The sequence below is a fragment of the Rhyacophila brunnea genome, unplaced genomic scaffold (assembly GCF_057557595.1).
Source record: "Rhyacophila brunnea isolate RB1 unplaced genomic scaffold, BYU_Rbru_1.0 scaffold_16, whole genome shotgun sequence".
NCBI classification, from domain to species: domain Eukaryota; kingdom Metazoa; phylum Arthropoda; class Insecta; order Trichoptera; family Rhyacophilidae; genus Rhyacophila; species Rhyacophila brunnea.
Genome location: NW_028232816.1, coordinates 18,850,873 through 18,920,504, shown reverse-complemented (window position 1 = coordinate 18,920,504; position 69,632 = coordinate 18,850,873). Strand labels below are relative to the sequence as shown.

The following is a 69,632-nucleotide window of genomic DNA, read 5'->3' as shown; positions in this document are numbered from 1 at the left end:
TAAAATATGATCCGCAAGAGAAAAAAAAATATTGAAGACTAGATTTTAGTCAAGTTTGAAACCAAAAAGACCATCAAACACTTTGTTGGTAAAATTTTGAGTTTCAACAAAGAAGACAAACCCGTGGGTTTACCAGGAGAAAGATTTTATTAAAAAATATGGTCTCGAAAAAGCAAACAGTTTTTATATTTCCAGTCATTGACGACATATCTGATGTTCTCAATGAAGAAATAATTTCTACTCTTCCGCAACCTTTAATTTTAAGGAAAGGTGAAATTATGTTTAATTTTAATCTTCAACAATTCAATATTCAATAAAAATTCCATTTACTTATTCATTTATCGAAAATAATATTTTGATATGTATGTACTTTGCTTTCTTAATTAAATTTCTACGTAGTATATGATGAGAATAATAAACATTATATTTTAAACAATCTTTTCTCACTAGATCCGTTTACTATGCCTAAACATTTGTGATGGGGTTACATCGGCATACATTTAATATGCTGAAGTAACCCCATGATCATAAATGATATTTTATTCCATGTATTTATACTTTTCTCTACCAATAACCATATTTTGATGATCTAAATCCCTGTGGTTCTCAAGCGTATTGTAATGAAAATAATTCTTCCTGACGAACTAACCCCTGGTGAAGGGGTAAGATCGTAATATGGGTCATTTTTACGTTTTTTGTCAAAATAATGCCATTTAAGCCATACGATACTTTTGTAACAAACACTTCTTTTATTAAATAGGATGTTTTATTCAAAAAATTTAAATATAAGTATTAAAAATCTCAATTACTAATTCCGTAAAATTAATTTAAAGTCACACTCTTCAATTCGTATGCCGATCTTGCCCCGACTGACCTTACTTATATTTTATATATTATATTATTTAGTCTTAAAATTATCTCTTTCATCCATCATCATTTATACTTTAAATTTTATGTTAATAATTACACCTCCGCCCAGTAAGTGATTTTCACGCACCGGACGAAGACCTTTACTCATAAATAAAATATTAACGTAGTTGAGCAGGGAACCAGATCAGGAGTTTTATTCAATTGTTTATAGAGATCAGGGTAGCGGTTCGGCCTGTTTTTTTTATTTAATATTTACAGAAACCAACAAAAGCCTGTTGATAACAGGTATGTGTCGTTCGCCCCTTCAAAAGTGGAGCCTAAGGGCATGGCCTGATCTCATTGATCACCTATCTCGTTCCCCGTTCATCTATTAAGTATATAATTTAACAAAACAATAATATATTCAAGTAGGTAGATGGATTCCAACTTCGGAGATCAACATTTATATTTTATTAATTCCTATCCAGACAGATTACCAAGGAATTTGGCCCTATGTTTTTGTTAAGCCGGCTTTCATGTGATCAGGTGACTTGTCTAACCGTCGGAGTTTACGGATGTAGGCATCAGCATAGACCGATGCGGGGACGGCAAGCTATTTTATTCCCCCTGTCTGCGGATTCGACGTACATTCTGATCACACGGCCACATGCCTCATACCTGGATAATCTGTCGGGTACATGTTATAATGGTTTATACTAAATACAATTACAATCTAACTATTCTAACTATTCTAACATAAGACTCTATACCTGCAACTAACTTTACGTATTATTTCTATATTTATTAGTCTTGAAATTATCTCTTTCATCCATCATCATTTATACTTTAAATTTTATGTTAATAATTACACCTCCGCCCAGTAAGTGATTTTCACGCACCGGACGAAGGCCTTTACTCATAAATAAAATATGGTACTGTTCGGTTATACAACGTAGTTGAGCAGGGAACCAGATCAGGTGTTTTATTCAATTGTTTATAGAGATCAGGGTAGCGGTTCGGCCCGTTTTTTTTATTTAATATTTACAGAAACCAACAAAAGCCTGTTGATAACAGGTATGTGTCAAAAAGAAATGAAAAAAAGTGATGGTGATACACCCCTGTTACAGGCGGGCTTCTCCCGGTGTAAAATAATCATTTAGTAGCTCAAGTCGAAACGTAACCCTGACCTCTAGAAACGGCTTCATAAAACATCTAATCTGATTCCTTGCTCAACCACGTAAGTATTTTTTTAATTTAAAAAGTAAAAATGATGATGGATGAAAGAGATAATTTTAAGACTAAATATAAGGATTCAAAAATAATAAATTTTGCCGCGCTTGTCGGCAACGTCCAAATTTCGACGCGCCTGCGCCAGGGTGGTCCTCGTGATTCGTGAAATCAAAAAAATATCACGCGATAAAATTTGGCCAATCACGAGAGTACTTTTTGTGGAATGGCGTGGGTACGCGAAGTTTGAAAAAGAAAAAAAATCAGTAAGCGTCCCCTTTCCGATAGGATAGGACCTGCAAAACTTATTGTTAAAACAAAATATGTAAACGTTTAAAGAAAATGTAAAATATAAGAAGACCACGTTACGAGCACGAAAGACCGTGTTTTATTTATACTCCAACCGTTTGAATTTCTTTTTTTTGTGAATCCGGGGTTCGATGGACACCTGAGCTAGCCGCTGGAACCCCGGGGATCTCAATGGCGCCTTGGCAACGTGAAGCTCGAAGAATCGCATGGATTCTTCCGAACCCGCGAAATAAAATTTACGCCCGCGAACGCTAAATAAAAGTTTATGATCCAGGAGCCGGAACAACCAAGAAATGGTTAACTAAAAAGTGGACCCCGACGTGACCCTTATCAAAGAAGAAGTGCTGTCTCCAACATCAAACCGGGAGAGTCCTCTGGTGTTCGAAGACAGTTCACATACGGAGCTGACCGCGCCTAGCGTCGTGCTGGAGACCGTAGCACCAGCGCGTCTCCAGTACGACGAATGGCTGCACAAATCCCACCTATGGAGACCAGACACATCATCGACGGTATCCAGCGAGGAGGGCTCGTAGAGGCCACGGCCCACTCACGACGAAAAACGGCGAGCAAAATGCCGATTTTCCTAGGGTATCACTAACATGTCGTGTACCCTAGTCGACCACGGGATGTTCGGTGAGGAGAGAAAAAGGAAACGCGAGGCCAGGGAGCCTCACAAGAGGGCTGAAAAGGCGCGCAAGCTGAGATGAATTGAATCTGTGCGGGCGCAGGCTCGACCACGAGGAGATGAAGCAGGACCAGTCGCCAACCCTCGAGTCAAGGGTGAACGCCGAGTTGCTGTTGGAAGTGAAATGTGTAGATTATACGAATAAAACATCCGGAAATTCTTCTAATTACGGATATAAAGTTAATTAAGGACCCACTTTCTGAGCCTTGTAAACTTAAGTTCATTAGTAAGAAAAATGTATATTCTAGTTTTAAAAATAACGCTTCGCAAAGTGACGCCAATTCTTTCCGTTCAAATAAAGTAAATATGAATGAATTCGAAAACATTAACATTGAAAATCGCAAACAATTTTATAAACGGGAATAATAAGGCATCACTCGACGAAAGTTGTTATGTTAAATTTTAATAATAAGTTAAAATTAGGTATAAGAGGATGAAAGTAGAGATTGTATGCTTGTGATAAAAAAAAAATGAGTCAATAAGCCGTAAATTTCTCAACGGGGTTTCAATAATGAAAAAAAAAAATAATAATAATAAAACGTGAGAGGCACCGCAAATCGGCGCGGCGCGCCTTTGGAATAGGATGTCGGGCGCGTAAAACGAAACAACAATTTTTTTTAAATAAAATGGGTTTCACTAAAAATAAAGTTAATTACACAGTTTTAAGTGTACTGATTCAGAAATAAATATAATGAGAGGGTGGAATATTTCAATTTTTAATATCAATGTGATTTATACAGTCAATACAATGTTGCAAAATAATTATGGGTATTAGGGTAAAATATTAAAAGTGATAGTAAGTACCATAAGTACAATGGGAAGATTTTATATAAAATTAGTAGCTATTTAATGTATGGGGTAGGAGTAATTAATAAAGTAAATTCGAATAAATTTAAAGTACAGGAAGTCTAATGAACGAATAAATTACTAAAGAAAGAAAAAGAATAAATACAGATGAAGACAATTTGGAAGCACAAAGGGAGCCACCTCTCGAAGTAAGCGCATCCAAAGGCAGCGTAGCCGAAAATTCATGATACCAAAGCTTGATGGTGTGGAGAGTGCGCACTCTCCTTTCTCGCGCAGGTTCATGGAGAGACTAGGGACGTGACGCCTGAAAGATATCGTGAAACAACAAAAGGTACCTCCGAAGTGTAACCATCTACAAAAAAAAGAAAGGGAAAAGGATACTTATTGTGAAAATCCATCCTAGTACCTGTGGGAAAACCGTGCCGCCGTCAACGAGCCTGGCCGTTGTACCGCTATACGATGCCTTGCCCGCAGTAATAGGAACAGATGGAGACATAGTACCTGTCCATCTATGAGGCGATACTCCAGAGACCAGCAGATCAGTGGAAAACTTTCCACATGAAGATATCCGCTGCTCGGAACGAGCCTGGCTCAATAGTAACGCCACTACCACGCCCTGGTTGCAAAGGCAGACGACGCCAAACGAGGTACGCTCCTATTGCACCAGAAGAAGAAAAACATAACACGAAATAATAATTCCGAACGAGGGCCAAACGTCTACAAATGTAGCCTCTCGGAATACAAAAAAAACTGGACAGCCCAAGAGTCGAAGACTGCAGCTCCACGACCCCTCCGCTGACCAGTATAAAAGAACGAGAAGAATAACAAAAACATTACGAAAACAAAATAAACGCACGACATTACAGGAGAAAAATAAAATAATAATAAATTATGACAAATGATAATAAGAAAGGAAAATAAATCAAGCTCTGACTTATTCAGGAGCATTGCTTTGAGCAGGAAAATAGTAATTAAAATAAATATAGAAACAATACGTAAAGTTAGTTGTTTTTTTTTTTTTTGTTAGAATAGTTAGATTGTAGTTGAATTTTTTTTATATAAACTGTTATCATGCCATGTATTTAACGGATGAACAAGGAATTGGATGGGTGGCCGATGAGATCAGGGCGTACCTTTCGACTTTAATCCAGATGGGGCGAATGATACACCCCTGTTACAGGCGGGCTTCTCCCGGTGTAAAATAATCATTTAGTAGCTCAAGTCGAAACGTAACCCTGACCTCTAGAAACGGCTTCATAAAACATCTAATCTGATTCCTTGCTCAACCACGTAAGTATTTTTTTAATTTAAAAAGTAAAAATGATGATGGATGAAAGAGATAATTTTAAGACTAAATATAAGGATTCAAAAATAATAAATTTTGCCGCGCTTGTCGGCAACGTCCAAATTTCGACGCGCCTGCGCCAGGGTGGTCCTCGTGATTCGTGAAATCAAAAAAATATCACGCGATAAAATTTGGCCAATCACGAGAGTACTTTTTGTGGAATGGCGTGGGTACGCGAAGTTTGAAAAAGAAAAAAAATTAGTAAGCGTCCCCTTTCCGATAGGATAGGACCTGCAAAACTTATTGTTAAAACAAAATATGTAAACGTTTAAAGAAAATGTAAAATATAAGAAGACCACGTTACGAGCACGAAAGACCGTGTTTTATTTATACTCCAACCGTTTGAATTTCTTTTTTTTGTGAATCCGGGGTTCGATGGACTTCTGAGCTAGCCGCTGGAACCCCGGGGATCTCAATGGGAAACTTCATTTTTTTAGATAAAAAGTAAATTACATTAACGGGCAAAACCCTAAAATATTCTTATTCCCAGACCGAAGACATTATAGACAGATACATTACCGCTCATCGATTGTGTATGTAAATCGTTCTACATACAAAAAATCAGCAACAGGGATGTTGTACATGCGCAAAATAGGTAAAATTATTGCTTATTGGGCACATCAGTTAATTAGAAATAATACCGACGCGCAATGCTTGAAGAACATTTCTCATTTTATTGTATTAAAATAATATTACAATCTCCGTCCATTCACGATGATCTGTAGCAGTGTCAATACTAATCATTCACTTTGTAGATGTGCGTTGTTCATGTATGACTGATTTGAAATGGGAGTCAGAGGCTGCCCGTGAAACAGTCTTCACCAGCTTTTATGTCAATGAGTCATGATTGATTCAGATGTCGTAGTTAAAAACAATGTTTCCATCCTGCCAACTTCTTTTGTGAACGCTCTGAAGATAGTGAGTCATAGGGTACTTTGTGAAAGCTGTGAAAGCAAGAACGAGTCAGATGGTACTTAGTGAATGCTCTAACGATAGAAAAAAGTAAAAAGAAACAAGAAAAAAAAGTCTGTAATTCGTTTGATCATCGACTATAGATACATGTAGAGTCTAGACGCCACCCTTTGCATTCCTAAATGAAGCTGCGTGCCGTGCATTTAGTTTGTGGGTGAGCGAACGCATTCGTATTCAAATGTTCGAGACCATAGACCATTTCGCTGGTGCTCGCCCAAAGTGCTCGCACTAGACGCTCAGAATTAAAATATATTTTTTTTACGTTATATAGTATTTTTAAGCGGTCAAAATGCAACCATTAGGTAAAAATATCCATAATTTAAGTTATTTTAAGGAAACACGGTCACTTGATATTAAAATATATATAATAATATAGAAATAAATTATCACGAACATGTATCAACTTACCTATGAAACGTAATACCATCTTCTTGCTTATCAGTACGGCTACCACATTTTAATACAACACACAGAACCATCTTTTCTACTTAATTAACTAAAAATATTTACCACTGACTTTATGTTTAACACAAAAAAATAGCAATTTTAGCAACACGGTTATCGACGCTTAGTTAAGCAATAAGGTAAGATTTGGCGGCTACACCGTAGCAAACCATCTCCCACATCTGTAAACCTTTTATCTTACTCTAGCGCGTGTCGCAGAGATTATAAGGGTGCCAAATACTTTCTCACTCGCACTTATGCATCGTTTTTGTTAAGGCCTTGAGTTTGATGAAAATTTTTGTTATTCGTGACTCGAATGAACTAATCAGTAAGAACGAGACATGAAATGTTATTGACACGAAGACTTATGTTCAAATTTAAGTGACCCATTTCCACGACTATAATAGTGCTCATGTCCTTCGAAATGAACTACCTCAAGTCAGATGATGACACTGTAGGGCAGTCTTTCTCAAAGTGGGCGCTGGAGGCTTTCAGGGGGGCAGTAGAAGGCGTTAAAGAAGTTTAGAGGAGCGACGGCAGACAAATTCTATCTATAAAAATCCGACGGAATCTAGACACGCCACTTGAAATGCGATTTACTACTCGAATGCTTGGAATCCCGTATAGATGGTTAAATTAGAGTCGCTTACGCATGTAGTTATGTGGATGCAGCTTTATATTTCATGTACGTAGTCACCGCCATCTTTAGATTAATATAGCCTGAGCATAACTTTTTGCACAAGCAACGAGTGGTCCACTGCCATACAATTTATTGATAACGTACTTGCAAGCAGAGCTTGGTATTCTATAATGACTGAAGAGCAGTGGCGCACACAGGGGGCAAGGGGCCCTGGCACCTCCAAACATAAAAATTATCAGAATGATTTTAAACATAAAAATTGAAAGCCAATAAACTATACCTTAGCCGGCTCGCACATCACAACTCGCCTCGTGTGCCTGATCGCCATAAATCAAAACTTCCGAGAACGGGCAGCCGGTGTTCCTTGATACAACCTCGTACATCTGCCTAACGATATCGACATTCGCCGCATCGTGGCTGCTCCGAACGCGGCGACAGTCTGGAGAGAAATGGCCGATTGTGCAACTGTGCGCACGCGCGGAGTCGACATTTATCGATATCGACATGCAGGTTCTAGCAAACGCAACTCGTCGCATGCAGGAGCGTCGCGGTTGCATTGGCCAATCTGCGAAGCTCCATTTGATAACATTTGTTTCTTGGTTTACGATGACGTCACATGGACGAATTCTTCATAAGACGCATGCAGCGAGTTCTGATGTGCGAGCCCTCTTAGGCTTAGACAAATAAAAGCACGGCAAAAAAAAATGATTTGTAATTCTCCAGCACCCATTTTAGAAAAATTTCTTCGATTTTAATTTCTAACACAAATTTTTTATGACCAAAAGGTGTTTTTAGAAACCCAATCCCTAATGGAACTGTCAAAAAATTCTCGATGTCCATCCGAATTCCGGAGTGGTATAGGTCATGGCTGGGGAGGGCTGACAGGCCCGGGTTCATCACGACTCTATTATACTTCATGCCCATGAACATTTTAAATTATATAATTGTGCAATATATTTTCTGATTATTATGTGTCGATACTCGACAGCTCCATTATTAAAGTAGATATATTAAAAATCGCTAATAATTCACTGTATAAGTAGGTACCCTTAATTGGAACTAAAACACAATTTGAAAAATGTTAATGTAGTGTTTTACACTGCCTTTAATCTTGGCAGTAGGTAGGGCGCCAGTCAAATATCCTAGCGTGAGGGCCCGTTTCAGGATGTGGGGGCCATGGTGTAGGTACACCAAGTGCAATAAACAAAAGACCGATAAATGAGAAATTAGGCTGTGTTGTGTTGAGTAGGTTTGTGTATAAGTTAAATGTACTAATCCCTGGAACCCAAACATGAAAATTATCAGAATGATTTTAAACATTGAAATTGAAAGCCAATAAACTATACCTTGGGCTTAGACAAATAAAAACACAGCAAAAAAATGATTTTAATTTCTAATATAAAAATTTCGAAACTTAATGGAACTGTCAAAAATCTCGATGTCCACCCGAATTCCGGAGTGGTGTAGGTCATGGTTGGGGAGGGCTGACAGAGCTCTAGCCTGGGGGCCTGGGTTCATCACGACTCTATTATACTTCATGCCCATGAACATTTTAAATTATATAATTGTGCAATATATTTTCTGATTATTATGTTCCACTATTACGACAGCTCCATTATTAAAGTAGATTTATTAAAAATCGCTAATAATTCACTGTATAAGTAGGTACCCTTAATTTGAACTAAAACACAATTTGAAAAACGTTAATGTAGTATTTCACACTGCCTTCAATCTTAGCGGTAGGTAGGGGGACCGTCAAATATCCTAGCCTTAGGGCCCGTTCTAGGATGTGGGGGCCATGGTGTAGGTACACCGAGTGCAATAGACAAAAGACCGATAAACGAGAAATTAGGCTGTTGTGTTGAGTAGGTTTGTGTATAAGTTAAAATGTACTAATACTTTTTTTGTCCATTTTCAATTAATATTTTGGAACCTCAATATTAAAAAACCAAAAATCGATGTTAAACATTTGGTGAAAAGAACGACTACACCGAATAGTTGGTGGTAGTGTAAGTCAAAAGAACATTTTTTTTCAGTGGAATTCGGCATAAATATTGTAGCTCTCTAGACCATGCGGGTAGCACAGTCGATAATATTTGAGTAATGTTTTAGCATACTAGGCGCACATGTCCAGCATGGCCGCTGTTAGATTAGATTCCACACGAAATTTAACCTTTTAGTAGCTATTTTTACACAAATTGTTTATTAAGTATAATATAATTGTTATCCATTTATACAATCACGCATACAATTTGAATTCAGTTTATGTTTATATGTTCCAATTACGAGGGTGGGTCAATAATTCCTTAGAAAAAAGCATTAAAACAGTTTTTATTTTTGTATTTTTTTTTTATTTCTCAACATAATCTCCTTGGAGCTCAATACACTTGGTTAGACGTTTCTCAATTTTTTTTAAACCGTCAGAAAAATAAGTTTTCGGAAGGTCCTCAAAATAAGCATTTGTCCGATCGATGACTTCTTCATTTGAAAAAAAAACGTTGTCCACTTAGCCATTTTTTTAAGTTTGGGAAAAGGAAAAAGTCACTGGGGGCTAAATCTGGCGAATACGGTGGGTGGTCGACCAATTCGAACTTCAATTCTTCAATTTTAGCCATTGATCGTAAACATGTGTGAACACGGGCATTGTCCTGATGAAAGAGGATTTTTTTCCTGTTTAAATGAGGCCGTTTTTCTTCAATTTTGTTTTTTAGCTGGTCCAGTAAAGATGCATAATAATCCCCTGTTATTGTTTTTCCTTTTTCCAAATAGTCAACGAAAATAATTTCACGTGCATCCCAAAATACAGTAGCCATAACCTTACCAGCTGATTTTACGGTTTTCGCCTTCTTTGGACATGGTTTGCCTTCGCAATCCACTGCTTTGACTGTTCTTTCGTCTCGGGAGTATAGTGGTGTATCCATGTTTCATCTACAGTCACAAAGCGACGAAAAAATTCATCCGGATTGCGTTGCATGAGCGACAACAGGGCTTTAGAGGCCACCACCCTATTGCGTTTATTGTCGACTGTGAGCAAACGCGGCACCCATCTTGCAGAAATATTTTTCATGCCCAATTTGTCATGTAAAATAGAAATGACGCTACCTTTTGAGATCCCTGTAACCTCAATTATCTCACTCAACTTTAATCTTCGGTCACTTAACACCATATCGTGGATTTTATTGATCATTTCTGGTGTAGTCACCTCTACAGGACGTCCTGAGCGTGGTTCATCCTTTGTTGATGTACGACCACGTTTAAATTCATTTAACCAGTTATAAATAGTTGCAAGTGAAGGAGCAGATATGCCGTGAACTAAATCCAACTCATTTTTTATTTCCTTTGCTGTTAACCCTTTTATATTAAAATGTTTAATAACAGCTCTAAACTCAATTTTCTCCATTTTCCATTTTTCCATTTTCCACAAGCAAATTTTTTTTTTAAATGTACGAGAAACACACAACAACCCGACCAATCTGATTGAAACTTCGCAGCATACTGAATCGGTAGTGCCGCTGCATGAAAACAAACCGCTTACAGTACTAGTCGCGCCACCTGTCGGCTTTTCTAAGGACTTATTGACCCACCCTCGTATAACACTAAAAAATCGAGAAACTCGACGTGACAAAACCAGATAAACGCGTAGTCAGTTAGCGTTATCAGAACTCCGCTATTCCGGCTTGCGACTGACGTCAACTCGATGTAAATGTCTTACTCAACTGAAACTAAAACTAAAACCTGTCGCATACTATACATACGCGAGTCGCGACGCCGAGGTGTGATGATTTCATACGTAGCAAGACTACGAACTATCTAGCGGACGGCGAGATCACATACCATGCGTCGAACTACGGAACTCGATAAAGTCTCATACTCAACTGAAACTTAAAACTAAAACTAAGGCGAACTCAAATAGTATACTATAAAACGAGTGACCATTTCTGTCCTTCACTATACCAACTTTACAACAGAGGAGAAAGGGAGAACAATGACAGTTGAGTATAATATCACGGCTAGACATACGTGTATCATGATATCTCGCTCGCGCGCATTTAATATCAATAGCGTTGAAAGTCAACCAGCATTACGCGAGTCACTGCGATGACATCATCGAATACGTTCAAATTCGAACATCTAATACGTTTCAAGTTTCTTGAAACAAGTTTATTGGGCCACAAATACTTAGTATGGATAGTTTCATCCGAAACTTAAGTACACAAACTGGTGACAGTATTTCCAACTCACCTCTAGTAAGTATGTACCTAACTATTATTCAAATAAAATTCGCAAGTATGCATGTGTCATTGCTGGTCATCAAGGATGTGACATTCAAGGATAGCGGAAGTAAACTAGACATCACGAAACCGACATTGTAATTTTAATGTCGGTTGGATGCTCTATAACAGGACGGCAATTCCTGAATGAAGCAGTGCAAAACACGTCACCGAACCGCTTCAACTGAAGCTCGTAAAATTTTTAGTTTTACAGGAGATATTGTGTGTACAGAGCTTCGAGTGAAACGGATAAACGGCATATAAGTGCGAGTGAGAAAGCATTCAACATGCTTATACCTCATGTCCATGCGTTAGAGTAAGATAGAAAGTAAACATGTCAAGACGGAACTATTGTCAATGTCATGGAAATTAAATAACATTTTTATCCATTTTGGTAATGACTTCATATTTAATCAGTACTTACCGTTAACGTTGCATGATTAAATCATTCATTGTTGAAGTACTTAACCAATTAATCTTTAAACACGCTAGTTACGTCTCCAATATAACAATATTACAACAAGATTACAACACGGAATTTCCGTTGTATTTTGCAAACAAACATGTGTGTTTCTGTATTACAAAATCACAATAAATACATCATTGAAACACGAAATAATAATTTTAGCGGTAATATGTGGTAATAAGTGGTAAATGTAAAATAATAGATCAACAGCTTTCTCCAATATTACGTACAATACGAAATCTGACGTTTATTATGTCAAACGGAGAGTTGCGAGCGCCCCTACCGTGAAAGCATGTGTACTACCAAAGCCTGTCCTAGTGACACCCAGCGGTTGACTTTTAATATGCTACAGTTGAAGCAAGTTGTGTAAAGTTTGCGCAACTGGTCACTTGTGCTTCATAATGCTTCAGTCGAGAATTGACCTCCAGGAGGGTGCATCTTTAGTTTCGACGGGCAATGCAACTTCCGTGCGCATCAGACTGTAATTATTCGCAAACATGCACGTGTCATTTCTAGTCAGCAAGGACGTTGAAGGGCAAAGGCAAAATAAACTAGACATTGCGAACCCGACAAAAAAAATACAGTCCTATGAAACCTTTTATGTTAATTAATACATTTTGTTTCTAACCAGAGAGCTGATTTTTTTTAATGGAAAGATGTTTCCGTTATTACTAAGTTTAGGTTGCATATTTCTATTTTTACCTAATGATTCTCCTCGATTTGCCGCCCCCAAGCGACGCTTAATCTGCCTACCCCCACAGGACGTCACTGTGTGTGGCCACTCGATTACTTAATATATAAATATTTATTGGGAATATTTTGTCCGATATTCAATTCTAATAAAAACACAACAGTAGAGACCGACAAGTTTAACATGAGGCTCCGCGGCAACTATGCAGCGGAGCCTTACGTTAAACTTGTCAGTCTCTAGTAAAGAAATTATTTATGGTTTATATTAACTATTCTTTTATAATTATTCAATTTATACTGTGCAGTTCGGATACAAATTACACACTTCTTGACAATTTCAAATTATTATAAGGGATAAATATTTTAAAAATTGGTCATAATACTGACATGTGACTTCACTAATATTTACATTCATACATGTACATTGGTATTATTTAGATTGAAGGTAATTTAATGTTCTATGTATGCTCCTTATACAGAATATAATGAAACTCAGGGGTAAGACATTTAATCAACTTTATTATTTGTAAAACTTGTTTTAACGTTTTTTAAATTTATTGGTATTGGAAAACTTTCTTGGAACTTTCTTGAAATGCGATCTATCATTGCGAAGATTATTTTGTATTCTCTTCTTGACGACGAATTTAATCTCTTCTCGGATTTTATCAGAGCGAGGTTTAATATTTGAAAAGAAGTCAAGGCCATCTGAAAACAAACATAAAACATCACTTTATAATATCATAACATAACATGTATTCTTTGTATAATTTCACACAACATGTATTGATCTATAAATTCCAAAACGCGAATAACCCTACGAAAAAAAGAAATTTAAGTCTCGATTTATTACAAAAAGTGCCAAGTCCGTTTTTCATATTATTTAAAGCTTGGTTGATTTCGCGCGTGTTTAAGTCAACCAATAAGGGAACGTTCAATATTGAAAAGGGCGTCTCCCATGCTGTGGCATCTGGTAAACTTATGACCGTGCCACGGAAATATGTGCCTTATGCGGGATAAATTAAAAAGTGAAGTACAAGTAGCGCTAGGTCCAATTTTATTTTGCCTATATTTATTACATTTAAGAGTTTATCGGCCAAAACGAATTGCCATTTGGTTCTAATTTCGACATAGAATACAACGAAAAAAAAAATCTCACGTTAAAACAAATAATTGAAGCTAGAAACATAAAAACGTTGTTTCCCGAAAATATTGAATTGTGGACTTGCTTTTTGTAATTAGACACCTCATATTATATTATGCATAAAAATCTCAAATTTTTCAGCTTTTATATCTGTCTTAATAGATATACTTAAAGTAAATGGTGTAATATAAATTTTCGATGAGTTGAGCATTTAGACTACAATTTCACTGATTTGGTGACTCCCAAAAGTAAGCTCTGCACTTTTTGTGTTGCAAAAAATGTATTGAAAAAATATTCAGAGGTATTTTAAAGCTATGTCAAATGGAAATATTGATGAAATAAAAGCGATAATCATATGTATTAATACTATAGACCGAAGGTACTTGATGGAATTTGAATTTAAATTCTAATGGATTTAAGTTTTGTACTATTCCATTTGAGTCGTTTTTTGCGACCGGGTTTCGCCTTTCGGCATCTTCAGGCGCTGTGTACACTCACCAAAGGCAAACATACACTGACAATGAATACTCGTAACTCTAGCTTATATAATAAATCAATACAATAAAGTAGGTAAAAACTCCATTACTTACCTATCAAGTCAAGGGTCAACAATAAAAAGAAACTATTACAATAAACAAATTACGAATAGTTAAAGTGTTAGTTAAAAACCCTAATTAGTAAAAACCCCTATCTTATTAATAATACACTCGATGTAGGTACCATGTAGGAGTATTATTGAGTATTGGTTGTTTAACTAATGACTTTTAAAGACTTCTACTCATTAGACTTATTACTTAATTCCATTAATGTCCAATACATTACCATTGTTCCTAGAATTGACAATTCGCACCTCTTGAGAGTAGTATTTTTATTGTTTATAAGTACTAACGATCTCTTACTAAGCTTTGACGATTTATTATAATACGCTTATTGAGTGTATTATTAATAAGATAGGTTTTTATTAATTAGGATTTTTTACTAACACTTTAACTATTCCTAATTTGTTTGTTGTAAAAGTACAAAATAAATTCATTAGAATTTAGATAATCATAATATGTTTTTATTACCAACTACATAAATATTGTAATATGTAATATTGTACTATCTAAGATACTATTTTTTCATTCATCCAGTCAGAGATAAATTATTGAAACGTGATTGGACTATTTCCTGTTGGTGCGGAATATTTCTTTTTTGCATTGCAGAGTTGTTCGCTCTTCATAAAAACAATACGTTCCTCTGTTGCATTTTTACATTCATTTGATTGCATTGATATACTACTGGATGAAGCATATGCTTCTTAAAATGACGCCCGATTTTCAGCGACTCGGCCAGTGTTAAAACTTACTGTTTTAATATCAGCGGACTTAACTCGATATAAGCTCACTTAATATTTGTCTCGAAAACGACCTGGCAATAATTATGAGTAAGCCCGATATAGCTTGCATCTTACTCTAACTAATAGTCAGCGCATGACGACTTGCTCTGTCCGCTCAGACATGAATTTTTGGTAGCTTGCAAGCTTTGGGTTGCAGGACACCCTTAGGGTCACTATTCCAAGAACGCAAATTTAGTTTTACAACCAGGGCAATACGGGTGAAATTCGGGAATCCATGTTAACGGTCTTAACGCATTATACCTACAAGGAAATATTATAAGACGATATTCGTAATATCTTCTTTTGTGGTACATTTTTAAAATGACACTTGTATGGGAACTCTTCATCTAGTAGTATATCAATGTTTGATTGTCAAGAAAATAAAATATGTACATATCTGGTGTTTTCATCATGAGATTGACAGTAACTATAATAGTATAATAAAAAGTACAGTGAAAGTGTACAAAGGTCACCTCTCTCCTCACCTTTAAACCTGGAATCCTGATCAGAAAAGAAAAAATTTTCAGTGACCAAGACAGCTTTCACTTCCAATTCCCCATTAGGCAAAGAGTTTTGCTTTGATTCTACTTTACCAGATTCATCTTCAGAATCCGAAGAGTCATATGCAAATGGGGTCTTTTCCTTAGAATCGTACGGGTTTTTCACTTTCTTATTGGACTTTTGTATTTTCTCTGGGGCATACTCAATTTCGGCACTTCCATTTTCTAAAAAAAAAGTCAAAATGAATTATATATTTCATTGATATAAATAAGCCCCGATTGAACACATACTACTGAAGCTCATACAATTTGCAAGGTTAATATAAAGAATGGCACAATGACTCACGGACCATGTATTGCTTGGTAATTTGAAAGAGGTACAGCATATCTGAGGTTAAGGCAGTGCAGGGAGCTTGCTTGGGAGGCACGGTCTAAAAAGATTGTGGCTAGGCGATGCGCGGATTGCGGGTCGCGGATGCAAATGACGCATGCCAAACGAAATATAATTTGTCATATAAATCCAACATACATCCATTTTATGTTCTGTTTATTGTTCTATTAGTAACAATAATAATATATTCATTGACATGTTTTCTTTTTAAAGTAAATGAGTAACGTTTTTAGTCATCTTTACACGATTAAAGAATTAATACGCCCGTCGCCATCACGAAACAAATTGACGTGTGCCCAGCTCGACATTCTCCCTCAGAATGCCAGCGAGTAGTGAGCGAGTCCAAAGTTTCATCGCGCCTATAGTTGAAAATTATTTGCCGTTTCACTGATGTATCGCCTTAACCTTTTATATGCCTCACAATATTACTATGGCAGTATCTCACAGGCCACAGATTTTTAATGACACACATTGAATGTAGAGCAAAGCTCATTCTACAATCGCTGTAATACTGATATTTTGTGGCTTAGTACTTCATAATTATTCAAACATATCGAGGATATACTGACAGAACGCATTATCTCAGTTTTTGCTGTTTTTCTGTTTTAAATGCCAAAATGTATACAATTTTACGCTCTACGTCCTGGTAAAACGCACAAAGGCATAGGATATAATGGTGAAAAATAGAAACATTATTAAATCATATTGTTATTTTTTTATTCTGATAGAAAGCATGATAATGACCTAATGCGTTCTGTGTATACAAAATACAGGACTTGTAACATGTCGTATATTGTGTTTGCCATAAAGGTTAGTCTTTATAATGTAGAAAAAATGTTTTTAAATCATAAAAAAATCTACGTGGGAGAACGGTTTGAAAAAAAAATTAAAGTCCTTGTTGCGATTATCTCAGAACTTGTTTTAATGACTTAATGCTTTCTGTCAGTATACCCTCGATATATCAGTGTGTTAAATTTTTTAGATTATGCAAATCAATCAACAGTGGCTAGTAATTTGAGTTTAAGGTCGGACGAGATAACTCACGAAATTTGTATGTGTGGCCTGTCGATCACGGCCTCATAGAGCAAGATAACACGTTGAACGCATAGAACCGGTTAAAGATTATGATGAATTTGCAAAGGGATAGTAGAACACTGTCCTGGTGAAAATGTGCTGTTTTTATGACGCAGTTAAATAGTATTATACCGTATGTATATACATATTGGTTTAATTCAATTATCGTGAACTTGGGAAATAACTGTAATAGTGAGAATAGTACAACTTTGATTAAGCGGACTAATTGGGAATGAGGGTAGTCATATTATAACAATATTTATCCAGTGTATGTATGCATAAAATGACGTGTAAGCAGACAAATATTGGTTTTAACTCGTGAGCATACCCCCAGGTCAAAAGCAGCTCTGGGTGTACAAATATATTGTACAACACAATTTTTCTTAATTACCATTTGGCTCTCTACTTCCAAAGAGGCTCAACAGGCTGAAAGGTTTTTTTTCCTCCATTGATTGTTTTAACGATTCATTAACCTTATAGTATCGCTCTTGAGAAACTTCTGGTGCCGGTATGACCTCAAATTTTTCACTTTCTGCCAATGCCGCCCTTGCCTTTTCCTTTTTGGATTTCTTGGACGAATTTTCAGCTTTTTCAGGGATTTTATTCATGAATTTGCTATGCTCCGGCCGGGATGGATCGTACCGTAACATTGTTTTGATTGGAGGCCTAGGAAACAAGAAATCATATATGAAATTAAATGAGTTATAGTTTTTAGTAAACCTTCTCTGCTAGACGCTCAAATATATTAGTGAGGCTGAAAAAAAGGATTCGTGACCTACTGTTTAAATTAGATGGAATTCGTATTGCAGATTTATTTGTACAAACTTCACTACATATGTATTTTTAGAAGCATCTGTCAAAAATGTAATCATTTCAATCAAATTTTAACACAATTTTAAATTCACCGGAACAGTCAATTCCAGGAACTACCAGCCAAGATGGTAAATTTTACACAGGAAGTTCAACAATCAATCTTTATTTGACTGAACAGTATTGATTTTAGACTTATAGCACCTGTACATGTGCATGGATTTACTTACATTAATAGTGTGTATTTTAAACAATCGCGATATTAACTGTTTACACATAAAAGTGCTGACTGTCTCGCCGATCTCATCCTTCAAGAGTAAGCGAGACGCGATGTTGTCATTTTATAGTACTGATAGGTTGTGAAAACGGTTAACCTCAAAATGAGTCTGCGCGGAGTAATTAGTTTTTCTACCAGCAGGTTCGCCAGTATCGTTTTACTGCGCAGGCGCAGATATCGAACAATCCCAACTGTCGCGTAAAAATTCAGAAGCTTCCGAACTTTTTTGATTTATGCATGCAATCTTGCAACTTGCATGATAATATTTGTTTACACATGCATTTTATTGTTATGGCCGCGATAATACGTACTGTCGGCAGTGGATCCATGCACGTGTAAACGGGGTATTATCTTCGTTTACCTTTCCAACGTAGATTTACTATACAGCCAACACAGTTGACTATATCGTCTCTGTTCTGGCAGAACACACTAACTGGAGAATACTAGTTTTGAGTAATTTGACGTTGAAGTTGTTAAAATGTTTGAAATGTTCTATCATGTGAGTTTATTAAGTAATCGTAAAAAGGATGACTTTAAAATAAAGACTGTTTATTTATTAAGAAGGTTTCCAGACGGTAAAGTTTGAAATAAGGAACATTTTGGTACTAACTCAATATGTCATTTTTTCGAATTAGTGTCTTCTGCCAGAACAGTGATGATATATTATATTTAGCGTCGATAGATGCCTCCGATTTGATGATAACTTATTAATTAAAAATAGTAAGAATTAAGTTCATTAAGTAACGTGCCAAAATTTCCCAAATATTATTTTTTGACTGTCTGACGTGCTGAGCAGTTTTTCGAGAGAGAGAGAAAGAAAATAATACACACTGAAGAGAAATGAGCTTAAGCTGATACTGAGGCTAAGAACAGGATACACAATGGGTAAAAGAATTGATGTCCTCATGGGAAGAAGCGATTCGCAGTTCTGCGATGAATGTGATGTTTTGGAGGACAATGCCCTAAATATGAACGATACAGAGTACAGCTGCGAATTGCGTATATCTTTGAGAATGTCGACGAATTGCAAGGTGCCCTGGCGGTGGGTAGGACGGAAGAGCTTGGCAGAATTGCAAAGTTCTTTAACAGAATTGGAGTGAGGGCCTCCTCGGCGCATCCTCTTCCAATTGAGAAGAAGTGATATGACAGCGAGTCGCAGTCAAAGCCTAGGTAAAATCATAAAAAAATAAATAATACACACATTTTTTTATTGTTGGCATCATTTGAACCAGAATTTTGGTATGATCTGTTTATAGTTGTGCCCAAGATATCTTGCATTATTTCATATTGTCTATTTTTCTCATCATTACCAGCACCTTCAATTGCATCTTCCTCATTTATTGCTCTTTTTTCTTCTTCATCTATGAAGCGAGTGTCCAGGATGAATCTTTTGTCCGATTTATAACGGGCTTGTAACTCAAGTAACTAAAAAATATAAAGATATTATCAAATAGCACACAACTTTAATCCGTCTTGACGAATATTTAGTTACGCAAATGACAGTTGTGGTTCGATGTACAGTGGCATGCCTACTGCTGTTTCAAAGGAAAACATCTAAAATCTAAAGTTATATATACTATTAGGTAGGTACATAATTCAATGTAAACAATGTAATGTATTTGAGTTCAAGCAAGTAATGGAACCCATCTACCATTTTTGTTTGTGCAAATCATCTTTTTTAGATGGTTTTTTTGTTGTTGCACGGTTGCCTCTGAAACGTATCTCCCGTGCAAAAAGAGAACTTGGCATATTTTTTCTCACTTAAAAATGTCTAGCCGTCTGATAATGCCATGCGCTAACATTGAACAGTGATATCATTGGTTTCTTAATAGTCGACTAGATAAAACAGGTTGTTAACCTAACCATGTTCACTTTTCATTTTATTTTTTAGTTTTGCCATTTTATGAATACACCAAGGAGATAACAAAAAAAAAAAAACTATAAAACCATTATGTAGGTATAGTATCACATAATTTGAAAATTCCAAATATTAGTATGGTCATAATATGGTCTTATGATCATAATGTATTTCCTTACCTTTTGACCGGACTCGCCTTCAAATTGGTCCTTGATTTCGAAATTTATCTTTTCATCATCATCTGAAGCATCATCGAATAATGTGGTTTTCATTCTTTTTTTATTATTTGCTTTCTTCTGAAACGAATCATCGTCTCCTGGTTTACGCTTTCCTTTTGATGACTTCGCAGCAATTTCGTCATTATTTGTTTGAATGACATCACCTTCATCGTCAAACACTATTTTATTTGATGATTTTTTGTCCTAAAAATATAAGATAAAAATTACAATATTTATTAAAATAGATAAATTAACTATTTCTTTTATTCAACGAATAATTCACAAGATTTAAGAATGTACCATTCTAATTATTGAACGTACATAATTCTGAAAACACTTTGTTACAGTATTTAATTAAATATATTATACCTACCACATGAGATAATGCAGATTTGATTAGTAGTTTCTTCTCATTGTACGCCGTTCTCATATTTTGAATGGACTTCAATCGTTTCTCATCGGCTGCGGTAAGTGGACGCTCCGGTTTAGCTGGTGATGTTTTAGGAGCAATATTTGTGCTCACAGACTCAATAACAAGCTGAAAGAAATGATTGAATATTAAAATTCTTTTATATATGCAATATGATGTGTACCAACATTGGGAAGTCGATGAAGCGAATACTTGTTATTACCCTTAAGATATCATAGATATAGTCGCACGGATCATGTTTATCGATGTAATGTCAATACCAGTTAGTTATTTAAATGAATGAGACGATCGCAATCGATCCGGGAACTTAAAATCGGAATTCTACTGTATCATAAATTTAATGTACCTACTTAATATAGCTTATCAATATTACCCTTTTCCTGTCGGTTTTCCCTTTGTTGTTTATGATTTTAATAGACGGGTCCAAATCATAATGATTACTGCTTTCAATATTTAGATTTTCCGTTGATTTTTGGTGAGAATCGAATTTTTCATGGTGATCTGATGACATCGAGGGTGGTGCTTCATCAAATATATGTTTTTTGCTTTCAATGATTTTTGGTTTTATATTGTAAGATGTAGCATCGTAACCATTGTTGGTAGCCTTTGGTGGAATATTAATTGGCGTATGAGATATTGGTGTTTGAGGAATTACTGCAGCCTGGAATGATACACAACAATATGAGACAAAATAATGAATAATATAAAGTGTTTTGACTAATGACGAGATAACCTATTAAGGGGAATCTCTTTGTATTAGGTACACCACTTGATAGGTAAAGCGTAAGATTTTTGTTTATGGTCAAATAAGTTAATATTCACTGTGTTCGCAGAACTGAATACCAATTGTAAATAAAAAGCAAATGGCGGCTTGTCGTTGACACCCTTGCTTTAGTTACATATTGTTATTTTCAATTTTACATATGGCTCGTTTTGTAAAACACAATTACAGCTTGTAGCACTAATAACGCAAAGCTTCTCTATCTCAGTGCGGCACTTTTTAATGAATTTTAGAGCAGAAGTGTGAAGCTTGGTACTTACAAATAAATTTGTAAAGTTAAATGACAATTAGGTACAGCTAATTTATAAATTTGTCTTATTAATCATAGTACATATTGTGTCCACTTTCATAATATTATAAATATAAAGGCTCTATTCACCTAGAAATATGTAGGTAAGAGACTACTCTTCAACCTCTTTAGAATATAATATAGTACTTAGTATTAAAAACAAGAAATTGAATTGAATCACTTGTCAAGGTGAATGCTCCACTTAAGTCACATAGCGGAAAAATATGAAGCTTGCAATTTGACACTGTAATTTAATGATAATTTACATTTTAAAGTGTTTTAATTAATTAATACCGAAGTATCTAAAAACATTAAAAAGAAATATAATTTTTATTTAAAGTCAAAGATAAATTTTCAATTAAAAAAACAGGTTAAAAAAAATGAATGAAAACACGATTACATATTACGCAGCGAAAATATATGTATTAGTATTTTATATTTAAGTACTTAAAAAACATCAATTCTTTATAAAAAAATTCCAATACAAATATCACAAGATAAAGCTGAGTACAAACCTGATTTCTTTTCTTGGCTTCTTCGTCAGCTCGTTCTCTTTTCAGCTTCTCCATGAAGCTCTCCCTCGCGACGGATACATTCAATAAATTTCCTCTCCATTTTTCGTGTGAGAATTCTTGGACACCTTAAACAATGATTATTACTGATGACAATATTTAGTAAGCAAGGCATGTGTAATAAGCACACAGTTGGAGTAGTTGATGAGAGTGCCAGTCTCTGCAGCCGTCAAGAAGGAACAGGGAGTAAACACACCACTTTTATCCAATCTGCTCAGACATATTTAAATAAGTGTAATCAATTAATTTTGCTACTGGATGGCAGTGCTCCTGCCTCCCATTCCATAGTGATGTATTATGTAACCGTGTTTAAGGTTGTGCACCATATATAAGCCGCAATAAACATAGACTACACCAATTTATACAATGTAAGACAATTAAAAAATATGAGACAATTGTATTTCTCGGAAATTAAAAACGATGACAAAAGCATAGGAATGCAAAAATGGCTGATGGCAGTAGGTAAATTTTTCCAAAAACAATCTTGGTCTATTATCCAAACACAACAAGTGGGTTGTGTTAGGTTTTGGATCTCAATTAGAAGATGTTAACGGATAAATTCCGGTGACAACCATTGTTTTATTTGTTTTTTGTCGAATTGAATCATGTTTACTATTAATAAATATTTTTTATTGTTTTACATTACATAAACTGGTGTGGTATACGTTTATTGTGACATCTATATTTAATAAATGTGAACTAAGGGTCGTTTTTTTAGACAATATGGAGTACTGTATCTTTACCATTGAGAGTTTATCTGTGTATGGCATTGTTTGGTTTGTGCTGAAGCACGAACAAACCAAAATGCTTTACAAATTCAAAAAATACTACTTACATTTGTTGACACTTTGAATATCAGCCTCCAGAGTAATAAAAGCAAAAGCTTTTGAATTTTGGTCTTTCTTCTCTTTGACATCAATATTAATGACATTTCCGTAAAACCCAAACTCATCGCGTAGATCTTTGTCAGAAGTACCTTCTGGTAAATTACCGACAAAGAGGCGACTCGTCATTTTGGAATAGTTTTGTGTCAACTAACCAATACAATTTCTGACATTTGAAGATTTTTAACCTATAAAATCAAAACATTTTTTTGTAATTTGGTACTCGGCAAATTATGTCACAGTATTGAATTACGTGGAAAGAAGGACACGCATTATGTGTTCTACAATTTAAACCTTGGTTTCTCTAGGAATTAATAAAAATGCATTTTGAACCACATTTCATGACAGGTAACAAATTAAAACAAAAATTACCTGTCAAACAAAACGCGGTTCGCTATTGGCACATGTGCTGCCAACGTATTATAATCATAGATATAATAAAAATGGTATTAAAAAAATATCCTTTGAATGTTCATTTAGATGAAACTTCTACACGTGACATTATGAAAAATACGAATTAAAATAAAATATTAAATCCTACATTCTAGTAGGTATAATTTTTATATCATAATTTTGCCGTGCATCAACAATATCAACATAATCAAAATCATTGACTCATTTTTATGTTGCGGCCACATTAGAAATGGGTAAATTATCTTAATGGCAACATCGGTTGGCAATGACAACCTGAAAATGCTTGACATAAAATTTATTAATCGGCAACTTTACTATCATTGTTCAATTTTTATTTCTAATTGAAGTGTTTCTCATGTATCTATATTTATATCATGGATAAATCCATCTTGATACAAAAACAAGTCAGAGATAATGCCCAAGATCTGCATTCATTTATGAGCGATATGAAAAACTGGGAAACTGAAATGAAGAGAAAAGAATCCGAACTCACTGGCGGTTCTATTGAACAGGTCTACAGAATACAGATATAAATGACATAGCATTGTACTTATACATTTTGAATGTGTTGCACCTCCGTTTATGTGTTGTATAAATATACTTTATGTGTATATAGTTTTGCTGTCTGGTACATTTTGAAATGGATGCACTACTTCACATCCCATAGCCTTTTTTGTTAAACATTCTGTTCGAAGTGTGCTATATTGCAAATGTAGCAATTATTTGATTGACGTGTTATTAATTTGTGCAATATGACATTCTAGGATTTTCCACCCATAAGAAGTATACATAAGAAAACTAAATCTGTGAATAATAAGCAGAAGCCAAAAGAAAAACGAATAAATTCATCTGATTACGCTTCTTGGGATAAATTCGACGTGGTGATTATCAAAACAATTTTGATTTATTCGAAAATATATATAAAATCTAGAAAATAACTGACATAAAAATAATATCCTTTGTTTTGTTTTAGAATATACAATGACAGACATGTCAACCATACTCGACACACAATTTTGTTGTTTCAAGTTATTTTTAGTTTATTAGCTTTACACCCCTATTTACACGTGCATGGATTTACTGCTGACAGTACGAATTATCATGGCCATAACAAGAAAATGGACGTGTAAACATGTATTATCGTGCAAGTTAAAATATTGCATGCATGGATCAAAAAAGTTCAGCAGCATCTGAATTTTCACGCGACAGTGGAACTTGTGAGATATCTGCGCCTGCACAAACGACAGTGTCAAACCTGGCAAAAAAGATGAACACTGCGCGGAGCATTTTTGACATTTACGTACCAATTTTCACAACCGGTCAAATAGTACCATAAAATGACAACGTGTCTCGCTTACGCTTGAAGAATGAGATCGGCAAGAGAGTTATTTTATGTCCAAGCAGTTATCGCGATAGTTGAATTTACACTATTGTTGTCAGTATATCCATGCACGTGTACAGGCGCTATTATGTGGATCTAATAATTTGAGTGTATCAATAGCTAAGTCCACATTTAGTCACTTCATCTCCCACTTCCTCTTCAACTTTTAAATTCTGGTTTTACACCGAGAAGTTTTGTGCATGCGCAGAGGAGATGAATTTATTTTACTGTCTACATTCGTTCATCACAGCTTTCACTTCGTGAAGTCATAGATATTATACCTGCGCTTCAGTTTGTTCATATAGTCTTTATGGGTTATATCCCATAATGCGCAATGTGCCCAATACTCCTCAATAAAATTCATTGTCATTTCAGTCGACATTTTGCAAAAAAATCGTAATATTTCTATACTAATATGCATCCAATATGATCAACTATTCTTAACATCGACTACCAATAGACTAAAATAAATATATTTATTGACAAGCAACTGCACGAACCACCCGAATCTTACTAAAGTACGACGACATAGAGTAGAGGCGTACAAAAAAGTCCCGAGTGTAGACTTGGCTAATGTTCTTAATTTGAATGTAATTTAATGTTACCTTACAGAATTGGTTGTCAATATTTTTTCCTTAGATAATTTTTTCTTTCTTTTTTATATTTACTTATTTATTTATTGAGGTTTGCAACTCCTTTGCATATTGCTAATTATTTTTGTCAAAATGTTACAGTACTTATTTTAATGTTGAGCTTTTACTAATAATGAATTATTCTTGATAACGCATATTAAATAGGTATGTAATATATTATAATTGAAGTTTTACATGGTTTTTAATTCAGTCTACAAATATTTCAGGACAAAGCTTGTGAAATGGTTGATTCTGGAAATGTGGGACCATCATCCCTCGATAGCAAAGAAAGCGAAAAGCAGAAAGAAGAAAAACTCAGAGAAGAAGCAAATCTAGAAAAAGAAAAAGTAAATGATCGTTTCTCATTACTTCAATCACATTCGATGTTTGACGTGATTTCGTGACCTTGACCTTATTTTGTGTGTTTTATTTTTAGGGAAATCAATTTGTAAAACTACAAAAATGGGACGAGGCCATATCGTGCTACACTCGAGCGATAAATATTTTTCATCTTGATGCTATTTATTATGCCAACCGTGGTTTGTGCTACCTCAAAAAGGAAAAGTAAGAAATCTCTTTAATTTGAGTTGTCCGTTTGCTGCAATGACATTAATATGGACGAAGCATCTAGAAAATAAAATGACACTCACTTTGTGTCGGGTCTGCCGGATGGCGAAATTCATATTCTAATATCGGTATCCTACGCTCAAATGAACATTCTGCTTGCAAGCAGTCTGGCGACACCGCTGGGTCTGCCCATACAAAATTTCTGACTGTCAGGTTTCGACTCCACCGTTATTATTGTGTTAAAAAATGCCAATGTGCCTAGTTAAAAATTGTAAAAAAAATCTACTGAACACTCCAAGAAAGATGGGATATCACTTTTCATGTGTTAGCATTATTTATTATTTATAAAATGCCATTTTAAGATAATGTTTATTCAATGCAATTGAATGACAGAAACCATTGGACAGTCGCCTGTGATGCTGGGCTCACTGGCTCACTTGCGTCTAATCTCCGAGAAGTCGTAAGTAACCGAGAATCTGTTTCTAACGCAATGAGTCATGACACTAATACGCCATTACAATAAAGGTTATATTACTATAAATTCTCGAAGCTTGTATCGCATAATGGAAATGGATACGTCATATGGTCACGTGACATCTACCTATACATCTGTGAATGACTTTCATGCACAATTTTTCATGCGCGCCGGTATGAAGTGAGTTGTCCATTTAATATGTCATTGGTTTGCTGTATCTGTCACCTCTGCACACAATCAATTTTGGCAAATATTCTTTGATTTAATATACAAAAACCGATTGCCAATAGTAGTTTGATTTGGAAGAGCGCTAATGAGCAGGTATTAAAAGGCCAATTGTTAAAATTTGTCATAATTAGTATGTCACCTAGTAGCATAGTGGACAATGCGGGGACGGGGCGTAAACCCAAGAGATGCTGGTTCGATACTGCCTTCTGTCTTACCTTTTTCAAATTTCTTTTTTTTCTATTGGTTATAATATATTTTCTTAGAAGTGATTTTCAAAATTATGTATGTTCAATATTGTGTTTATTTCTCATCATAATATAATATCCGCTTACTAATCAAGGAATAAAAGGAAATAGTAGAGAGATTTATTGGTAAGAATTCCAATTTTGCAGTTTTAATTAAATAATTACAATTAATTGAATTCTACTGGTGTTCTTCATTCAATTTCTGTTTTGGCTTTTATAAGAAAATATTTGCAATTGCTTGAAAATTGATTGTATAGAAAGAGAAGTCATGAAATTCTATTTTATGTTAATGTAATTAATTTAATAAAATAGTATTTATTGTCCTGAAACATCCAACTCTTCTCTAAATAAGTCTTTTTTTGACCATGTCTTATCCTAATAAGATCATATGGGTCTCCACCGAGTGGAGGTTTGTATGTGTTACGCCGAATGTGTGAAATTGCGTATTATATGAAATCGGCAAACTTTTGCCTTATTCATGAATTAGGCAAAATATCTGCCGAGTGCGTGAATTCGGCAGGGTATGGAATTCTTAAACTGTCAACATGACAGTAGAAAAAGTAAATTTAATACCGATGGTTTTATTAGTTATAATTGGACATAATATAATATTACGGGCTTGCATTTTTCATGAATTAGGCAAAATTTTGCCGATTTCATGTAATACGCAATTTTACACATTCGGTGTAACATATTATGTATTAACAGATTTGTTTTTATGAAAAATGGATTTTAGCCACTTGCCCAAGCTATTAGTCCATACTCTGACTCAAATACAAATTGAAAAACAAAATGTGTGTTTGTCAGACCCAGGATTCGAACCTGAGACCCACAAGGTTCTAGTCTGATGTTTAAGCCGCTCGGCCGTCGTGGGTTAAATAAATAAATAAGTCTACCCATTTAAAATACAATGCTACAATATAATTTCTGACACAATACTTCAACCGTATACCTAAACCCTTAAAACATTCTTATGTGAACCAGGTAACACAAAAATACGAGAAGTGGGTTACCTTTTGGATGGGGCTATAACAATGTATAATTCTCAAGTGTCGAAAAATATGTGATTATCTTTTCTATGCCTCACTGTATAGTTATGGCAGTGTCTGACAGGTTGTAGATTTTTAACGACGCTCATTGAATGTAGAGCGAAGTTCTTACTAAAGTCACTGTAATGCCGATAATTTGTTTCTTTGTATATCATAATTATTCAAACAGATGTCACTGTGTGTTTAATTTTTTAGAATATGCAAATAAATCAACAGTGGCTAGTAATTTGCGATAACTTGCGAAATTTGTATGTGCGGCCTGTCGATCACAACCTCATAGAGCGAAACAATTCGCTAAATGCATAGAACCGGTTAAACAAGTATTATAGTATAATGTATATTGTTATTTTCAATAGTCACGTCTGTATTACAATATGCATTAAAGATTATTACACTTTATTAGTGTTATTATTGAGAACACTCGGCGGACATCCTATTTCTTTCATTTTAAGGCCTGACTGTTGTTAAGTAATAAATGAAAACTGGCTCCAAAGCCTTGGTCCATGGCGACCGTATTTCGCAATTCTATCTTATTAAGTTGTCCAGTGCTAAAGACGCGCTAGGCCCATAACCATTAGATATAATTAGCTTGATATTTAAATGTGGTAATTAATTAGTAATTATCTGGTCATCAGTGAATGTGTTAATCTGTTCTTGATGTAAATAAAAAATTTAAAAATGGTACTAATTGTAGTAATAGGGATGTAATGTTTTATCTTAACAAAATTGACTTAAAAAATATGAACACAACCGGAGTATAGTACTGCTCTCACATTTTTTTTTTTTTTTGACCATGTCTAATCCTGATAGGATCATATGGGCCTCCACAGAGTGGAGGCTTGTATTGACAGATTTTTGTTTTTTACGAGAAATGGATGTCAGCCACTCGCTCAACCTATTAGGTCCATACCCTGACACTAACAAATTGAATAACAATATGTGTACTTGCCAGACCCAGGATTCGAACCTGGGACCCACGGCTTTATAGTCCAACGCTTAAGCCGCGCGGCCACCGTGGGTGTACTGCGTGGGGCTCTCACATGGATATGTATTATCTTTATTAGTAAATACTTACATATCTTTTTGATTGGCAATATCGATTCAGGTCAAAGTTAATTTTGCACAGGTGTATGCATATGTTGTACTTACCAAATATTTGTAATAGGTTTGTGCCAGGATGCAGTATGTCCTGTCTTGTTTGTTTTAAGAAAATTGAATTTGTAAGATAATGTTTGTGTTATTTTTTTTACTGGCATATTCCACTTGATATTATATTTATGTCTTGTAGTATGCATGCGGCTGAATCGGACTGCAACCGGGCCATAGACCTAGATCCAGGGTATGTGAAAGCTCTGCAGAGGCGGAGTAGTGCGAGGATGGCCCTCGGGTCTCTTCGCAGGGCGTCGGCTGATCTGCAGCGTATCCTGGAGATTGAACCAAACAACAAACCTGTCCAGCAGCAATTGGCAGCTCTGACTCTGCGCATGGGCACTAAAGGGGTAATTACACTATCGTCATAAATTAAATTCAGGGGGTCATTATTGTACTTGTAAACACAGGTGTTTTTACTAAAATTACCACAATGTGTGCTTACCGCTCCGCTGCTATAATAGTCCATTTAGGTCCATGGTTAACTACACAATTATTGTCTTCCAGGCGTTTTTGTCCTTATGTCTTCAGATGGTCATATTACATACTTTATAATGTATTATGACTTTTGTCATAATTTTAAGAATAATAAATTCATTAAATGAATGTGTAGTATTGGCGAAGACTCCATGCTAGGCGATTATTTAAAGCCTACCTTAAGAAAAATAATTTTCAATTTCATATTGACGTGTTTATATAAGCACATAAATATTATATAAAAATAATTTATTCAATATGCCAACGACATCTATCGTAGAACATGTAGGAATATCACCATCTTTTCACTAATTTCAATAAGCACCATCTATGGCGTCTGTTGAAAATTTAAAGAAATACGCCACATCACGTCTCTCTTCAACATTGTATTGTATCGATTATTTGCTGGTGAAGCTGGCGTTTTTTTTTTTTTTTGAATTTTATGCAAATGTAAACACCGCGTATACGACAAGTCCGAACTAGCAGATATATATCACCGAAGTTGAGCTGCCGTCTACTTTTATGTCAAGTGTTTGACACATTATTCGTAGTTTGACAGCTGGTGAAGTTCATATTATTTCGAAAACAACGTGTACAATTAATTATTATCCATGATGAATGATAAAAAAGAGTGTTTAAAGGCAGAGATTTACGAATTAATTGATCAATATTATTTAAAAACCGAACTATGGGATGTGAATTCTAAAGAATATAAAAACAAGTGAAGAAAAGTGATGCGACAATAGAACTTTCAAAGAAATTTGCAACAGTGGTAGAAATTATCCGAAAATTGCATAATTTACGAAATCAGTTCAACAATGAACTCATAAAGTCCAAAATGAAGAAATTGGGATCAGGCCTCGATGATATCTATCAGTCGAAGTGGCCGTATTTTAAAGCGCTACAATTTTTAACAAATAGTTCATTATGCCGACCTACATTGGGAAATCAAAATCAAAAACCATTTAGACTGTTTTTTTCTCCGATACAGGACATAAGTATGACGATATAAGTGTCAGATGTAAACGTAGCATTACGTTTATAAATGTTTAGGAAAATACATAATTCAAACACATTGCTTAATTATTGTCAGTGAGATTTTGAAATATCATTGATTTAGTGTGCCGTCATTAGTGTGTACCTATTCATCAGTAGTATATTACCCTCCACATAACCTTGCAATTTGGAATAGATTTTTTTGAATTATTTGATGAAATAAGCCAATCAGGCACCTGGGATTTACTAATACACAAATATGCAGTGCGTATTACACACAAATCTTGTCACTATATACAATTTCAAAGTTACATGGAGGATACTCTAATATCGGTTTATATTTTTATTTCCCGTAAGTATACCTAACAAGTGTGCTTTCTCCACAACCTACCTCTTTCCAAAAGTCACCCTATGCCACTGATGTGTAGAAATTTTTTATTTGTACTCCTAATACGTAGCATGATAATTCAGTAAATGTAATGTTTTTATTTCACATTATTAATACAATTAATTTATTTTAGACCAATTACAAATCGTCTCCCGCGACAACTCCATCTGATGACGATTCCTCGAGGTCGTTTTCAGAGTTATTTGAATCGAATGACATTCCACTAAATGATTCGCCAGAACCTCCCATATCTCATAAGAAGGTCACTGAAATAGTATCGCCTAAAGCTTCTAGTAAACCGATAGATAGTAAAGTATCGTCACTCCCATCCGCTCAGGGAGCCGCAACCACAAATGTTCCCAGGGAAGTTTTAAAAGCGTCTACCCCTGGCGCTGATGTGATACTTCAAAGCACATCCTCGACTTCAGGCGCGCAGCAAGGGCCAAGCAGTGCCGCTAAAACTGAGTTGGAAAACGATCTCGCAAACCAAATCATGATGTCACTCTCTGGTAGTCAGAAAGCCAAATCCCGAGAAGAAATTGTTACCCCGATTGATAAGCCACCGCATCTCAGATCAAAGGTAATATGTATTTTATTGCTATGTATTATTATAATATCCAACTATTTTTGTTGTTAAGTTTTCGCAACACGTTTTAGTTTCAAAAAACTCACATTTTCATTGTTTCAAGAAAAATTGACTGCTGTGTGGCTACTATGTAATGAATATAACAATGAATTTAATGTTGTAATGGATGGGTAGATCATTAAAATATATACATAATATTATATTATCGTCACCGTTCAGGCAAAAGTCACCAACCCTAAAAACATAGTTTTGAGATATCGCAATTTGAAAGTTTGAAAATGCAGGAAAAATCAGATTTTTATGTTTTTAAGGTTTTATCTTCATTAAATTATTTTTTCATGTCTTAATAATTTCTTTAAGGTAATTTTACTTTTTGATGCTAATTAAAACATCTGGAAGGTTTTGAAGGAGGCAAGGTAGCTCAATTATGGTTTGGTGACTTTTGCTTGTTAATAATCTGAACAATGAAAAGAAGGATCAGTAAAACTCACCATCCATAGTATAGTGACTTTTGCTTGTATATTTATAACGAAGGATTTTTTTTTTATATAGTCAATAATGTCTATTCACCTATGATGACTTTTGCTTGTTAAGATTTTATCGAAAGTCATTTAGTGAAAAACAAATAATTCGGATTTAAGCAAAATTTTACTAACTAATGTACCGTGGTGAGTTTTGCATCTTAAAGAACATTATTTTACGCTTCGGGTGACATACTTAACTCAAAACTGCCATTTCAGGGTTGGTGACTTTTGCCTGAACGGTGACGATATAATATAATGATGTATATCAGTCTCTTTCCTTATAGGGATGAAAAAAATGCATATTATATACCAATTATTTGCTACATAATTGAAGGCGTCGCCCGAAAAGGGGTCTATATGAAAAAATAAAATTGTTCAAGAGAGGAAAAAAATGTCTAATTCAATCATATGGACTTTTGGAGTATATCTGTGATAATAATTATGTTCACCAAAGCACTCTTTGTCATTGACAATTTTTTATTTTTTTTATTTTGGATAATAAAATAAATCATATAGACCCCTCTTCTACGGTAAGCATTTTAGTATTGCTAATATCTCAAAAACTGGCATATAAAATAATAAAACTTTCCAATAACATGAGCAATGCTATATAGACCCGTTTTAGTCAATAAAATCACTTTTTGACATGATGTATTATAAATAGACCCCTTTTTGGGGGACCCCTTCAATTATCAATTGAATCTTGGCGGGTAGTATAGTGCGTGGTATTGCACAGTAGTCGCTCTGCAATATTTTAAACATATTTTCCTAATACTCATGACTTAGAAAATGAACATAACAAACAACCTCGAAAATCTCAAGTAATATAAATAATATAAAACCTTTGGAAGAAGTAAATTTAACCAAGATTTACTATAAAATTGTGCAAATGCATTATATTATTACGAAGTGATTTATCGAAAATTTATAGGGATGCTCTGCTCTGCTCTCATGTTGGGAGTTTGAAACTGTTTGAATGTCACACATGAATGTACTTAGGAAATGCAGGTCACATGACAAATGAGATTAATTTCTTGGCGTGGAGTGGAGTTAACACCTTTTGTTTTAAACTATGATGTGGAGTTAAGAGTATTTGAAAATAATTAATTTTTCAAATTGTTTTCCAGTCAAACAACATTTTTTAAATTTATTAGGCCATTGCCTACTTGTAGACCTTTAATAGTTATACAAACTGGCATTGCCAACTCAATTCATGCCAAAAATTGAATATACTATTTGTAGATCTAATTCTTCAAAGCAGTCAGTCAACTCAGAAGGTCGAAACAAAAAATCAAAAATGCATGAGTATGTAAAACATTTCATAAAATAAATTTATATACTACAGTGGAACCCCGATCTACCGTTCTCGCATAAATGGTTTTCCCGCACGGATCGTTCATTTTTGAAGTCCGTTTGCCCGCCAAGCACCCATAAGAACGATGTTTAATAATCCCTCATTAACCTTTCCCCGATTTATCGTTTTCCTCGATCTATCGTCTAAATATTATGGTCCCGTCACAAATATTATCCCGATTGACCGTTTTTGTTGAATACTTTTCATTTAGATTTCCTAGAATTGTTTATGATACATACAGACCTTTCAGTCGCGTCGCTTTGTTTGCACACGTCGGTCGCCGCTCAAGCTTGCCTCGCATCACGAATTTTTATAAGTCGCAACTAAAATGCTCCCAAAATAATTCAAGACGTCGAAAAAAATCCAGGAGAAAAATGAGTTTTTTTTTATATCCCGTATTTATAGTTTCTCGCATTTATCGTTTTTTTTAGGGTCCCTTGAAAACCGTAGAATCGGGGTTTAACTGTATACGAAATTAATTTCATTTTATTTGATTTCCAGAAACCTTTATTCAGAGTTTCAATCTCTGAAATACCTAGAGGATACATTGTACAAGCTTTTCCAATGAAACCGGCTGCCGACGGTCTCACCAAATTGGTTGGCAAGAATATCAATAAGAAGGGTAAATTTAGAGGAAAGAGAAATGACAGACGAAACCAAACCGGTGATAAGAAGCCAAATGAACCGAGCCGACCTGCCAAATTAGATTTAACCGAGCCCCAGCCTGAAGCTACTGGGTCTGGGCAATGTCCGAAAGATAAATCGGATAAGCCAGACAATTTAGCCACGGAAGGCTTAAATATAGACACCGAGCAAGATTGCGGTAATGCTGCGCCATGCGTTAATCTTGCGTCAAATATTTGTCAGAAGGAAGACAGTATGGAATCTGTAGATCTGAATAAGCTAGAGTTAAACGATTTGCCAAAGTGTGTGTATCAGGTACCGAAGTCTTCTGTGCAGTTTACATCGCAGTGGAGGCTTTTAAGAGGACGTGATCGAGAACGCAGCGCGTATCTAAAGGTGTGTATTCTAATGTGTAACTATTTTACCTGCGGATTTAAAAAGATTTAAAAAAACAAATGTTTGGTGTGGTATTAGAATTGTGTGGTGAGGTAGGAAATTATTCTATATCATTTAGTTATGTAGACGTTACAAATGCGTTGTAAAAACGTCATTTCATACTGACATGTTCCCTGTACATAGTTAAGCTTTCAGTCGACATATTTTAGGTTTTTTTACATCTTGAAGCCAAAAAATTTTTGAAAACAAAAGAATAATGGCATAATTTTTTTAAGAAAATAATTTTTAATTACTATTTTAACATAGATATTGTGTTTGTACACGTCAAAGATGCTGTAGAAAAACCTTCTCCAGTGTAGATGGAACTTTTATACATATGAATGTGATCAAAGTAGCTGCGAATTATTTTGCATTGCAGATTATTTTTAACAAGCTCTTGTGCTCTGAAATTTAATTGCCGAGACTGCATTAAGACATCAGTGTTATAATCTTTTAAAAAGTGTTTTAAATAGAACGAACCATATTTATTTCAGATATATATTATATTCAAAATCAGTAAATAAACAAATCAAAGCATCTGCAGTAGGCTGCACTTTTCTATTTTATTTACAAAATGTGTATTCACGTGGAGAGTAATAATTTTTCTGTCGTTACTATGTAATTTAACCGTAATAAAACATATTATCGTTATTCTAAGAATTATAACATAATGTATTTTGCAACAATACCGAGTGTTTTGTTTTTCAGTCGGTGCCACCCACCTTGCTACCAGACATATTTCAAAATTTCCTCGAGAGCGATACGCTGTCTGAAATATTAAGTACGATTGTGAGCGGAGAAGACTTCACCAGACCCGGTGGAGAATGTTCGATGCCGTATTTGCAAAACTTATCCAAGGTCAAGAGATTCGGTGCCTTGGCGATGTTCCTTTCTAATGAAGACAAACAAGGTGAGCTGCTTTCAGCAAAAATAATAGATACTTTATAAACATGGTTTCAAACAAGTTGAATTAAAACTATTGATTCTTTCCCTCCATTGATCTAAGTACTCAGTCCATAAATTCTTGGCCACACCTGTTTAACTGTGAAAGAAAGAAAATTGTCGAGATTGGTTCTGTTGCCATATGGCCATCAATGCCGTCACCAGACTTTTGAAGTTAATGGCCCCACCAAACAACACTCGCCCCGTTTGTTTCTGTCTCTTGCAAACTCACTTCATTGCTTTAGGGTACAGACAGAGTGCAGGCCGATTCAGATAGCTGGTGCGTGCTGTGTTGGCATGAGGTTAGCAGTTGGTGGTCAGGTTAGAGGCTTTTTGTGCCGAGATTACAGATCACTTGTAATCATAGAGTTGTCTAATGAAAAAGCAGCATGTTTATTAATACACGCTGACTCCAAACTGAATCAGAGACGGGAATTAAACATTTATTCTGGTCAAGTATCTGACTCAGACCCCTGCGTGCAAATTTCTCCACCGTGCACCAATGCAAAATACAGGTCAAATCTCCTGCTAACTATCGGAATTGGAATTGGATTGTACTCTGTCTTAATCCTTATCCACAGCCTGTAGGAAATGTCTCTTTTGCCATTTAATATATTTCTTTTTGTCATTTCAGGTATTTTGAAAGTTCTGGATCGGTGTAAAGAAATTGAAGGGTCATCGCAGGAAAGTATTAATGATATTAAAAATAAATACGAATTGTAAACATGATGTGATGTCATCTGTGTCCAAATGTTTTACAAAAAATGTCTATCGTATATTAAAAAACCAAAGGTGTACTACATGTTGCGTGTCTTATACAACTAATTAATAATCAAAAGATTATGTATTTGTATTCATTAAATGTTTACATAATAATTGTGAAAATTCTTGAACGTTGCAAAGCATCTAAAGGAACTTTATCAGATAATAAATAATGTTGTAATGGAAATGTGACTTACATTATGTTATTGCAAATAGATTGCAGAACTCATTATTGCATGCATGATTATTTAAAGAAAATGCTTTTCATATTAAAAAAAAATTAGGTCATAAGACAGACACAGGCATATGCATTTGGTTTGTCATATTAAATTATACAATGTTGTGACCTATATCATGTTAAATGTACTATCTGTATGTGTAATTGTATGTAATACGAGACGGTCTCTTATTTTTTGAACATGTCTTTACAAGACCATGATTAGTGGATCCCTACAATTTGCAGGCACGCGCTAAGTGGGGGTGATGAGGTGCACATCACCCGGACGGGAAAATACCCGAAAAATACATTTTTCTTTTATTAAAAAATATATTAATTTCAATAAGATAAACTGAATCTTATGTTGATACGTATGCTGTGCCAATGTATGTTTTGTACTGCTGGAGGCCGTCACTTTCCAAAGACTGGCTAATCAAAGAATGAACGCAGAATATATTTAAAAGTTCAAAGTCTTTGATCTATGACTAATGCATCACAGTTGAATAAATAAAAATAATCGAAAAGTATTCTCTCAAAGTCTCAAGTGTCCTACATAATGAAGGAATCAAACATTTCTCCAAAAATGTAATTCTGTAGTGTGGCAAAGGGCTCCACAAAACATACGCATACAGTTATATTGCCACAAATATATGTTTACTGTTTTGGGGTAATTTTGAATTTGTTGGCACCCGGACTGGCACAGCAACTACTCTTAGTGCAACCTTCCAGACTTTGGGACAATTGGATGTTATCATTCACTCAACCTCTACTCTGATGCTCGGAGGAGGTAGTAGGAAGATTATATCTATACTACTATATTTGGCAAATACTTTGTTACTATGTATTTACTTGTTAACAAAAATAACTATTGCGTACAAGTAGTAACATTATCACTTCGAAAAAATGGGTCGATATGGTAGATATACATTTACAACTGACAGAAACAAGAGTAGGTATATGATTTCATTGGGTCTTGGGATTATGTACTAAGTCAAATTGGTTGTCTGTTGACTGAAATTCCTAATTGAGATTTTTAGAGAGTTTATTAAATCATTTATATTTAATTTAACCGTCAATGTTTTGCATATATATTATTCTGTGTTAAATATGTATTAGCTTAATAAAACACAAGTGAAGTAGCTTAGATTGATGTTTTATAATCTGATAAATGTTTTGTTAACAAACTAATGTTGTTTCATGATTCAATATGTACTTAATGTCTACAATAAATAAACTTCTATCGGAAAGCTTTTTTATTTATTTGTTTCATCTTCGACTAATCATGACACCTGAAAATAATATCTTTGGTGTAGATTGATAGAGAGGATGGGGACAATGTAACAAACACGTCATTAGCCATTCATTCAACGGCTAGGAAAAAGGGAAAAACGTCACACATACATAATATGGTCTAACTATAGATTAATGTAAACAATTGGAGCAAGGTCAAGTATTAAGAAAAAATATGTCGGATAAAAAATATAATATATACTTACTATTTTTATAAAAATAGTAAGTATACAAAATTTTAGGTAGGTATATATCCCCACTATTTGTCAACGTAGTCACCAGTACGATCGATGCACTTAGTGAGCCGTGGCACTAGGTCCTTGGTTTCCTTGTTGTAGAACTCCGCCGCCGCCGTCTTCAAAAATGTTCTATATGGGCAGGACCTGCACGCTTTTCACACGATTTTGTTTGTGAGCTTCTGTCAGCATTTTGGGCACCTAACGAGCACACCTTTGCATACCCCAATTTTCCCCTCAAAATTGTTTGGATGGTAGACTTAGGGGAGAGCAGGTAGGATTCGTACACTTTTTACTCTAAGCCGTATAAAAACAAAACTGTAAGATATTTTTAAATAACTTCAATGCTGTTATATATCCAATATATTTGGCTTTAATAATAGTGAAGTATAGTTTAGATACAAATCAGCATGGCGAAGATACGGTAACTTTTCTGAAAAATGGAAAACGTACGAAACTACCCCACACGTGGGGTAGCTTCGTACATAGTGTGGGGCACATTCGTACATAATGGGGAACCTTCGTACAGTCAAAGAAAATGCTATTTATTCAATGTAATATAATCATGTATTGAGATCAAAGCTAACACAGAATCAGCCTTCATGTAATAATAATTAACAGTTATTGTTTTTAAAGTGCTTATAACTACTTAATCATAAAAACATAACACTTTTATTTATTTTTTTGTTAATAAAGGAACGAATAAACCAACATTATAAAATTAACCATTAGAGTAATTAATAGGTCTTAATCGTATTTAATAGTTGTACTATCCAACATTATATATAGATAGGTCTTTTTCGAAGCTAAATATTATCCGGGCTGTTCTTGCTGTAAAAGCAGATTTTGATAGCGGAAAAACACATACCACATCTGATATGTAAACTGTTCCTTCATCTTTGGTAGTGGGAAAGACAAATTTCCAGGTATGAGGCTTCTTCCTCAAAAATGAAACTTTGTATTCAACGGGACTATATTTTTTAAGCACCTGCCCAAGATAATTTAAACGGTCTTTGTTTTCTTGAGCTCTACTATCACAAAGCGTTCTTCTTTGATGTTCCCTGACGTAACTGGAGTTTCATTGTCAGTATCCGATCCTTCAGACGTCTCTTCGATGAGAGAACAAGAACTTTCTCTTAAACTCATATTAGCCTCATCCTCACAATCAGTTTCATCCTGACTATCAGTCTTTACAGTTTTATTTTGCCTCTTTGGTTTAGTTGTCCCTGAAGTTTTCTTCTGTCTCTTTGTTTTGGTTCTTGTATCTGACAGTAAATGTAATGCTCGCTTCATTTCCTTAGCCCATTGCTTCCTCTCTTGCTCTTGCTTCTTCAACTGTTTTGCTTTTTCTATTTCTTCTAGTCTATTTTTTTCAGGGGTATCGGTATATATTCTGGTAGTTTTCCTTTCTTCGACTTTTTTAACGCATTTCTGTCCACTCTGGGATAGGGCCGGATAATTTCAGGAGTTATTAATCCTACAGTTGATGAAGATGCAGGTGCAGTTGTAGGTGATAGCAAGGAGGGTGATACTGGCGCTGAGCTCCATGGAAGATCTTGTTGAGTAATCTCTGTTTCTGCAAGTAGAGTTTCTGGCACATTAGCATCTTGGCCCGCTGTAGAAGTTGATTGTCCACCTTACGTGGATTCTAACGGCTGCATCTTGCATCATTGTATCTTCGTCAACGTCTCCTGTTCCGGTCCCCTTTTTCACATATATTCGCGGCATGGTTCTGTAACAATAATATTTTTGGTGAACAATCTTTCTACTGCCACGCAGTTAGGAATGGGGAGCATTCGTACAGTACGAATCTACCCCACTCATAACTGCACGAAGGTACCCCAAACCGAGAAATCAACAAATTAATTGAAAATAAAAATAACCGCTATAGTTAGCCCAAAATGACTATTTACATATTAAACAAAGTTATCACTTCATAAACTATACTAAGTCACGTATAACATTCGTGCAAAACTTATAACAGTTAAGCGTGTTCAAAAGTGAATACGAAAAAATACTTACGTAGAGCAAAAACACCTATCGGCGTGCTCCGTCGAAGCTGTTGGCCGCACTGATGCCCTGCCCCGCGGTTTTACTATGCGTATGAGCGGGAGTCTTACACACAAACGTGAGCACGCCAATGAATTGGATAGTGAAGATATCGCCACTGTACGAATGCTCCCTGTGTACGAATCCTACCTGCTCTCCCCTACTGATGTTTGGCATCAAAATTGCGAGCTCACGGACTGTCAGACGGCAATCTTCACGAATTTTATCATTGATTTTCTTCAACAAAACGTCACCAACTGAGGACCTCCTTCCTCTCTCTTCCTCATCATGAACACTCATTCTACCACTCGAAAACTCAGTACACCACTTCCTGACATTCCCCTGGTTCATTACATTACCATAATTGGATGTGAGACGACGATGGATTTCAACAGGGTGGATTCCCTCCTGGTTGAGAAATCGATTGATTGAACGCACCTCGCAGGCGGCGGGATTCGACAGCAGAGCATCCATCTCAAACGGAAGCAAATGTCATACTGACGCAGCTACCGAGCCGGCTCAGCACTCGCTCTGGAGAGGGAAGTCTACGCTACACGCCAGTGGTGCCATCTTTTGAGAAATAACATCCGCGTCGCCAAAAATGAATAAAGGTCCTTAATTCTTGGACAACTCTCGTATATTATTTATATATTATATTCTACATAATATATAATATTATTTATGACACTACAACAGGTCAAGAGGCCCAATGACAGTAGTGTAGTGAAACAGTAGTGTATTTCATAATAAAAGTGAAACGATCGCAGACACCCATGCTTTGAGAAAAATCACAAATATATTGCATTCTCACTGTGATCGAACCTGGAGCTCACACGAGAAAGGCCAGCGCCTTACGCACTGCACCACGAGAGGCACTCAATGTAGATAAACTTACAGTTGAAAATTATTGACCCACCTAATTTCTAAGAACGGCCTGTGATTAGACTGGCTATACCTTTGGATGCGGAGGGCTTGGGCCTATTAATTGAAGTAGGTACGAGTGGGTCTATTCTATACTTATTGACTGCTAAAGTGATAAAGTGATCAATAGTATCAAACTTAGGGTAGGTTTGTATCAAAATATTAGCACTTATTGTCAGTAACGTCCCTAGACAAAATGCCGCCCCTAGGCAGCGCCAAAATGCCGGCTCATTTTTTTTATACAGTATTTTTCATTACCATTCTGACTAAAATATCTAAGAAATGTGTTGTAGGTATAGATACATTTTAAATTAGGCAAGTATGTACATACCTATAATTCAAAAATCTACACGTGTCATGCTGGCCATCAAGGACGTGACGTCCAAGGACAACGGAAGTAAACTAGACATCTCGAACCCGACAAAAATACAGTCCTGTTAAACCTTGTAGGTTAATTATTACATTTTGTTTCCAACCGGTGACCTGGTTTTTTTAATGGAAAAATATTTCCGTTATTACTAAGTGTAGGTAGCTATTTCTATATTATATACTTAATGATTCTCCTCAATTTGCCGCCCCCAAGCGACGCTCAATCTGCCTACCTCCACGGGACGTCACTGCTTATTGTAACAATTACAATAAAAACCAACTTATTGTAATTGTTACATTAAGTGCTAATACATTGATACAAACCTACCCTAAGTTTGATACTATGTATCATTTTAGCGGTCGATAAGTAAGTATAGAATATACCCACTGGTACAGAATAAGAAGTTGAACTTTTTGATATAGCACCAAAAGGGTGGTGTTATACCCAGCACCAAAGATATTAATATACTGCAATAGTAATAGTTTGGTATATAAAAAAAATCTTGACCTTGTAGCATGGCCCTGGAAAATTAATCTGAAATGCGATATTATGTCTTCCAGACAATTTAATCATCAGCCTTAGTAACTTTATTTTAAGCACGTAATTGGTATCACTTATTTATGCAAGTAGGTACATGGATTAAATTCTACTACTTTTGGTTGGATGTTGGCAATGTTGATTCTATTTTGACAAAGGCCCTGAACAGATTTTCCATAATAATTAGCACTGACGCCTTTCTTGTAGGCTTTTCAGCCAGGATATGAGTATTATTCATCCACTGAGTCATAGTATAAAATTTGTTAATACATCCTAATGATTAACTAGACTCTGGGTCGCACTGACAGGGTAAGGGGGTTCCTTCCTTGAATATGGGCCGCCCCAGTAACGAAAAACAATATTATTTTATATGAATTGAAAATTATTAGGTAGATAGGTACCTACTTTCTGGGGTGATATAAAATATGATTGCTTTTGAAATTTACATAGTATGACGTGCTGTGGCATGGGGACAGCACGGCGCGGACTATACTAACGGAATTTTAAAAAGAATTTCAAGTTATACACATTTATATTTTTATAAAAATCGATGTTTTTTAAAATATATATAAAAAATATTAAAACGATGAATTAGTCAAAAATCTACACCACATAAAATCTAAAACTTAATAAACTAAATTTTAATGATAATTATGACCATAAAATATAATGCAATAATAAGATTTGACCCTGCAACGAATTCACATTTTATTACATTTTTTTACAATTGTAAGTTTATCTTTAAGTTTAAAAAAAAATAAAAAATCTTTTTAATGTTTTCGGATACATATTTATTAAATAATACAGTTTAAATTGTAAATTATCAAAAAAAAATCTCAAATTGCAAGCTTCGTATATTTCCGCTAGGTTCTCTGCTGGCATGCGTCTCCCCCTTAATCGTGCATGTGTTTAAGTTCCAACGAAAAAAGAGTTTTTTATTTTATATAAAGCCTTAGGCATGGTAATTTTCAATCCGCAATAAAAAAAACATTATTTTAAGAGTAAAATGAATAAAAACTACGAAGTAGTAGATAGAAACTGACTAAAATTCCTCGTCTACGTTCTGTATTCGTGTCTACGACAGTGCGGCGTCCAATTGTCCTGGAGCCCAGTTGTCCCATTCCCGGCATATCAATATAATATTACAAAGTTAAATTAATATAATATAGTATTATTATAATCTCTCCCATCCGTAAAAAATCAAACGAAAGTTATTAAAATGATTTAATCCGTTAATAAGTACTTAGGTATAACTTTAAGCTGTATATACGGTTATATTATGTTGCCATTGCTAAAGCTTTGTGATTTAAAAAAATCTTTACTCCCTTTTTACTTTGAAAAGACATGCCAGATTACCTGCGCGTTGTATCCTGACAATAATTAGGGAATGGATTACAATAATTAATTAACCCTATTGATAAAAAGGTTGTACCAATGGTTGTACCAAACCAAAATGTACCTACACATCATTGTTCTAGTAGGTACTTATTATACAGGGCAGGGTTTGCCAATGGGCCAAAGAGGCTATAGCCCAGAGCCTCCGAATTGGTAGAATAGAGCCAGAAAAAAACAAATTGAAAAATATTGAGCCATGGGAATACACATATTATTATAGTCACAAAACATGTAATTTCATATAATTTGTGGGTGAATCAAACATATTCTTGAAGAAAGCTCGTGCTGCATTTTGCAAGAGCCTTGTATGAGGTATGTAAGAGAATGTATAATTAAAATGACCATTCAAATATAGGTATTAATTTAGTGGCATAGTTGGCAAAATTCGCACTTTTTTTTTTCCTCGATGCCTTTATGGATACCTTGCATTTACTATCGAGGTTTCTTAAGGACTTTGGCACGCAAACTACTCTACTTGATGCTAGTCAAATGAAAATTATGCCGGTTGAGAGAATATGCCTTATTGAAAACTGTTCTTCTACCCGCATCGGGTATTGCTAATTTGAATTCGGCCGGCCTATGAAACTGCCTTGCAAAAACCCTGGAAAATTCTTAGTAGCGCAAGGCGGAGGTGATTCTGATGAATATTTTGTTGTATTCATTGGGAACTGAGGACTGCGATTTGTAGTCGAGTTTTTTTCCGTGGTAAAAGAAATGTCGCATAGGACTGATATTCTGAGCATATACTTATCCTATCTTATATGATTGCAGTCACTGGATCTGAAAGGCATGAATCATCTTTACATGTCACCAGTTACTATTTTTGGTCGTCCCTTCAAATATAAGTCCGGCCCTGTATATTATATAGTCCAATATCTTTGGTGACGAACCTTTCTGCACGACCCTGACAATTCGTTTCAATGCAACAGGGAATAACACTTCATTATTGACAAATTTAGTGTGAAAACTTAATTCGGTTTTCGCGTAAATACAGCGCGCTGTTGGATGATGAATTACCGCGGTCGATTTGAATATTAATTTTGTCGACATCGGTTTTGTTGCAAATTGCACGTTGTCATGCAAAACCATTATGACGTCATTGTTGACAACGACGATTCTGGTGGTTTATCAGAAATGGATTGAAAGGGAACGGTGATGTTAAATTTATTATTATGGTACCTCGTATTTATAACCAGTGCCAGTTTTAGGTAGGTAGGTACATGCATGTTTGGAGGGCCCTAAGGCCCGTTTCAGACGGGACACCGGTGTCGCGCTCGTATATAATAAGGAGGCCTTTGTATTCGAATAAATAGGCATTTGTATTATGTTTATGAACGCCCCAGAGCTAATGAGTCAACGCGTGTCCGGTACACTTTTCCGTCGGCCGCTACATCCTCAAGCCGCCGATACAATTGTTTTTATTACCGCAGCCAGTTTTATGTTCTAAATTTATAACGCAAAATTATGCGTTGACTCATTAGCTCTGAGGCGTTCATAAACATAATACAAATTCCCCTTTATTCGAATACAAAGGCCTCCTATATTATATCGAGCGCGACACCGGTGTCCTGTCTGAAACGGGCCTTAGAAAGTTTTGCTTGTGCAATAAACCGCAGTAATTAGTTATGTTGCCAGAATTTATTATTCTTTGATTGATTTTTTACACTCAGCTGTGAAAAATATACACATTTTTAAGATTTTGATACTTTCCTACGAAATGACCGTGTCCGTTGCTTTATGGAAAACCTCCACTGCCCATAATGAAATTTAATTATCACGTGATCAGTGTCACAGGCAGGTGAGGCTGTGGGTGACGCATTCTTAGGGGTGGGAAATAAGGATGTAGTGCGAATATGAACAAAATGGAATTGCATAATATAGATGAAAGGTAAAAACATCTTAGACAGCTGTATTATTAGAAGTATCTAAACAATGCACTATTTATGTGTTGTGTAGTGATCGATTACAACAATAGATGTCACTACCCGTGATATTATTATACAATAACTTTACTAATTATTTATCATCGACATAATATCGTAACTTCATTATCTTTCGTTAGTCCGAGCCATCGTATACAGTCGTCTTAAAATTAATTTACGTTGAAAAGCAATAGTATCTTAATTATATCTATCTTCTATCGTGTCATTTCAAGTTATATATTAGACATTTTTGTAAACATCTAAACAATGTAGGTACATAACAGATTTGTATCTTTCTCTAAAAACAAACCACCATACACAACAAAAGCCCCACTCTCACACCCTTCGACAAAGCAAATAAAAATGATTTAACGCCAATTATGGTCGCCCTCATATCACTATTTGCCTCCTACCCCTAATCCATATTATTGTCGCCGTCCAGGCAATCATCAGTCGACCGTGATTGATAAACAGTTAGTTACTGGTTACATCAAGACAACGTGCGAGTCAAGACTTGTTACAATTTGATGTCGTGAACGCCGTAATTCAATTCGAACTCTCATACAGGCGATCAAAAGTGACGGTTCAACCGTGTTGCATAAAAACCATCCCGCGTCACCATAGCAATCATTAAGTCATGAGTTACGGCTAGACCACTGCGTCAATCATAATTTATTCACCCAATCATAAATTCATTACCCACTAAGTGTCAACATCCATATAAAGAAAGTTCCGATTGATTAAAGTAAAAGTGAGAGTGCTATACATAACAATCAGCAACAGTGTATGCGTGCAGGACCCGGGAGTCAGAAGAGCGCTCCAAGACCTAGTAGTCCGGATCAGCTCAACACCAAAAGTCAGTGCCTGGACACACCCCTGCTTCCGTTGTTTCTGACCAACATCTAACTTCTCAACCCCGTTTCATACAGTCTACAAAAGTACTTATTTCCGATCGAATAGTTTGTATTGAAAAAGATCAGGAAGGAATGAAAGTTTAATGTTTTAACAATTTAATCATTATTATAATCTTTGGCCAGTGTTGGCCTTCCACAAAAAATTTTAAACGATTCAGTGCGGCTACATTACCTACAGTTTTTGTTGTATTAAAATTAGCGTTATATAATAGTAACTGAATGAACATAACAACTAAAAGATTCTACCTATTTATTCATTAATAAGGAATTTAATGATGTCTAAAAATACGCTCGATTAAAATTAATAAATGAAGTTAGTCACTTTAAAAAATTCACATACAGTCCAAAAAAGCGCAGCCAGCTATAAATAACCATACATTTCAATAGGTAGCTCATAAACAAAGTATGTAAAATTATTTTTTATGGTATTAGCAAGGATTTTATAAAATATGAGTTATCAATTAAACCTATGTCTACAATTAATATTGTTCTATTCAAATTGTATATGTAGGTACTCTACTTGTTTTGTGTAAATGTTTTACGAACTAAATCGTCTTAGCGAAGGGCGGAAGGGAATTAGTGTCCTGAAGGGCGTATTAATTATTTTACCGAGCGACAGATTTCATTATTTACGATTTAATACGTGCGTCATTAAGTTCGCATTGAATTAACAACGTTAACTACTTTAGCCCTCCACACTTACGCACTTGCAATGTTAACAAAGTTTCCCCTCCACGAATGACGAGCTTTCAAACTATACGCAATGCCACGAATGAATCATTAGATATTGATGTAACGTTAGTTACCTAGTTAATTAGATGTTCAGTTTCGGGAATGGCTATGAATTATTCTATTTAATTAATGATAGAAGTAGTACAAAGTCTGAAATGGCTCAACGTTATTTCATACCGGAAAGCGATTTTCCGGACAAATGAAACCTTCTAAATAAACAGCAAGGATGTCTTTTCTGTGATATTTATTCTTAAAATATTCATACCTAATATTATTATTGAGACAGACAGCAATTTATTTTCTTTTGTAAAATAATCTTCTTCTTATTGTGCCATCCCCTAGCGGAAGTCGGCCACCATCAAAGCGATCTTATCTTTGTCGTCTGCTATCCGGAACAGTTCAGTGGAGCTGCACTCGTACCAATCACGGAGGTTCTTAAGCCACGAAATGCGGCGCCGTCCTCTGCTACGCTTACCGTCGATCTTTCCTTGGATGACAAGTTGGGGAACGCTGTACTTTTGTCCTCTCATAATGTGGCCGAGGTACTGTAGTTTCCTGGTTTTGATACTACGTAGAACTTCTCGGTCCTTCCCCATTCGATTGAGAACATCAACATTTGTCACCCGGTCAGTCCAAAGAATTTTGAGGATGCGTCTATACAGCCACATCTCGAAAGCTTCAAGTCTCCGTGACATCTCTTGGTTTAGCGTTCATACTTCCATACCATAGAAAAGAATTGAGAGAACATAACAACGTACCATACGCAGTCTCAGACCTAGGTTAAGGTCTCAGTTGCTAAGGAGGCGTCTCATTTTAAGAAATGCGCTCCTTGCGATCTCAATTCTAGTTTTTATTTCCTGAGACTGGTCCCATTTCTCATTAACCCATGTACCTAAATATTTATAATGGGTCACTCGTTCGATTGGTTCGCTGTTAATGACAAAATTTGTGTTGGTGTCTGATGTAAAATAATACAGTTGAATAATGTATTATTAGATATCAGGTAATTATTGGTAAATATATCCGATGCCACATGCCGTTTCCCAGGTATTAGAAAATTGTCAGAAAATGGATGGGGATTAGGAAGCATTTTTTAGCTATTCGCCCATCCAATCGGTCGATTGGCTACGCCGATTTGATCTCTCGTGGGATCAAAATGGAGGAATTTTGGAACAGAGCCGGTCCTAGCAACTGTGAGGCCGCTAGGTTTATTATTTTACTCTTCAAGAATAGATAAGGGGGGGGGGGAGGTCAGTCTGAACATTAATAATCTTTTAAAAATAATGTTCATGGATACATCTATGTCATATTACAGTAGTGTACCAGGCATTTTGATAAACCTAATCAATATGACATTTTTGTGCCTTTTTACAGACACATTTATAATAAAAAGTCCTAGCTCATTTAGTAACAATAAATTAACAGATAAAATGGAAGGCAGTACAATACTGGATGGTTTTATTCGTCTAACAATTTTTTTTGGTACCACATCTCCCATGATGCCAAATAGCTTTCAATTAAATTATTTTTGTTTTTAAAAAAATACCATAATTCTACTACACCAGGGTCCTGTATTTTAAATGTTTTATACTTACTCTAATATTTAATTAATATCTTAAGCTATCATTTAATTATTTTCTTGTTGTCTTTTTTATTGCGACTCACTTAGGGCGCGAGGCCCGATTGGGTCCAATCGCTATTAATAAGACTGGACTTGTTTCTGAATTTATCGCATTATACGGAGAACGACAAGGGCCACAATAGTCAAGCCGTGACACGAAACTGTAAACTTCAACGGTAGTAATAGTTATTGCTCTTAACTCGAATGCAATATGTTAAAAAAAATGATGATTGTTTGCCACGGAACTTTATGATATCGTCTATCCAGCAAGTTTCAAGACGTCCCTGTGGGCATTTAGTACCCTTTGGGTACCACTGTATGACGACATTTGTCCAGCGGCTGTCCACTCATAGTAATCACCAGTAATAATTTGAATGAAAATCTTCATCTATTGCGAACAGGATACCGCATTGCATTCAAAGATAATCAATAACTAGCTCTACCGACGTACCATCACTGCACATGAATGTACTGAAATATGACTATATTCTAAAACATTAGAACGAGAGGTTTAAAAGAATACTGTGTTATGTAATAAAAATACTTTATGTAGCCACTAAATGTTTAAAATAAATATAAAGGATAATAAGGCTTCAAAATTATATAAATAGATTATCAACAACGTTTAAGGAATGTCCAGGGTTATGCTCTGAAAATACCATAAAAGCTCCATTTTGACCTACGCTGAGCATATCTGCCCTTAAGTGTTGCGTGCTGTTATCTCAATTGTAAGCAGACTGTCGTAAATGAAACTTAGTTGTTTGGCAAACACTATATTATTACATGCAGGGCTGCGTGTGTCAAGGAAAAGCGCCATTGTTATCACGATAACATAAAATACGAATGTTTGCTGAGAGCCGGCTATACTTAGTGACTACAAGCTTATTTTCTAAGCCGATTAATAATGGTAATTAAAATCCAATTAAAATGTCACTCAGGCTACTAACCAGGTTATTTAGTCCGTTAGCTCAATTCAAGCAAACAATAAACGCGGCCTCCTGGATGGCACGCTATATATTCGGGATGATTTTTGCTCAGCTGATGAAGACAATATTGTCTTTGCCTCAAGCCTATTATACTATATTCAGGACCGCGCCACGGATGGTTGCTGCCCGGGTGCCAACGCAAAATTGACACGCCCCTTCTGCATATATAAAAATATATTTATAATGGAAATATACAAGAAATGAAAATAGTAGAAATCATTATTTATTATCATCGAAATATTTATAAAATGACAAATTATTCTATCATTTTTTACTTTTTTTCATCTATTAAAGAAATTCATTACAACAAAGCCCCTCGCCTATTATATTTTAGCCTTCGTATATGTTGCCGAAATATTTTATATTTATTATGGTAAGACACTTGTACTAATCATACCACTCAGCATTAAATGAGTAACACACTTTTCATAACTAGATCAGTAGGGTCTGTTATGATTTGTTAATGCCGACAACATCTCTTGTAATATATGTACTGCATTCGACGTAGTCAACTGTCATTCCACTCGACTTCAATCTCAGTTCATAAATATGATCAATCTCTTGCTCACACCTATCACACCAGTACATTTGTATCCGCGACTATAATTTCACGCTGTCATCTAAATCATCCTTATTATTGTATTTATTTATTCTCGTATCAACAAATAAACCCTAACCTTACAACAATGGTACAAGCAATAACAATTTTCTTTCCTCCACCTCATCAACCACCAAAGTGGTGACCCCGACGTGATTAAGCAAACCCGACGTGATATCACTATTCACAAAGAAGACAAGAAGACATCGAGAGAATGTTTTACAATATATATTCATATAATATATTATGTTATGCATGTCGTGAAGCATTGATCGGAGATCTTGAAATAATACATATGATTATTATTATGTACTTATTATGTTTAAATATAACATGCGTTAATTCTTCGATTTGCTGTCGAGATTGGTTTTTAGATTTCTCAAGATTTGTTAGGAATATTTTTTTCCAATAATTCGGTTGTACTCACGATACTATTTGAATCCGGTTACTCCGAGGTATTGTGGTATTGTGACCTAAGAAATAAGGTAGTATTTTTTTGAAATACGCCATTTCTATTGGCATTTCCCAGTGACTAAACTACAACATACGGCCGTAGCCATAAATTGACAAACGATAAATGGAGTAGGGAGTAAGATCATGGTAACGCGCGTGTTTGAATATGTACTGTTTTTAAAAATATATATTTTTTTCGGTTAAGTACATGTTCAAATACGCGCGTTAACATGATCTTACCCCTTACTTCATTTATAGTTTGTCAATTTATGTGCTACGGCCGTATGTTGTAGCTTAATCACTGGGGAATGCCAATAGTAATGGCGTATTTCAAAAAAATACTACCTTATTCTTAGGTCAATAAATATTATAAAGCAAACATTATTCGTAGAATGTTCATCATATTTAAATGGTCAACAACGTAGCTTATAATCATTATTTTTAGAATTGTCTTTAAATGTGTAAATCTTGCCCATTTTTTGAATAATAAAATGCCTAATTCTTGTCAAATTTGGGATCACAGAGATTATCAATATAATTTTGTTATCGTTAATATTTCACTATAATAATGTCGGCATAAATTTTACTAATGGTTTTATAAATGCTTTTAAAAATTAATAAATATAAAAAATCTTAACACCACTGCACACGGATGTACTGAAATATGACTATATTCTAAAACATTAGAGCGAGAGGTTTAAAAGAATTCTATTTTATGTAATAAAAATACTTTATGCAGTCATCAACTGTTTAAAATAAATATAAAGGATAATAAGGCTTCAAAATTATATAAATAGATTGTCTACAACGTTTAAGGAATGTCTTGGATCATGCTTTGAAAATAGTTTAAAATCTCCATTTTGACCTACGCTGAGCATGTGGGTCGTTAACAATTTTCTGGTGAAACAAGAATCAAAATTTCTTATAATTTCACGACAATTTCAGATCACAACCGCTACCTAGGGGCACAAAATAATTAAATGTTGACTGAAAACTTTTCAATCAATTAAAAATCCAACATAAGACCTTCTACTTACATAATACATTTTCTAATTCTCCAATTCACATGCTATTTACTACAGTTATGACAGCTAGGAAGCTAGTTATATACTACAATGTTTATATTGTATAAAAAATAGTGATACATACATACACGCTATTCAGATTAAGTTTCATTAAAATTTTAGACGAGAACCACAACTCAAGATGTTCGAGACGTATAACCCAGTTGGGGAAATAATTTGTTGACATCGTTGTATAATATACACAGTGTACACAAGATAACGATACCCGATTATTAAACGTAATAACTAACTAATAGAGTATAATGAAGTTCATATTGCAGTATGTATCTCAACAGTGATATTCTAGGAATGGGATAAGTTTTAATTACTGTCAATCCCTATTCAATAGTACTTATATATTTTTTTCTGACTTTATTCTCCACATGATTCATAGATCCAATTTGCTACTAACAATTTCGATAACCAAGACCTCATTCATGTGCCATTCTTTCTGAATTCCGTAGTCTTACAAAGGGCAGAGAAAATAAACACTCTTTCGGGTAATATATAGGATAGGCATCACTCCAGCACATATAACGCCTCCTCAATTATGTACTTAATTACACGTATATAAACGAAAAAAATCTATTTATAACCAATCAAACCTAAATTTATAATATAAATAGAATAGTTACATACTACAATAGTTACTGCTCTTCCAAGGAAGAAGGCAGTAACTCGCAAAATTTGTGAAATTGAGTTATGAATGCCGTCCGTTAGGTAATTTTGAAAGCTATATATTCCATCCACATTAAAATCAAAATAATCACTAAAATACCGTTAAAATACTTAGTGAAAAATGGACATCTGCTAAAATAATACAAATTTCTTAGCAAAAAGCCAGTAATTGCACCTATTTATTGCAGTTACTGCTTGTTTATTATTACTTTATTTGTATTTTAACATCCTACAAATAAAAATTATCACCGTTTTTTTATTAATTCACAGTACTAAAGTTGAAAAAAAAACACATTATGTCATTTATCTCGAAAGTGTGTGAGAGTCAGTTACTGCCTTCTTCCTTAGAAGGGCGGAGTACAGTATTATCTAATTCACCTGTTTTATGCATTACAAACAGACGGGCGTGTAAGGTAAACTTTTCCTCCAAAAGCGGACACAATTTTTTGAGGAAAAAGATCTGCATGCCTAATTGGACAACACCTATTGAATCTACAGGTGAGTATCTTAGTCGAAGTATGTGTTCCAAATCTTGATTAATATCTTGTAATATAAAGTGGTTCTAAGTATTTTGTATAAAAACATTTGTGTGAAGGAGTATTGGTCGAGATTACTAGGCCGATACATATGACAGAAAAGTACTCAAAAGGATTTGAATTTATTCTAATCATATCTTAGTTAACGCGTTGATTAAAATACATTACAAATATGTGACATTTGTGATAATACAATAATTCCAAGATAATGGTTTTCCATTTAAATTTAAATATCCAATGATTTATGAGCGTTAGGTATGTATACCTTGTTTACACATGCATGGATATACTGCTGATAGTACGTATTATCGCGGCCATAACAAGAAAACGCACGTTTAACGCTTTCGCTGCTGAAGAGATAATGAGATTTTAATTGCCCCCTTTAAAATGCACGTTAATTACATCGATCGGCCGCCTGGCCATTACGCGCCGTGCGCGTCTTCCGCGTCCAAAGTATTAAACATGTATTATCCTGCAAGATTGCAAGCATGAATCAAAAGAGTTCGGAAGCTTACAGTTAGGATTTGTTCGATATCTGCGCCTGCGCAGTAGAACGACAGTGGCGAACTTGCCGGAAAAAAACGAACTACACCGCGCAGAGACTCATTTTGATGTTAACCGATTTTCACGACTATCGAATAGTACCATAAAATGACAACATTGCGTCTCGCTTACTCTTGAAGAATGGGATTGGCGAAGTGACGTAGTCATTCTAAAGTGCATTCGGTACTTACAGTCCTACAAACTTATATGAAGAACGGTAAAAAATGGAACTACGAACTACCATAATTACGCCATTTTGAAAACGTCATTCGAATATCAGATTCTGTCCAGTTGCGAGTCTCGATTGGGTAGTTTTCGATTGTGGCTCCTCCATCAATTCTTCAGATAAGTTTGTATGTCTGTACACTTTGATATGCCTTCCTTATTTTGTTGTGCAATATGCATTAGTCTTAATATAAACCAATAAAGTACAATTTAAAAATTTTAGAATGATAATCTTTTCCTAATTTACCTTTTATGAATTCTAATAGTGTTTACCACTTGACACTTTATTTTCGTAAACGTGATTACGAAAAAATAATATAATAATATATGTAATTCGGGATATTCGGACTTAGGACTTCGATGTGTAGCCTCTTCAGGATAGAGCTTATAGCCAGTACTATGATTGTTATTTTTTATTTAAGGCTGAGAGATTTAAAAATGCAACAATTTGGTATATTTCTGAGATTGTTTTAAATTATTTATGGTCATCATTATTGCTCTTAAAAAGAATCAAGACATCCAAAACAACATGTGTATTTAAAAAAAAGGCAAACTATGTCGGAGTAATTTGAGGCGGCGTGTAGGCTCGACGGCGGTGGAGCCTTCGCGCCGTGTGCACGGATTTGTAATTAAAATTTCACTCGACCGTCATTATGGAAATGCGCGCCGTGTGTATTCGACGCCCGGCCATAAAAGCCTCCGGCACTCTGAGGAGCGTCGCCGGCGCCGCGGCGCTTCTTTGCGAGCGAGCGTGTAAGTGAATAGGGACACGTCGGCCTACTTAGGAAAAAGCACAAATAATATTTTCACATGGCATATTTCACAGGATTACAACTTATGTCATTTTCGATGTTTATAATTATTTTGTCTCTTTTCAAACAAAAAGTCTCAATACAAGGATATAAATTATTTCACTAGTTGGTACATATTTCATATATATATATGTACATCTGCTACAGTATTGCGTATGCATGATTTTATAGTAGGTAGGTACTTACATAATTTTACAATACCACATATAATTTTACGGAGATTAAAACAATAATGCAATTCGATCTGCTGTATCAATTTTAATATATACTTATTATATTGTCATATTACTTATTAATCTTTTTTATCATACAATTAGCATCTGGAACCACAAAGACTCTGAAATCTATGCTTCTTCTTCTTATTCGGCCATATCCGCCCCTTGGTTGGAGCATATGGACACCACGCGGCGCTTCCAAGAATCCATTTCGCTTGACAGTCTTCTTGCATCGCGTCAGGCATACCAGTATCCCGTAGCTATGCCTCATACACTATAATAATATATAGTATTTAGCGAATTTCTTGAAGTTTTCTTCTGGCATCCTCAGTACGTGGCCGAGCCAGGTCCAACATCGCTTCTTCACTCTCAGCGTGATGAGAGGCTGCTTGGTGCATTTCTAAAGTCATAGCGCAGTCAGTATCCGTTACAAACATCTGTTTATGAAGCTCAGTATACGGTTATTCTAAGCCTTCGTAAGCTGCCATGATTCGCTAACGTAAAGCAGCATCGTCAAAATGCAAGCGTCGAATAGGCGGCATTTGGTGGAGTCCCAAACACTCCGCATTGAGTTGAATGTTGCTCTAGCTATTCCTATTCAGATAGCGAGCTCTCTCTGCAAAATGCCATCTCCAGCGATGTATACCCCCAGGTATTTAAAGCTGTTAATGCCCTCGATGTTTTACTTTTCACTAATCAGAAGGAAATCTGGATCAGGACAGGTGCTATTGCATAAAACATTGGTTTTCTTCTCGTTGATATTCAAACCAATGCCTCTCACCTATGCTTAGCTGCCCTTTACAGTTCACGTTCACAATAATAAAAACGTGCAAACAAAATAGTATATTAGCAGTAATTCCATTAATATTGACGACCCTTTTTTGTAATTTTGAATCAACCGTACGTACTAACATTGATTCGTATGTAGCACCAGGGTAGGGTCTCTCTTCAAATTTGAGTTTTAACGTTCTTGAAATATTTTTTTAAAAATTAAATGATTTTTATTCAAATAAATAATACACAGTATGTGGTATTCTTTCTTCGACATAAATAATTTTTCATAGTACACGACAAACATATCTGTTATAAAAAAAAATATTTACACCTTAAGGGCGGACGTGCTCAGCGTGGGTCAAAATGGAGCTTTTATTATATTTTCAAAGCATGATCCTGGACATTGGTTAGGTACATGTTCAAACACGCGCGTTAACATGATCTTATCCCCTACTTCATTTATCGTTTGTCAATTTATTTGCTACGGCCGTATGTTGTAGCTTATTCACTGGGGAATGTCAATAGAAAAGGCGTATTTCAAAAAAATACTACCTTATTCTTAGGTCAATAATTATTATAAAGCAATCATTATTCGTAGGATGTTTATCACACTTGAATGGTCAAAAACATAGCTTGTAATGAGTATCTTTAGAATTATCTTCAAATGTGTAAATCTTGCCCATTTTTTGAATAATAAAATGCCTAATTCTTGATACTATTGATGATTCCTAAATACTGATGGTTTTATAAATGCGTTTAAAAATTAATAAATGTAAAAAATCTTAACACCACTGCACATTTATGTACTGAAATATGACTATATTCTAAAACATTAGAGCGAGAGGTTTAAAAGAATACTATTTTACGTAATAAAAATACTTTATGCAGTCATCAAATGTTTAAAATAAATATAAAGGATAATAAGGCTTCAAAATTATATAAATAGATTATCTATAATGTTTAAGAAATGTCCAGGATCATGCTTTGAAAATAGAATAAAAGCTCCATTTTGACCTATGCTGAGCATGCCCCCCCCTTAATGTATGTATCGAATATTATCGGAATTTGAAATAACACCTCGATAGTATAAATATTGCTCGGTATTTTGGCGTGATCAATAAGAGCATTTTATTGGTGGTGGGTTCAAGTCACTGTCAGAGCAAATATTTTTACAGAAATATTTCTGATATGTCACAAAATATATTGTTCAAGTAAGTATATAAATAATATTGTCTGTGAAATAGTTTATATTTGCTATGAAATTGACGGCAGTAAATAAAAAAAATGATAGTGCAAACAATGTCTACCTGAAATTTTAGTTATTTCAAAGATAGGGGAAAGTCCATTTAGTATGGCAACACTCTGGGTGGTTATTCTGAACGCGATGTTCCATCACATTGAGTGACATAGTGGTTCGAAAATGGAAAAGTGCGCGAAATTCGACGTCACGTCACAACTACTCGACTCGCTTTGTTTACGTGACCCATTTATTTTTTTATCAATATGGCGTTAAGTTTTTTTTCGTGTGGTGCTGAGAATACGAATCTGTATATAAGGTGAAACGTTGTTTACAATACAAGAGATAGAGATACTGCTAGAAAAGTTCAACAGTATAATTTTATTCATTCTTCACGAGCAAAATATACAATGGTTTTGAAATAATTTTGTGTATTAATACAAAAAAAAATACGAGGTAATGTTGATAAATATTTAATATATAAATATTAATAGGCACGCAGAGGAAAAGATCTCGGTAAGTGTTCTAAGAACAAAATTCTATGCTTAACACTTTTATTGAAATTCGTGAATAATACAAGTACCATAATATGGTACATATTATTATGATTATATACCTAATGTATTATTTAAAATTTCAAATGTTTTTACCAATCACGTGATTGGGTTCAAGATTAAAAATATTAATCCCGAAATCGAAAATTCTGTCTAGGATTGCCATCACTAATTATAATTGAAAAATACTGATTTCAAAGAAGGCAAGCTAAACTAGAGGATGTGATCGAAAAATTTCAATTTCTAAAAATGGTTTTCTCGGTAAAAAAAAATGTCTCGACGTTATAAAATTTCCCTGTTATTTTTTTGGATGGAAAAGATAAAAAAAATTGACCGGAAAAAAATTGTCGGTCGCGTGAACGCAAAAATGATAAAAAAAAGTCGGTAAGATGAGATAATTTTGTAATAATATCGATATATTATTATGATTGATTTCGAGAATTATCGTATATATGGGAAATGAAATAAGTCGGGAAATCACAAGCTCTACACTAAACCTTTGCTCTATGGTGGGCGCCGTAGTCAGTTAGTTAATTTTGTAATTTTACTCAGAACACTTTTATATAACGTCCTAAGTATTGTTATTTATATTATATCAGGTTTCTATTAATATGTACCTATGTGAAAATCAACACCGTAAGGCAAACATTGAAAACACATTAATTGGCTGTAGGTACATACCTTACATTGAATGTTTTCGTTAAAACGGGAATCATTTCCCCTAATTAGCTCGAGAAATGGGAATATAGGATGTAAAGTGAAATCCCCGCTGGGTCCACGTGTTTGTTCGCCTAAAATTATTTATTTTCTTAATAAGGCTACAAGATAATTTTCAAGCAATGAATGATATTTTAAAGTAAAGACGTTGGGAGAAAATCTTCGTCTATATATACAGTGCCATAAATAATATTATGTATAAGTGAATTTGAAAAATAATGATAAAATAGCATTTTACATTGCAGTTAAATTTACAACAAACATCACATTTTCTTGGTCTGAGATTTATTTGCTACAGCTGTAATGAGATAATACTTTGCATCACTGTGACAGACGCGAATCAAGCTTTTTATAAACTACAACACCATTATTCGGAACACATAGACACATAGGTGCAAATAACAATGTATTGTAATATGTTTAATATATGATAATAAAATGTCAAAAGAGGCCGCCATGTTTTCACGTTGCCAAAGCATAGAAGAATAATTTTTTTCATCAAATCAACTAAATTAAAAAAAAAAACTATCTGGAATCGCACTCAAGTGTTGTAATATAACAAGTTTATATATATGTATGTCGCTAGATAAAGTTTTTAAACTCATTTTTGATAAAATTTAACAAAACTAAAAGTCAGAAAGTAAAAGAAATGCTAAAATGTTTTGCCCATTGAACTAATAGGGGGGGTTTTTTTTAACCCAGCTATTGCACTAGTTTTGATCACTGTACACGGTGTTTAACATATAACATTTACAATGTACTTACTTAATTAATTATATTTATTTTAAATGTTGTTATAACAATAAAAATAGTTTACGATTTAAACTTTAAATTAAACCAATGTAACTTGCACTAATCGGAATATTTTTTCAAAGTATGATATTTTTCAAAGCATCCATCCGCCCACATGAAGTGCCGGTTTGTTACAAGCCGCAAGTTTTACAATAATATTAAATTGTTCGTTTTCTTTGATTTCCTTTCCTATTAGAACCTCAAACAATGCAATCCTTATATTGTTTTCTGTCCGACCATGTTCGATCCTAATAGGATCATATGGGCCTCCGCAGAGTAGAAGTTTGTATTAACAGATTTTGTTTTTTACGAGAAATGGATGTCAGCCACTTGCTCAACCAATTAGGTCCATACCCTGACTCACACACAAATTGAAAAACAATATGTGTACTTGTCAGATCCAGGATTCGAACCTGGGACCCACGGCGTTATAGTCCAACGCTTAAGCCACGCGGCCACCGTGGGTATAAATAGGGTTGGTCTCAGAATAATCTAAGTCAAGATTTTGATGGTTAAATTCCAGGTTGTTTTTAAATTTTAAATATACATTAAAATAAATGATTTGAAATCGACTTAATAACGCTTGTAGACGTTCCTGGATTTACTACCAGAAGTAGTGTGTAAATTTAACAATCGCGATAATGACTGTTTGACTGTATCCACTGATATGGTACCCCTGAATGGCCGGCTACCTTTGCCAGATCATCTGCCCTTTCATTTCCCTCAATGCCCATGTGCGATGGGATCCATTGTAGGCATAGATCTCCTCCTCTATTTTTCTTGGCGTCGATCTGGTCAAGGATGTGGTATGCTATGGTTTTACTGTTATGTGAGCGAGTTGCTGCGGCAAGATGTTGTAAAGCGCTTTTGGAGTCTGTTAAAATGACAGCGGATTGCGCCGAGAAATCATCGCTTAAAGTGTATTTAATTGCTTCGTTTATCGCGATGAGTTCCGCCGTCATTATTGGTATTACTGGGTTTAGCTTCCAGCTCTTGTTTATACCTACTTCTGGTATCACAAGAGCTGCTCCTGCTCTATTCTGATCTTTGGATCCATCTGTATAAAGGTGGCTCCATCCTGCGTACCTCTCTGTCAGCATTTTTTCGACACGCTCTCTTCCTTTATCGGATACTATGCTCCGTTTTGGTTTGTCTATTCTTTTGACCTCTAGTTGGATAACAGAGCTGAGGTCGTAGGTACCAACTGGCCTCCTCAGCGAATACATACCTAGGCATTTTGTATTTAATACCTCCCAACTTTCTGTGGCTTTTAGGATTCTTACCAGTAGAAGGAGCTTTCTTTTCTCATAGTATGTATTGCTTTCAACAAGCTCGTATAGGAGTTTCACCTTTGCCAATATGGGGTTATCTATTATAGATTTCCACTTCATCCATGTCTTGGTAGCCAGTGCCCATCTCCTGACATTCAGTGGAGGTACGCTGAGTTCCGCTTGGAGCACGTGAATGGGTGTTGTCCTGATAAATCCTCCACATATTCTTAATGCTTTGGATTGGATGCGGTCTAGCCTCACCGAATTAGTTTCGGCAGCGGAGTGGTAAAACATGCTCCCGTAATCTAATCGGCTTCTAATGAGTGCCGTGTATAACCTTCTCATATGAATGGGGTGTACGCCCCACCCACCTCCCGCCAGTACTTTGAGTATGTTCAGAGGTTGTGTCAGGTTATTCGCGCAATGACTAATATGATGCTTCCACGTTAGTCTATAGTCCAGGTTCATACCTAAAAATTTATAAGTGTCTACTCTTTCTATTATAGTGCCGTCGATTTTTAAGTTAAGCTGGTTTTGTCTCTTGCCTCTGGCAAAAAGAACCACCTTATTTTTGCTGGGAGCTACTTTGAGGCCTCGCGTTTCCAATAATAATTTCATTTCGTCAAGACTCTTCTGCATTAACCTTTGACATTCATCTACTCTTTTTCCCGAACAAAAAAGTGCAAAATCATCTGCATATTGTACAATGTTGACCCTTGTTATTAACTTTAATATGTCAGTTGTAAGAATGTTGAATAGTAATGGGGATAAGGGGTCTCCTTGCGGAAGGCCTCTTGAGCATACCGTACTCTTCTTTTCATTATTAATGCACATGGTGATTTTTCTTTCATTTAAATACTGCTTAAGATATTTAGTGATCTTCCCACCGATTCCCCATTCATTCAATACCCTTGACACTTCTTTCACATGCACATTATTATACGCATCCTGGATGTCCAGGAATGTTGTCAGGGTTACTTCGTTTTTGACCTGTGCTGCATTGATGTCTAGTACTAGGTTGCCTATGTTCTCCAGAGTCGACTTTTGCCTTCTGAATCCCGTAGTATAATTGTGATGAAATAGTTGTTTTTTCTCTGCAAACCATTCGATTCTTCTTGCAATCATCTGGTTGAACGTTTTGCACATGCATGATATGAGTGCAATTGGTCTGACTGACGACACTAGGGTAGGGTCTCGCCCTGGTTTTAAGATTGGGATAATCATCGTTTCCTTCCATTGCCTAGAGATTTTGCCGGTTTCCATGATTAAGTTGAATATCTCCACTAGTTTATTTTTTCCGATCTCTGGCAGCTGAGCGATCATGGAATATGAAACTTCGTCCATGCCGGGGGCAGTGTCTTTATTTTTCGTTACTGATCTTAGTTCCGCCACTGTAAGAATTTCATTCATTGTATCATTAGGATTATATGTTTCCTGTTCTGCGATTTCTTCCTTCGTTTCGTCACTTTTACTTGCTAGTTGTTGAAGGAGGAGTGACGCCATGCTTTCATCCAGTTGATTTTTGCCGATTTCCCGATTTGCCCTTCATCCAACTCATTTTTCTCCACATTTCTGAGTAGGAAGTCTCCAAGTTGACGGAGTCACAAAATGCTTTCCAACTTTCTCTTTTGGCTTTTAGGATTACTTTTCGAGTCGTGGCTTGCTTTTTCTTTAGTTCTAGGTAGTTTTCTGTTGAACTGATTTTTTTGAAGCGAGTATAGGCAAGCCTTCTCTCAGCGATTGTCTTTGATACTTCGGAGTTCCACCATGGTTTTGGTCTAAAGTTTGGGTGACTGCATACTTTGAGTCTCGGAATGCTTGAATTTGCCCCATTATTCAATATTGCCTCCAATTTATCATACTCTACTTATAACATCTCTGGTAGGTTCTGTAAGTCTGTCTATGTCATTTGAGATTATTTCTCGATATTGTTCCCAGTTTGCTTTAGGGTAATTTCTTCTTGGGATGATTTCTGTTTGGCATTGATTTTCCACAAACTCGATGATAATGGGTAAGTGGTCACTGCCCATCGTATCGGAGTCTATTTTCCAATCGGTTTCCAGTACCAGCTCATTGGAGATAAATGTTATATCCGGTGCCGCTCCTCTCTGATTTGGAGGGGCGACCCTGATACTTTGTCCATTGTTAATCGCTACTAAGTCAGAGTCAAGGCATACGTCAGCGACATCTTCTCCTCTTGCGTCTCGAAGTATATGATCCCACATTGGGTGGTGTGCATTGAAATTCCCACCCATAATTGATCCCTCTCCCATTTGATCGAAGAGCCTGCTCCATGCGTTTTTCCGAATGGTAACATTGGGTTTACAATATATTGCTGTCACTGTTTTTAGTTTTTGTGTCCCTCTGATTTCGACTTGACATGCCTCCAGTTCAGTTGGAAGGCCTTGTAGGGTCTTTTCTTTAGACGCCAGTGTTTTATGCACCAGAATCGCTATTCCTCCGTAACCATCCCCTCTGTCTTTTCTATACATCGTGTAATCATTGAATTTCAGATAGTCTAATTCAGACCTCAGCCAAGTCTCTGAGATTAATGCTATTGAAATTTTTTGTCTTATTAAGTAGAGTTCTATATCATCTTTTTTTGCTTCATACTTCTGGCATTCCATTGTAAAATCCTAATTTGTTTTTTATTATCCATTTTGCTCCAGAACCTCCCCTAGAATTTCCTTTATGTGTCCTTCTTTGAATTGTTTGCATACCCAGTCCACTGCTTTAATTATTAGTTGTTTAATGATCTGCTGCCAGTCTCCCCCTTTCAGCAAGACTTTCATAATTTCTCCCATCGCGTTAACCTCTGTCTTCCCCTTTGAATTTTTCTTATTTTTTGTAGGCTTTACGCTACTACCTGTAGCTATTATTGTTGAGCCTGAAGCTACTACCACCGCTTCTTCTTTCTTTTTGATTTCCTTAGTTTTTTGAATTGTTTCGCTTTCATCTCTTCCTACGATTTTTTTTTGTTTTAATATGTCAGCATAGCTATTATTTAACATATTTTTTTTTGCTTCCTTGAAAGGTATGTTCATTTTTTTCATTGCTTCTTTGCAATTCTTTTCCTCTTGCCACTTTGGGCATTTTTGGCTGTTTGCCGCGTGGTTCCCTTTGCAATTGATGCACGTAATTTCCTCATTTTTTTCGCAGGTTTTGTGGTTTTCACCACACTTAGGGCACGTTTCTACTGTACGTCCGCAATTGTTCGCGATATGCCCATATCGCCAGCATTTGTAGCATTGCATAACCCTGAATACATACGGTTCTACAGCAAAAGAGACTCCATATATGTAAATTGTTCTCGGCAATATTTTCTCCCCAAATTTAATACTGACTGACGAGGTCTTTGTCAGCTCTCCTGTATCACCTTTTCTTGTCAACCTCTTAAGGTTGATTACTTTTGCATCACTTTTGATTTCCATTTGCAGTTCTTGGAGGTCCATATCAATATCAACTTTTTTTATTACTCCATAAGAGCAGGAGTCATTCTCTTTGGTCACAAAACCGAGATCTTTGAGTTCTCCAGCTTGTTTCACTTTATCTGCTTCTTTTTCGTCTTCTACTTGGATGTACGTCTTTAAATTTTTATTGTAAATTTTCTGTACTTTTACTCCTGCCTTATGCAGCATCTGCGCTATTTTCAACTTTAATGGAATTTTACTTCCCGTCGCTATCATGACGATGTTTTGGTTTCCCTTTGGAGTGACCCCAGAGTCTCTTCTGGGTTTTTTTCCAGAGGTCACCGTCTGCCATTCTTCTTCTTTTTCTCCAACCACTTCCTCTTCATCATCGTTTCTTTTCTTCTTCGTTTTTTTGGTTTCATTCACTTCCATTGTGGTGTTTTCCATTTTATTGTTTTTGCCGTTCACGCGGTCTTGGAATTCGCGCAACAGTGTGAACAAAAAACAGTGTGGACAACCCTTCTCTTCACAGCGTTTGACGCACTCCCCGCACAAAGTGCACTATCCGTGCAACAATAAATATTTTTCACTTTTCCTCAAGCACTGGCACTGATTGTCAAAATCACATGGGACCACACATGTTGAGTTTATTGTCAAATTCATTTACAAACAATATTATTTTTGTTGTATCCCGTATTTATAACCGTTCGCGAGTAACCAGGCGAATAGCGACACGAATACGCAAGCGAAGTTGTACAACCTCACTCCACCGCTGTTGGCTTCCGACTGACTTCATTGTTATATAATGTTTGAGGCTTTCACGGTTGTTTTTTATCGTAGTATATTCTTGGGTTTTCACCGTGTCTCCTTCTTCCTTCTTTACTCGACGTTTCGGGCTCGTTGCAGAGGCCATTATCAAGAGATATGTTTTATGATGAAATGTAGTGTATGTATGTGAATGTAAACGTTGCTCTAAGAAAGTCAAAAGGAATCCGATTATCTAAGAGCAAACGTTGTTCAGAGTAATCTGTCAATCATTACGACCGGAGATACTGGCTCGAATATTAGATTTTGCTGATAGTGCCGGAAGCCATGACGTTTTTAATCGTAATCCATCATCCCTATTAATGTTTTCAGGGTTTCTGTGGATTTCAATGGCCTCCTTTACCAATCGTGCGAAATATCCTTTATTCCGACCCAATATCTTGGTCTCGAAGTAAAGAAGGAAGAAGGAGACACGGTGAAAACCCAAGAATATACTACGATGACTTCATTGTTATTCTGGCGATTTTGGCAGATTTTGCTAACTCACAATGTTCGATGAAAGGTTCAAAATGTGCTACGGGATGGGATGTCGATGATTATTTTAGTTGTAAAAAGTATTTCCTCTTGACGGAAACTGTAATACTATGTTTACTTTGTAAATATATATATAAAATAGTTATTGACATTATAGACTAATAATAATTTGCTTTGAAAAATACTCAACTAAAATGATACGCGACCAAAAAACTGTAAAGAATTTAATATGGACGGATGTTATATGATAAATAAATTTAATCATGTCGTTATGCATTAGTTTGTTGGGGCAATTTCGTCCATATTTCTTTGCGAAAATCATACATTTGTGTGTGTTTTAAAGTTGTAAAATAAAATTGAATTTATTCCTTTTGGCCAACTAAAAGTAATCGGATAGTAAATAATGACCGTATACTGTCAGATGGTAAATACTGGGTGGTATAACTGTCAGAATTTAGAGTGTATAAACTCTAAACGTATGTATGGTTGGTTATAACATAAAACTACATATGAGATTTGCAGTTTCTAGACTAAATTTGTTGGTAACAATTTAATAAACGTTCCAAAAATTATGCATTGAACATTATGACGCGGGTAAAGAATTAATATTACAAATCAGTTTATTACTTGATTGTGTATATTGATCTCCTTTTTCTTTCAGTATTTCATGTGGACAAAGTCGTGAGCAATCGCAAGTAACTGACATACTTATGTAAGTAGATTATTAGGTAGATATAAATGGTTCCGATTATGTTGTGTGATTTTGAAATAATACAATCTTCTTTGGCCTTATTCGCCCCTTAGTTGGTGCATATGGACTCCACGCGGCGACTCCAAGAATCCCTGTCCCTGTCGCTAGCTAGTATTATAATTTAATAAGCCAATAGTTGACCGCCATATTGGTATGCTGTGAGCTTCCGATTGTTTAGGGATTGCAATACCGAATGAATATGTCAATACCGGTTTTTCGGTATTCCTTATTGAATACCGGTATATCTTAAACATTGAAAAAACAGAAATAGGTGCTAATCAATAAATACAGCTATTAAAATCTTCTAAAAATATTATTTTATATCAAAAACCTACATATTTACCCACATTTATTATGTTGACATTTAAAATATGTATTGATAATGATTATAGAACTAGTGATTTTTTACAAATAATTTGAATATATTGATAATTTTAACTAGAGCCCTCAAAAGTTCATTAAGTGGAAATAAGTCCGGCTACAGGAAAAGCTTCTTAAATTCAACGCTTGTACAGTCATCAATAATTATAGAATAATTGAACATTTTTGTCACGGATGTTTTCTATTTCGAAATAATATTATGATAATTCATCGCGACATTTACTTTATAAATATATTTGATGAAATTTGTTTTATTATTTTTTTACCTCTGTTGGATTCACTGCATTTTAGCAGCACATAACTTATAATTCATTTTCAAAAACGTAAACGAGTGTGCTTTCTTAATACCAACAATTCCGGTATTTTCGATTCTTAAAATCGGTATTTCGGTATCGATAAATACTGGAATACCGGTTTTAAAATACCGGTATTGCGATCCCTAGAATTAGTATTCAATACCATAAAATACATGCACTAACAGCAACTCAATCAAATCAGACGATAATTACAAATAATTTCTCATGTTGGCCGCCATTTTGGTATTTTATCGGTTTCCAATACTAACAATGAAATTAAAGTCTTTGTATGTCTGTTTGTTCGGTTGTGATTGGACAACTCATATTGTAGAAACATGCACAGCTTTTAGACTACTGTGTTGATATCATTTAGTTTCTTGATATTTTAAAGAAAATTTCTCAAAAATAACACATTTGCAACAATATAAAGATATAGGTACTAAAGTTGAGAAGACTAACTGGCCTAGAATTTGAAAACAATCTGTATCAATAGTAGTTTGAGTTGCTGGTGGAGGTCAAGCAGTAGATCCTATTCAAAAGAAGTTAAACGACCACATGATGAATGCCGAATCGACGAATTTACAACTTCGGAGGATGTACAAGGCGACGAAGATCTAAGGACCGAGAACAATGGAATTAACAAAGGGAGGTCTTCATATACCAGTTGCTTGATCTCGGATGAGATGATAGTGATATTTATTTGCCCAAAATGGCTAATTAGTAAAATGTCGGTCTATAACTCTATATTGTCATGGATTTCGGATTCGAATCTGGCAAAATAAAACTTGTTTTTTTCAATGTGTATTTGAACCCAGAGTATGGACCTAATATGTCAGGTAAGTGCATAACCATGATGCAATTTTTTGATATAACCTTCACTCAGTAGAGGCCCATTTATGATTATAATAAAAATATTGACTATAATATTTGTATTAGAAGTATTTATATTATATTATTTTTTAATTGTATCAATCTATTATTAGTATTCTTTCTCTTATAATCAAATTATTGGATAATATTTTCGTATATATGTACGGTATCTTTCCAATTGATAAATAAATATTTGTCTATTCAATTTCAATACACTTAGTAGTCCCCTATTATTGTCCGTTCATATCAGTTCCATCTATGCGTCATGATAATCGCATTTGACCCCAGAAGAAAATTTAATCAATTTTCTTCGATTATAATGAAATATTGACATTGTGAATGGGGGTGGGGGTGGATTTTCGATTAGGGATGAAGTTTATGAAGGGTGGACCCTTACTTGCTTACGTTGTTTTTGTTTAACTGACCGTGATGTGGATTATAATAATTAATGCGTATATAACAAAGCATAAATAATAATCGTTTCTTATTGAATTATCTACGACGAAAGTAATTTTCACCAGTATATGCAAGACATCGTAGTATTAATAATATTATTGGTGACAGGACAAACACTCCGGCCATTAAATCCCCGTAAAACTATTTAAATAAAATTACCCGTGAGAAAACAGTGGATAAAAAAATTTGACAAAATAAATCTGGACAAATAATTATTAATAAATTTCAACATATTAAATTAATTATTTGTCTCACATTTTTTCTTTAAATGTGTATATTAGGTTTTAAATTAAAAAAATAACTTTTTTTTTCGCACTAAAATGCACATATTTATTGTATCAATTGTATCCATATTTAGTTGAGTCAAATATTTTTTTTGTATCCTCTATTAAGTGTGTAAATGTTTTTATTTTATTTAAATAGTTTTTTACTTTTATAGAGTTTCATATTTCCGGGAGGTATTTAAACGGGATGTTGCCGTCCGGGGTTTTTTGTCCAGGGATTAACTATTGTCCTAGAAACATATTATCGTGTCTAGCCCGGGGTGTCTCAACCTGTGGTCTGCAGAATTTTTCTGGTGGTCCGAGAATTTTTGGCGTCCAAATGCCTATGCTAAAAAATCCAATAAACTCTTTAAATCCCGTGCAATTGCAAGTGTTTGTGCATTGTTTTGTGTTCTTAAAATAGATTAATGGTGACGAAATCAACCGTGATCAGATGTTACTATACGTTACTATAAAAAATATTTCTGCGTTAGCGGTCTGTAAAACGTTTCTCATATTTTCAGCGATCCGCAGGTGTAAAAAGGTTGAGAAACACCGGCTAGATTGTTTGTCGTCTCAAAAGATTTTTTTTACATATTTTAATTTTATAATAATAAAATACATTTCATTTTAGATTTAGTCCCCACTATACGCCGAAATAAAATAATGATTAACAAAACACTCGAGAAATCTGTAGGTACTCATATAAGAAGATAATATGAATATTTCAGAAAACTGAGTACCTATAGACTTTGCAAAATGAATAAACCCTAAAAATGTGTACCTTTGTAATTATCAACAATTGTCTGAATTTTAAAATTACTCTCATCTGGCTTCTTAGTTTTATAAGCGTCTAAGTAGATTATATGACAATTTGAAAATTACGTTTTATCGATATATGAACCCTTAACAGTCTGCGAATAAAAAATATAATAATAAACTTTGGAATTTACATAATTAACGCTATCCTGACCATCTTTGGGTCAACATAATATGATTGGAAACAATTATTTTCGTCGATTAATTTATATGAAATCGAAAAAAAATATTGCTCTTAATTATTTATAAAATTACTTGTTAAAATAAAATATTGAAATAAACAGAAAGACACACTAATATAATATATTCTTATACACTGTGTATTTTATGAAAATTTATAACATGTCACATACATACGCCACAATCTTTTTTAAAAGCATATTTCGATTTTTAATTTATGTATCTGACACCTGAGTTTTTTTAATAATTCATTGTACATAGAAAAGGTTTCGTCATCTCTGTTATAAAGTATAGTTATGTATTTTATTTTATGTTTAATAAAGTAATTCGAATTATCTTTATATTTATTCATGTGTAAGTCTCTTTGGTATCCAAAACACGTCGCAAAATTGCTTGTGTGTTACAAAATGCACACAGATTATTTACTTCTATAAACAGAAGTAAGTACCTACGCAACAAAGTACTCAGCACTCCACACGTGTCAAGACGGCGTATATACCTACCTTTGCTTCACGATGTTATATTATTTACACGTGAAAGATTGTCACAGAGATGTCTTAAAAGTGAGAATACCACATGCGAAAACAATCACATCAAGTGTTACCGATGTCTTGTAGTGTATTATTGACTAATTTAATAAAACACATTTTTTTTGTACTTATTCCACTTTTATTATTTTTGGCATTGTACCTGCGACGGTTAAGCGACAAGT

At 35.0% G+C, this 69,632-nt stretch overlaps 2 protein-coding genes across 4 annotated transcripts; one reads left to right on the top strand and one right to left on the bottom strand.

Annotated features, from left to right (window-relative positions):
- Positions 1-13,204: 13,204 nt before the first annotated feature.
- On the bottom strand, positions 13,205-23,708 carry LOC147074488 (putative RNA-binding protein CG14230). 2 transcript variants are annotated; one of them, XM_085943565.1, is made up of 10 exons: positions 23,603-23,708; positions 23,260-23,496; positions 22,368-22,492; positions 21,156-21,443; positions 20,726-20,890; positions 20,314-20,556; positions 19,478-19,701; positions 17,581-17,855; positions 15,710-15,949; positions 13,205-13,410 (listed from the first exon to the last, which is right to left on the bottom strand). In XM_085943565.1, the coding sequence occupies exons 2-10, from the start codon at positions 23,435-23,437 to the stop codon at positions 13,244-13,246; spliced, it is 1,905 nt and encodes a 634-aa protein (XP_085799691.1). In that variant the 5' UTR covers positions 23,438-23,496; positions 23,603-23,708; the 3' UTR covers positions 13,205-13,243. The 2 variants fall into 2 exon arrangements, with proteins under 2 accessions (XP_085799691.1, XP_085799690.1); XM_085943564.1 differs by having other exon boundaries at positions 23,681-23,708.
- Positions 23,709-23,986: 278 nt separating this feature from the next.
- Positions 23,987-38,008, top strand: spag (RNA polymerase II-associated protein spaghetti). 2 transcript variants are annotated; one of them, XM_085943562.1, is made up of 9 exons: positions 23,987-24,234; positions 24,487-24,603; positions 25,963-26,082; positions 26,172-26,299; positions 29,588-29,798; positions 31,443-31,889; positions 34,275-34,793; positions 35,541-35,742; positions 36,409-38,008. In XM_085943562.1, the coding sequence occupies exons 1-9, from the start codon at positions 24,097-24,099 to the stop codon at positions 36,495-36,497; spliced, it is 1,971 nt and encodes a 656-aa protein (XP_085799688.1). In that variant the 5' UTR covers positions 23,987-24,096; the 3' UTR covers positions 36,498-38,008. The 2 variants fall into 2 exon arrangements, with proteins under 2 accessions (XP_085799688.1, XP_085799689.1); XM_085943563.1 differs by lacking the exon at positions 24,487-24,603.
- The last annotated feature ends 31,624 nt before the right edge of the window (positions 38,009-69,632 follow it).

Excerpts from the sequence above, each read along its gene's own strand:
- LOC147074488 (XM_085943565.1), bottom strand. The coding sequence starts at position 23,437 with ATGACGAGTCGCCTCTTTGTCGGTAATTTACCAGAAGGTACTTCTGAC. Across the intron at positions 20,557-20,725 it reads AATCTGCATTATCTCATGTG|GACAAAAAATCATCAAATAA; the intron begins GTAGGTATAATA and ends TTATATTTTTAG. Across the intron at positions 17,856-19,477 it reads GATGCCAACAATAAAAAAAT|GCCTCCAATCAAAACAATGT; the intron begins GTGTGTATTATT and ends CTTGTTTCCTAG.
- spag (XM_085943562.1), top strand. The coding sequence starts at position 24,097 with ATGGATAAATCCATCTTGATACAAAAACAAGTCAGAGATAATGCCCAA. Across the intron at positions 26,300-29,587 it reads TGCTACCTCAAAAAGGAAAA|TATGCATGCGGCTGAATCGG; the intron begins GTAAGAAATCTC and ends TATGTCTTGTAG. Across the intron at positions 34,794-35,540 it reads AACGCAGCGCGTATCTAAAG|TCGGTGCCACCCACCTTGCT; the intron begins GTGTGTATTCTA and ends TTTGTTTTTCAG.